The sequence below is a fragment of the Coffea arabica genome, chromosome 10c (genome assembly GCF_036785885.1).
Source record: "Coffea arabica cultivar ET-39 chromosome 10c, Coffea Arabica ET-39 HiFi, whole genome shotgun sequence".
Lineage (NCBI taxonomy): Eukaryota > Viridiplantae > Streptophyta > Magnoliopsida > Gentianales > Rubiaceae > Coffea > Coffea arabica.
This window is the reverse complement of record NC_092329.1, coordinates 913,239-983,433: the sequence shown is the minus strand read 5'-3', so window position 1 is coordinate 983,433 and position 70,195 is coordinate 913,239. Positions and strand designations below refer to the sequence as shown.

Here is a 70,195-nt window from a genome sequence, read left to right as displayed (position 1 = left end):
TTTGAAAACACGTCAAGTTTCTGCTATAGATTACAATACATGAATATTGCAACTAATCCTCACATTTTGGTAGGACAAATACTAATTTAAAATCAGGAGAGATTGACAATTCGATGGGCTTTGAACCTAGGACCGCTAATTTCTAAATCCTATTTTTATAGTTTCTACTTATACAATATTTAAAACAGATTACCTAGAATATAAAAATGCAATAATCTGTTCAGTTTTAAGTTCTATTAATCTGTTTGATAATTCCACTTAAAGTTGAAAATTAATTCATTCAGAGTTTTTGAATTCAACATGTTTGATAACAGAAATACCTTATCACTTAATTTATTAAGCACACCGTAATTTGTGTATAAAATTTCAAGTAACAAATTTTCACTAAATCTTCCGAATTGACTACACATACCATGCCACTCACACACATAACACGCTCACACTATTCTAGTACTTGGTACACATTTCTTTCCTTTATATTCAACACACACACATACACGAACGCACAAGCATGCACACACCCTCTTGCATGCAAATGCACATACTTAAATACCACCTCTAAATTCCTTCATTTCTCTCTCACACAGACGCACATTTTTCTTTTTTTCCAAATATACAAATAAGGGCAATTTTTTTTAAAAAAATGTCAACAAAATATTTGTGATATTTGAATACAGTATTATAATTTAGTTAATTATCAAACGATACAACTTAAATAATTTAGCAACTCAACACTTTTAATGGCCTTGTTTGACAGGCAAGTTTTTTCCCAAGTTTGCTTGCTACAAATTATTTAAAAATTTTAATTACAATAATTTCAAAAAAAATTTCAAAAATTTTAAACCATACACTTTAAAATATTCAAAAATTTACACACTTTCAAAATTTTTTAAAAAACTTCTACAATAAACTATAGTACAGTTTTAGACAAATATTCAAAAAACTCACTTGTCAAAGGGGGCCAATATTTAATTTTCACAATTCAGATTTCAAGTTTATCAATCAGGCACTTAGTTGACCTGTTAGTTTATAATTCATGATGACAGGACAAAAATACAGTGCCCTACATATCGCAAGGCCATAGTTATCGTATAACAAGCATGACAAATGAACAGAAGGTCAGCACAACTATCAGTTATTTGCAAAGGTTGCCAGTTAGCATTAAAGTAAATCAAAGACTCGATTTGCCTCACGAAAATGTGTGAGACACCTTTACGGTATTTCTCAATTTTGAGTAGAAGGAGATTCTATGAGATTGGAAAGTGATATTCAAACTCAAAACATTTACGTTCGAATAGCGTAGTTAGCTATTCACCATTGATCCAACGCCTTTTCAAAGTTAAAGTCGAAGTTTCAAACCATCTTGGACATGTCTAATATATAAAATATGTATTAAGCAAATACAAGCTACAACCTAAACCATTCCACCCAAATTCACAGGTCCATTCAAAATCTGGAGGACTAATATAGAGTACGTATTTAAGCAAGAAGCTCAAGGATTCCAAAAAGTGCAATCCTCGGGGATGCAACAGGTGCTGAGACATTTATGATTAGAAATTTATGGTTAAAAAAAATCAGTGCAAACAGATGGAAAGTTATGTTATCATTACTTGAACCGGTAGTTTATGACATCAACCATGCAAGTGTTCCATAGGCACATTCCTCTTCCTAGCATTTAGTTGACTGTAGATATCGTTCATCCATTCTACAACATGCAATCATTTCCAACTGTAATTTTTTCTTTGTTTTTTCAGGTTTTTTGTCAGAAAGAAACACAAAACATGTTCATTACACCAAGAGATAAACATTATCAGAAGTATGATATAAAATGAAATACATGTACAGATCTGTTTAAAGAAAAACAAAATTACGAGTACAGAAAATTCAGCTTGTCATTGATAGGTTACAATACAATTACATAAGTAATTAAAAGTAGGTGACCTCCTCGAGTTATGTTTCTTCAAAGTGAATTTAATCTTTTTATCTTTGGCTAGTAAAAATGCTTGCTTGAGTCTTTTATTTTTTTGCCATCTCAAGTCAAATTGCAAACCTGTCATATCATGGACTATGCAGTCAACCATTGAGTTATCAGCCCAACCAAAAATAAATCCTACCACTGATTAAAGCATAAAGGAGAGAAGAGAAATTCAAATCGTGATTTCCAGCCTTGTGCACAAGCATATGTGAAATTCTTTTAAGGAAAGGCCAGAAAAGTACACAAAAATGCGGCCAAGTAATACTCAAACCTAGAAGCCATGACTCGCCCATTATCAGACCTCGACTAGAAATCTTTTTACGAATACTATTTACTCTTACAGAAATTCCTTCCTGTATCCAGAACTTACACATATGACCTGAAGCAAGTACAAAAACTGACAAGAGGCACACCTGAGTGAAGTTTTGTTATCATATCAGGGACTAGGGAAATACAATGGAATTTCTCTTACCTCTTTATCACGAATCTACTGGTTAGCCCCCACAAAACAGACATATGCATGCATGCCTTATCTAGGTATGAGCAAAATATGCGTTTGAATTTAGATAGCAGACAAACCACAAAAAAGGGAACTCATGTAAGAAAGAATCCAAAGTGGACTGGATACAGGCTCCTAGAAACCAGACAGAATTTGGTCCAAGTAATCATTTTTAGTGTTTTCTTGTGGTTGTCTGTTAGCGTGGAGCCATTTTATGCAATGATCCAACGAAACTACCAACTGAGACATATTTTAGCGATATGGCAAGCGAATTTTTTTAATGCAAGCAACTTTTGAATAAGCTGCAAGACAAGGTACTATATAGGAAGTTGAAGACAAGGTACTACAAAGGAAGTTGAACCAAAATGATGCTAAGTTAATCAGTGGCTGCACATGAGGATGAAAGATGATTTTGTGAGCAAACATTAATTTCTAATAGCTACACCCTTAAAAAGATAGTTCACATGCAGCCACTGAAACATGACAGGAAAACACTTTCATTGCTGAAATCTAGCTACAATGATTTGTTCTGACATCCTTCGGAGTGAGCTAAACACAAGATCATGCCACAGTATATTAGATGTTTTAAAAGAAGTAAGACAACCGTTGGCATCTATATTACCAGGCAGAATTTTAAGTATCTTAATATGAAGTTTTTCTTTTACAAAAAGGTTTTCATTTTTACTGTTTTATTGTCCCAACGAATAACATACACCGTGCAACTAAAGATCGCGCAGTGTATATAGTTTACACTTACAAAAGTGTATAATCGATTTTTAGATTTATTTGGTATCATCCAATTAATACAAAGTTTTGGCAGGTTAATCGGTGAAGAAAATGATAAGATTGATTTGACCGGTGATCTCAAATGACTGCTTCGTTTCTTTATTTTATGACCATTAATTACGAACCAATTAAACCAGTTGGTGATCTTATATGACTGGTTCGTTTCTTTATTTTAGAACCATTAATTAGGAACCAGTTAACTCAGTTAAGATAGACTTTCAAATTAATCGTTATTCTATGATCATAACTTAGCAGCTTCTAATTGCATGAAAAGGAAGTTTCACTACTCCATATTCTTCCCTTTAGCATCTCTCAAACGCTAATGCTATGAGTGAAATTAAAAATCAAGAATTTGAAAACATGAAATCTACACCGCTTAATTTCTGATGCAAGTAAACATCCTGGAGAAAATTAAACTGAACATTTTGAGATTCGCGCATCCATTTCGTGAAGAGACTAATGGAATTGTGCAGCTCAAATGCTCCTTTCTAGCAAGTCAATCAAAAAGAATGGTCCATGGAATTGTACCGTTTCAGATTGATATACAAGATGGAGAAGAGTTTCCTGCTATGATCAAATAATAATTAAGCTACTTCTGAACGTGGGAGCTGGTGAAAATTTTGGAAAGAAACTGCGAAGCCCAAGTGAGAGCGATTTACTAGTGTGATGAAATAGTCTAGTACCCTTTAAAATCGGAGAGACATTCCTGGAAAGAAAATGTGAAATCCATTGAACAAGTGAGACCTATTTACTGTGATCAAGTAAGTTAGGAGGAGTATAACTTACTGAACGGAAAACCGAGAGCTGGGTCGATAAGAAACTGAGTAAAAAGAAGCCAAAAAAAAAGAAGTTGTGGGGTTCAAGTAAAGTAAAGAAAACTTTGAAGATTGAAAAGAATCTTTACTAGGGTTTCTAATTTTAGCAATTCTTAAATGTTACTACTATCGGTAAATATTTAAAACTTAAGATAAAAGGAGTACGGGTAAGATAAAAGAATCTTTACGGGTACGGGTCCGTTTGAATTAGCTGTTTTTTGGGTTGTTTTTCAAAAACAGCACTGTAGCATTTCGTTTTTCAAATACAAGTCCGTTTGGATTAGTTATTTTTGGGATTGTTTTTCAAAAATTATATGAAAAACTTTTACTGTAGATATTTTATGGATTATTTTTAGATGTATTTTTAAAACATATTTTCAAGTGTTTTTATAATTTATAATTTTTATATTTTTATAACAATAAATATTTATGCATTTATAATACATTTATAAATATTTATAAATAAATATATTTATATATTTATATAAAAATATATAAATTATAAATGTATAAATTATAAATGAATATCATATAAATGTATAAATGTATAAATTATAATTTCCAATTTTTATATTATTATATTTATATACATTTATGCATTTATAATACATTTATAAATATTTATAAATAAATAAATATAAATGTATTATATTATATATAATAAATAATATAAATACATTTATAAATATATAAATTATAAATGAATATCATATAAATGTATAAATTATAATTTATAATTTATATATTTTTATATTTATATACATTTATGCATTTATAATACATTTATAAATATTTATAGATAAATATATTTATATATTTATATAAATATATGTAAATGTATTATAAATGTATTATATTATATATTATACATAATATAAATATTTTTATAAATGTGTAAATGAATATTATATAAATGAATAAATTATAAATTATAAATTTTATATTTATTTATAAATATATTTATATATTTTTGTAAATACCTTTATAAATATTTATAAATGAATATTTATATATATATTTATAAATGAATATTTATAAATATTTATAAATGAATATTTATATATATTTATAAATGAATATTTATATATATTTATAAATGAATATTTACATATATTTATAAATAAATATTTATATATATTTATAAATAAATATTTATATATATTTATAAATAAATATATAAATGTATATTATTATAAATATATAAATTATAAGTGAATATTATTTAAATGTATAAATTATAAATTATAAATTATAATTTTTATATTTATATATTTATATACATTTATGTATTTATAATACATTTATATATATTTATAAATAAATGCATTTATGTATTTATAAATGCATTTATATTATATATAATACATAATATAAATGTATTTATAAATTAATATTTATAAATGAATATATTAATATTATGTATAGGTGTATTAATATAATAAATATAAATGTATAAAGGTATTAATATCATGTATAAATGTATAATTAATATTATGTATATTAATATAAATGTATAAATGCATAATATTATATATAATACATAATATAGATGTATATTATAAATATACATAAACATATATATTATGTATATATTAAATATATAATTTTTAATATTTAATATTCATAAATTTGTATAATTACATATTTATATTATATATAATTTATATAATACATAATATTTGTATAAATATATTATAGAAATATAAAAATATATTTTATATAAAATAAAATATAAATTAATATAATATATATATCCTATACATAATTGAAATATACAAATTGAAATAAACATATTAAATATGTATTTGGAGTTGTTTTTGATATATTGTTTGGATATAGTGTTTTTGGAGTTGTTTTTGAAATACACATTACTGTAGCATTTGGAATGTGAAAAACAGTTTTTCAAAAACAGACTCAAAAACAATGAATCCAAACAAACCCTAAGATAAAAGGAGTACGGGTAAGGGGTAACGAAGGAGACCAGAACTTTTATTGTAAATTACTTTTCTGTTGTTTGGTTTTGGGTCAAAATATATTTGGAGCTGAGCTAAACACTTCTCATGTCAGTGGTCACAGTCTTGATTCCCTATCGTCTAGTCACCTGAATTAAGAAGAGCCGATCTTCCCAACAAAATGTTGCTGACATCATCTTCTCAGACCCTGCCTATATCTAGAAAGAGAGACGGAAGGAAAGAGGGTAGAGAGATGGAGAATGAGACACATCTAATACTGTCTCTGTGTGTGTGTGTGTGTGTATATATGAACATGATAATGAAGCCACCCCAGCTCTCATCTTTGCATTAAAAAGTTACTAGTATACCATATGATTATATATAGGGTAGGGTAGGGTTAGATTTACCTTGAGCTAGCGAACTCGAAGAGCTTGCCAGTGGCTGAGAAGATTATGAGGGCAACATCAGCATCGCACAAAACAGCAAGCTCTTCAGCTTTCTTGAAAAGCCCTCGTCTCCTCTTGGAGAAGGTCACCTGCCTCGCCGTGATGTTATCGATTTTCTTGATTTTGATCTTCTCTCTCGCCATTTTTTCTTTTCGATCGCCTTGATAATTACACCCAGAGGGAAAAGAACATCAAAGATGTTGCAATAGTAGTGTGGTACCACGAGCAGGTGGGTTTGGCAAATAATTTTATGCAGCAATGGGAAAAGAGAGTATTAAATAGAAACGGGCACAGGAAAGAGGCGCAAAAAGTGGTCGGTGTGGTCGCCGGCAGGTGCAATTTTTTTCCAAGGAAATCAGGAGGAGGATTAAGTGAGCAAAAAGCAACCCTAAAGAAAGAATACAAGTACAGATCTGAGCGAAAAAACCCAGAAAAGCCCACCAATTGATGTTCATTAACATGCAAGCTGGGGAGTGGGAGATGGGGTGTGCAAGGATATTGAGGGGGTTGGGGGGGATCGGTACTGTTTACCTTATTGGGTACTGGAGTGAGAGGGTGAGGAGCTGCAGGAGATGTTCTTTGTTTCGTGCGCTGAGTAAGAAACAGTTGTACTCTTAGCTTAACACCACTGTTGAGCTCAACTCCTCACGCACAACACCAGCTTCCAAACAAGAAAAAAATATATCCTATATGGAATCGAAAATATCAAAAGAAGCCACCAATTAGAGAGAGGGAGGGAAGAATTGGGAACAGAAGCCCCATGTCAAGAAAGGAAAGTCCACTTTCCCTTTTATAGCAAAACCAATCGCTCTTTTATCCTCAGTTTTCCACATTTGCCTAAACCTAAGAGGAGAGGAAAAAAATCTGAGCGGCCTAAATGTAGACTATTTGTGTGTGCGTGAGAGAGAGAGACTGGAGAATGTGTGTCTTCTTTTGTTTTCTTTTTCTGTGGATATCCTAAGTTTGGTTCTGAAGGAAGAACGTGAGTTTTAGTTTAATGAAGAAATATTCCTGTTTCAACTAGAATACAATTTTCTTTTTCTTTTTCTTTTTTTTTGTTTATACAGAAATAATGAGGACTGGGGAGCTGTGCCTCGCCTGTGGTGGGTGTGGCTTTTCTTTTTCTTTTTTTTTTTTCTTTCATATTATGTGGACGATGAGATGTCCGTACAGATAGACCGCGCTGCATCACTATCATGGATGGCCATTATTACCTCTTCGTACACTTTCTCACCATAATCAACAAACCTAAAAGTCTTTTCACCAATTTGCGCGATCATGATCCACATTTTTTGGGTAGGAAAAAGGTTAGGTGCTTCGGATCCGAACATCACCGGTTAGGACGTACGTTTCAGAAGTAAAGGTCACTCGCAGGAATTTTTAAATATGTTTGATTCTTATTAATTGAGTCAACTTATGTTGAGGATTATCCGCTTTCTTTATTTTGCCTGACATGAGTAGAGTATATAGGTACGAAGGAATGGATAATATATAGAATCACCTAATGTTTCTCTTTCGGGAAATTTATAGCATATATACTTGACACATCATGATCGATTTCCTCTGTTGATTTTACGATTTCAATTTACTAATATCCATAAAATCAAAGATAACAAATAAGAGTATAATAACTAGGAAATAGACATGAGATAGAGAAATTGGAACGTTTTTTAGGTTGTAAATCTATTGCCTTATGGTATGAATTATCTGCCAAGTGAGGGGCATCATAGGTACTTTACTGTACCACGAAACATAAGTGTAATTATTTAAACCTTGGGAGAGTCAAGTGAAACCCTTAATTTATCTATTTCCCACCGAGCGTTTAGTTTAACCTTCCGTTGACACCACTTTTGGCAAGTAGCAAAATTTGTTGTGTTTTTATACATTTCTATTTTGTACGGTGACTCAATTATTGTGTTAGTGACTTAATGTTGATATTTGACTAGATTGTCCACTGCAATGTTGACAAACTGCACTTTAATTTATCCATATTTCCAAGCAAGTGTTTAGCTAAAATTCCCAAATTTGTGTTTCGATAATGCCTCCCACTAGATTGTATTTACAACATTAATAGCTTGAAATTGTGTTAAATCAGAATACCAAGATTTAAGTTAACCAAGCACGAAAAAGAGTCTATAATGTTGAAGGCTTTTAAATGAAAAATCCAAACACATGCGTTAATAACAATTACTTCCTTCCCTTGCCCCAAACTGGAAAACGAAGTTGGCAGTGATTTTTTTAAATTTAATTTAGGCCATGTTTGGATTGCTTGTTTCCGTCAGAAAATATTGTCGTTTTCTGTGATTACATTTCCCTATCACCTTTTTCCCTCACATATATCAAATCGCTACAGTAATTTTTCCATGAAAAATGACGGAAAATGCAATCCAAACACAACCTTAATTTGAGGCCTAAACCAAATGTATTAACTGCATCTGATCATATGACTCTGGAGGTTTTACCAATTATGCAACGTTCATGGAGCTATATTTACTTAACCCCCTATGATGTGTCACGACATTTGGCTCGAGCCAAGCAATTAGCATAGCCTATGCAATTGAACCATACACTTGAGTACTTGACGTTATGGTAACAGCAGCAGTATTAACTTCATCTGATTCTTCATCACTAACATAATAAATTATTCTCTTTTGTGTAGGGAACTCATTCTATGTAATACTACGTACTGTGAAATTAATCACTAGGTACTATAATCATCATATAAAACTTCACATGGCTTTTTGAAATAAGCCACGAGGATGTTTTGCACACAATTGAAACAAAAGCCCAATTTCTGCCGCGACTCTCTATGATAGATATTTATGACTTCTTGGAGTCTTCTTTCAAGAAGCACATCAATTGTTCTTGCAAGCATGCATTTGTATAGAGCCCTATAAATAAAATAACAATAATAATAAGAGCCCATAAAGCACAAACTGTCGATTATCATCAGTCCAGGTTGTTCCATTGAAAGCGAAGGTACAGAACAGAAGAACAATCTTCCAATCGACGACCCGGTTTTTAAAATTCAACTCCAAATATAGCGATGCATGCAGCAGTGTATGGGGTGAAGACTTTACACGCAAAAATATACGACGATACATTTGTAATGTACACTTCATTTGGAACTTTGTACTTCGATTCGGGCACTGGCAATTGTTTCTCACCCAACTCCTCTTATCTATTGAGCATTCTTTTGAACCATTAGCAACGCTGGCTTTATCAAAACAACAAACAAATAAAAGAACATCAAATTATGTTTCTTTTCCTTCCTCAAATATTTTGTGAAGAAAAAATAGGCAATAACATCATATATATATATATATATATATATATATATTTCTCGCTGATCAATTTGTTAAACTTGTGATTAACTCAATGGGAGGAGCATAAACAAACACGGGAACCTTTTTCATTCGACCACTGTCAAGAGAAAATCTTTGCTTTAACTTCGTTCTCTATGGTTTAAGGTTAATCATTACATGGTCCTGCCTTGTGCTGCACACAGCTATATATCCAAGTTGAGGGTCGATTTGCAGATCATGCCAACTTGAGGTGCATTGGCTGTTGAGAGTACCTTCTTCTCTGAGTGATGCTCCCCTTTTGGACTATCATCCATTGCCACAACCAATTTGCACTTGGGATTGAGATGTCGATCGGTCTAAAGTTGTACGTAGTATTAGCAGAAGTTATGTTCCCATAACAAGGATTGATCAGCCGTTATGTTCCCTCGATAGATAGCTCGACTGCAGCTGGATGAGAGTTAGAGTCTTTAAATTTACCTTCGATGTCTCAAGTTAGGTGTGATCACTTCTTTATTAAAAAAAAAATTATAATTTCAAATTAACTTTGTCTCGAGAACTTAAAATAGAACTCAAGTTGCAAGATAGATTGCAACAGTTTGTTTGGATTGTAAGTTATTTGGAATATTTTTACTGTAGCAATTTTTGTGATGTGATATATATGAGATAAAAAGGTAATTGGTAAGATAAAAATGTATATTGAAAATTGTAATGATGATGTAAGCAAATAAAATTGAAGAAATAATGCTCAATCGAAACAAACTCATGCGGTTATATATGCAGATAAGACCTTACATATATATATATATATTTGGCCAATTCATGGCCATCCCTCAAAATCCCTATTCGAGGGGATTGAGGGAGGTCTTCCCAAACTGGATACTCTCAGCTTTTCAGAAAATCAAATATGGGCCTACAATTTTGCCACTTGAGTCGCACCTCTCACCTAGGGCTATTATGGCTAGGACAATGTGCATATCAGCACCTCATATCCACGGATTTTGTATGGTGGTGATAACTCCTGTAAGTCAAGGCTGCAACAGTTGACGGCCGTCTCAAATGATGGAAGGTCGCGGTATGGTTAAAAATTCAATGTACGTCCAGATTAATTGTCCATTTGAGTCTGTTTGACTTGTAAATTATTTGAAATATTTTTATTATAATATTTTTTATAATGTAATATATAAAAAATAAAAGAATAATTTAAAAAATAAAAAAGTGTATTAAAAATTATAATGGTGATGTAAACAAATATATTTGAACAAATAATCTCCTGTCCAAACACACTCATTGATATATTGACATTTATTTGATTATGAGCAATACTAAAAATTGTCAAAGTTGTACGAGTTATTTATGATAAATTACAATTTGTTACAATTCTCTTTACCGGTTCAAAATGATTATAGGGATAATTACATTATTTATGATAAAATTGAAGTTTTTGACAATTGCTCTCGCCTTCCTTAAAGTTTGAAAAAATTACACTTATCTTCTTTGGAGTTATATGAAAATACTATAATAGCTTTCACAAAATTTACAAATTCTAAATAAAAAAAATTGAATTTAAAGATAAAAAAGGAAACATTTTCTCATTAATACCTTTTTATCAAAAAGTTATACTGTAATATGGGCCCTGTTTGAAAGTTTGGTTTTTGGACAAGTTTTTTATCTACTAGTTTTTTAACAACTTTTGCTACAAGAACCCTAAAAAACTTTGCAAAGTTTTTTACCTACACATTTCAAAATATCCAAAACACAAAAAAAAAAAAAAAAAAAAATTCCCTTCCCTTTTTTTCTTCTTCTACCCCCATCCCATCCCAACCCACCACCACCGCCGTTTCCTCCCCCATCCTGCAGAGATGCGCGTTGGCTTCATGAATTTGGCCCAACGTCTCACCGGCCGTTCTCCTCATCTAGGCAACACCCCAACTGCCGTAGGCGACCTCTCTCCGGTAGCCCGTTTAGCTTCGTGGAGAAAGCTAGCCCGTCGAAAAGGAAAAGAGAGAGACAGCAATGGGTTGGTTCTGATTTTGCTGGAGATTTGATGGAAATTCTTGAAAGAACTAGTTTTGAAATGGGTCAAAATTCGGGGATACTATCGCCTGCGCCAGGGACTCTGCCCCCCGTTTCGCTTCCAGGACTCTTCTCGCCGGTGCCAAATCCATTTTTGAACGGGGGAAGGCGCTCTGGTGAAACAGGAGAGGGGGTGGCAGGCAGATGAGAGAGGAAATGGATGGTGGGCAGAGGACAGTGGCGGGGGAAGGGCAGAGGGGAGGAGAGGGGTGGCGGGAGGTGGCATTGGTGGAGTTGCTATTGGGAGGCAGAGGTAACAGGGAAGGGGGACGGGGGACGGGGAAGGAAGAAGAAGAAGAGAGAAAAGAAAAGAAAAAGGAAAGAAAGAAAAAAAAAAAAAAGAGAATGAGAAAGAGAAAAGGAAAGAAAAAAAATGGAAAAAAAGTTTTTCACCTTACAAAAATTTCTATAATATTCTACAGTAAAATTTTCAAAAAACTCAGATTTCAAACAGGCCAATGATCTAGTACATTATATTCAATTTTCAACTCCTCTGAATCAGAGTCGATCAGCTAATAGAAGAGGTGTTCATGGGTCGGGTACCAAGCGCCATGGAATGATATTGTGACCCAACCTAGTTCTAACAATTCAACAAAATATCGAACCGTAACCGTCCTAGGCCATAGGATACCCCCGTCCTAGGCCATAGGATATCCATGTGGGTCAGGTGCCTAGTACACTAGTTCAGGCATCTGCGAGTGCCTAACCTCTAAGTTTTTAAAAGAGATAAATTTTAATAATAAATAATTAAAAGCTAACTAAAGATCTAAAAACTTCTTCGTTATTTGTTCATCATTAAAATTAACAATGATCACATAACCATTATACCTCACATATTCATCTAAAATTTTTTAAATAACATTTATTTACAAAAAATAAAAATAAAAAGTTATATAATTGACAATTTAACAAGTAAACATCTTTATATCTTTAATAAAAAATTATAACCTTATATTGTTGAAATGATAAAGTACATCATCTCAAATATACAAATTTTATGAATGGTGACTAGATCTTCCCTATTAATTTTAGTTTTGATAAATAAATTTATAAATTTAACCTTACATATGAAATGGCCTGGGTACCCGCTCAATCACTAACCCAAACAATAACCCGCCTCGCTATTAAAAACCGATAGGATACCCCAAGATTTCTGTGTCAGGCAGAATCGGATTTCCCAGCTTTCCGATTTTCCGGTTTGGTTTGGACGGCCCCAGTTCAAAAGAGTCTCTTCACAAATTACTTAACAAACCAAAAAAAATTAACTCCAAACACCAGTCTTTAAAACATGGATCAAATTTTCTAGCAAATAACTACTGTGAAATTTTTACTTAATTTGTTTTAAAAATTTGATAGAGGCAATATAGGATATTCGTTGAATTTTTTGTGCTTACATCATCAACTATTACCAAAGCATATTGTCTGGGGAGGTTTCTCTAATTTTTCGAACTTCAATTGATTATTGCAATGCTCAGAAACCTTACAGAACGGGTTTTGCTTGAAACCTCAAAAAAATATAAAATAGACTACTCATCGAGCTTTTCCTTTTGGCCATGCACCATGCAGCCGCATCTTCCTAGATCACTTCAGAGTGCACGTACATCGCTGAAATATGTTAGAACGTGATCTTTAATAACTTATACCATTTGTATCTATGATTAGGCTTCTAAAAGCAACACAACCGTTCAAAGTTATCATCTAATACAGTAATATTCCGAGTTTATTGCCAAAATAACTCTTCCTCCAAAGCATATACCCAAAGTAATCTATTTTTATAATATAATTACCTTTATAACCCTTTTTTTGCCACTTAGGCAGCATATGTGTCAGGATGGAGATAAAAGCACATTCCATTTCTCTTTTTCGTCTAATATCTTCTCCAACTTTCTTTCTAAATCTTCTCGCATTTTTTTGTTTCATTATCTTTCCCTTGTCAAACCTATATTTGAGATATTTTTACGGTAGCACTTTTTTTGATATGATGTATGTGAGATAAAAAGGTGATTGAAAAATGTGTTGATGATATAAGCAAGTCAGTGTGTGTAAATAAGGTATAAAAAAAGTGAAATAATCTTCAATCCAAACACACTCGTAATTCTAAGAAATCAATATTTATATTAACAGCATCTAAAAAATATGATTCTCGAGTTGATAATCTCAAGGCAAATGAAAATTATTCTCGTGTCTTTTTAAGGAGTAGGAATGATAACATAAATAAATATGATAGTCTTGAAGTTTTTAAATTGCTTACAATTTTTGTTGAAATTTTTGTTGCAACTTTTGTATTTTTAAAATTTATTTTTTGAAAAATATATATGCAATAGGTTTGATACATTTTAAAACAATTAGAGCCCAATAATAGCAAGGTCAATAATGGTAGAATTTATTTTAAATAATTATAAAGAAATTATAAAAGTTATGCAATCTTCTTGTGCCTCTGTAATAAAAAAAAATTTAAAATTTTAGTTCATGTTGGATACTTTAAATTAGATTTGAACTTTCTTTTCTTGTTATCGTGCATGGTAATCAGGATAACTAGATGGCAACAATAACATCATTATGGGAATAAATTTTGAAAGTAAATCACATTGGGAATATTTTTTAACAAGAGTGTTATTTTGACAATAAACTCGTAATATTCCATATGTAAAATCGTACACAACACGAACAAGCTAGACGGGTGCAGCATATTCGATCAATTGCTTAATAAACAAGGGTTTGGTTAACAGGTATCTCAGGACGATAAGAGAGTCTACTCGGGTCTCAGGTGTTAATTTTTTGACAGCAGTGAAATTAATTTGGAAAAATGTCCAAATACATAAGGTGCATTAAATGTAAATGTGTGTATCTACATAGTAAGTTACACATAATTTTTTTTAGCTCGAAGCAAGATTTCAAACCTTTGGAAGGGGAAAGAGGAAAGGAGAGGGATTGAGAGTCGAACCTCGAACCTCACAAGCTAATGACCCTACTACCTATTGGGTATAATTTGAATGTACTTTTCAGTGAGCTGGGACACTTGTTAAAAGAATTTAATAAAAAAAAAATTCTCTTGATACATTTTCTATAATTATGGTGCTACAATATATATTTCTATAATAAAACTCTCAAAAAGCTCATTTTATTATGGTGCTTTTTTGCACCTTCTAAATCATCCAGATGATTAATTATGCTAAAGGATTCATCATATCTTCCGGGGAAGAGGGGAAAAACTCGAGTATGCTACCATGATTGACTACTGATCTTGCCGCTAATCAATCGCAGCAGGCAGCACTATACTCTCATTGGGTGAAGGAAGCGAAATCAAGGGCATTTAATTACGGAGTAACTTCTCGTTATGAGAGAAAGGAGGGATGTTTGTGCGATTCTTACGCATATGGGGTGCAGCTTTCTCATCCAAGAGAAAAGAAAAATGAACTAATTAAAAGGCTTCTTTAGATTATGTATTTCAAATATAAAATGAGTACGACCACGCTTTAAAAACGACGTGTGCTTAAACTATTTACAATCAAAGGATGCTTTTGTTTTAGATGAATTAGGGACAGAAACGGTCGTAGTACGTAGCAGCATTTTTCGAAAGCTGAGGGTTAGGATTGGCCAAAGGAAAATAATATATATATATATATATATATATATATATATATATATATATATATATGTGTGTGTGTGTGTGTGTGTTAAAAACAAAAAAACCCTCCGTAATATATATAATACACAGAAAAATTTTCCGTGATTTCAAAACATATAAAACGACATTTCATGTTTTGAACTACATTATAAACTAACAGAAGAATTCGTTAAAGTTAACAAAATTCACCACCATAACAGGATTCTATACATAAGATTAACTTTATATATCAGGTTCAGATCATGTACTTTACCTCTTTTTCCTTTAGCACAATGTGCTGGGTCCATAAAATATTGTGAAGTTTATGTTGTGTTTTCAGTGGTTTACATGGTTGAAGGAAAGACCTACAATTTGCTCGAGTAAACAAAAACATTCCGAAACGGTGCCACCGATAATCCTATGTAGATCCAACCTGCTGGAGCTACCCTCTTAGTAGTAAAACAAACAGTCGCTGCAGGCTGTTTCCTTTGCAATCCACATTATTATAGCATCATTTGTTAATCGTTCTCTTTGCAGCATCTGTAGAATTAAGTTATAGCAATCTAAATTCTTTTCTTGCTTGGGATTCAAATGCTCTGCTGCAAAATTTTCCATGCCACTTTTGTATTGTGGTAATTTGGTATTGTGCAGAAGAAGACACTTTTGTTTTAGATCTAGGTAGGAGTTCTTGATGCATGCCAAAGGGTCGTGCATGAAACCCATCTCGCAAACTGACTACGCCTTTTGGAAAGCTGAAGGTTCACTTACAATCGAGGGTTAAATTCAGATATCTCCCCCGGGGAGATTTACCTTAATATCATCCAGTTTTTTTCAAAGTCTTAAACATCTAACTTACCATTAGTTATGATGTGACTAAAAGTCCCTATTAGAGAAGCATTGAAATGACAATCATGCCCCCAACGTTTTCCTATCTTTTGAGTTGCAAAAATCTTTGCTCTTAATTTCCTCTATACTACAAATGATCTCTTGAATTTTTTGCTTTAATTTCCCTATTTGCGGACAACATTTGTTGTGTCTCTTTGCTACAATATCTATACTCTTAGTTTCCTTGTTGTTGCACACCAAAAAAAAAAAAAAAAAAATCCCAAAGTTTTTGTAAGTTTTTTAAAATGTTGAAGTAGCTAGCTTTAGAAGTTATCCTTGCACACAAAGAGAGGTGTTCTCTCAGTTTAATGCTCCACCTTATTTATTTAATTTTTTTCTAAATTTCAAAATTCATAAATCAAATTGCACAAGGATAAAAGTAAAAAGATAATACAATCTCTCTCCTTCAGTGCATTTTTAAATACTATTGCTTTTACGCATAAGGGGTGACGTTAATGTCACACAAATTGTCATAATTATAAGAGACCTATAAGAAACTTTAGCGGTGCCAGGTGATATTAAGATAAATTTCAGGAGAAGTTAACGAAATTAACCCTACAATCAAATGTGATCCAAAATGGTTTTGTGATTTTTACCCTAGGCTTTCCCATTTTTAGGCAAGTGCATGGTACCGTGGCCGGCCTTCTGTCCTTTCTGACTCAAGGTATAGAAAAGTTGGTTGTGTTGCTATCAATCAAAGTTGAAAGGCGCACAATGTAAAAAAGGTCGATGGGATTCAGTGATCATCCACTTTACCCTTCCTTTGCTTCCAATCTACCTTCTTCCCCCTTAGATATTTTCTATGCAGATGCTAGAAAAAGCATAAGCGTATGATTCTCATGTGTACACGTGTGAGAGATCTAGAGAATTACTACTAGAATCTATTATTGTTTGTTTTGTTTGTTCAGCTCCACCTATTATAATTAAAGAAAGAAAGTCAGAATCTTGTCCAAAGGTTGTTTGTTTGCTTGCGATGTCCTATAAAGGTGAACAGAACTTGGTGATCGCACATCCAGATTCCTTGTTCTAAAGTCTGAGTTTAAAAAAAAAAAAATTTTTTTTTAAAAAAAAAAAAGGAAGAAGAAGTGAAATGTTCTTCCATGCACTTGGCAAAGGCAATAACATATTATGGGAGGGCAGCATCCGGGTGTTTACTGCTTTGAATTGATGTGTTTTGTGAATCTTTCGGTTCAGAATCAACGTCACAACGATTAGGACAAAGATATATAGCAATTCTCTGTTTTGTGAATCTTTCAGTTCGATCGGAATCAACCAACGTCACAACGGTCGGTACAAAGAGAGAGAGAGATATATATATATATATATAGGAATAATTTTTTATACACTGATAATGTATACAATTTTACTATTAGATTCATGACACGTAATCTGAATTTGAATTTGAATTCTAAATTTTATATATGTATCGTGCATCTAATCATCATGATAGTATATACGCTGTCAGGTCAGTGTATATAAAATTTAGTCGTATAGCAGTTTTACGACGAGCCCGTTTTTTGTTTAGTTCAAAATCCTCTTCAACTGAATCAAACATGAGGCCATTTCCGTAAAAGTTAGAACTTTGACAATTTACTGGAGTTGTAGTTATCGCCATAATGCAACCGCGTACTTCCATTCCACAGTTGATGAATTGTCATTTTTGTTTCTGCGTAGTTTTTGTACAGACCAAACTAGTCCAAATCATATATTTTCTCACAACATTTTCAAGCTCCAAAAGAGGTGAAAAAGGAAGGAAAAAAAGAGAAAAAGGAGTAAAACTACTATGTTTGTACGCATTCATGTGGGGTGCTTTTTACCCGGTGATAGGTCATGAGCGGATCAAAGAAAGTGGCATCTTGCCCATACAATAATGCAAATAGGGCAAAAGACAGAGAGACGTTGATGCTACATCTTTTAGTCCTGCCCGCTTTTCGCTTTGATTCTTAGCAGAATATTGAGGAACTTTAGTGTTTACATGTGGAATTGGTATTTCGTCGTCTGTGTAGTTTATTAGTTATAAACAGAGGTACAGAGGTTCAAAGGTCAAAGAACTTTTCATACAGAAAAGATGAAAATTTGGAGATAATTTGTCCATCCCCTTCGCCCGTTAGGCTCCATATGGATCCCGAATGTTACAAAGGAAAAAGGAAAGCAAGAAAAGAAGGTGAATGAAAACTACTTGTTCTCTCATTTTCGATCCAACTCAGATAAATACAGAAAAAAGGTCTTCAATTGCGTTTAAAAGCGCAAGTGGGATCTAGTGTACATTGCATGCATTTGCCATTTTGGCGTTTGCCTGAGATTTTTCCTCTGCAATCCAAAAACAAGAAATATACTCTGCATTGCATCCTTGCTTTTAGTACAATGTCACGACTATACGGCACACCGATCAAACGTGAAGTAAATATTTCCACAAATGCTACTTCGCAGCCGACACCCTTGAGCCACAATGGTCGTAATACTCTTTTTTTTTTTTTTTTTTTACCAAAGCTTAAAGACTTTTTACAGTAGTTTACTAATCTTAATCTGCAAGAAACCACAAAAATCGGCAATTTATGTGGTTCTTGAGGAGACTAATATCCTAACCCCAACCCCCCGATACACCGATGGTCGTAACACTTGAAATCCTAATACCCTTAACAACTGTTGACGCCTAACTTTCCATTTTTCACCACTTTGAATGACCAATATCTAATTTTAAATCTTAATAAAAATTAAACACTTCAAAAAAACTACAATACCTGCATAATATTTGAGCATTACTTGGAGAATATTACTGAAATTTCTCATAAACATGTCTAGCAATCACCTTTTTTTTTTTGTTTTGTATATGTCATAATTTAGGGCTGGCAATCGGGTCAGGAATGGGTTGGGGATCGGATTGAGACCCGAGTATAACAAAAAACCTGCTCACTCGAACATGACCCCCCATCCCGTAATGGGTCAAGATACTTGACCTGAACCTAAAATTTTCGAATTGGCCGGTCGATTTTGGGTTGACCTAAACTTGAAATTTTCAGATTGACCTGATATAACCTAAAACATAATTTCAATTTACTAATTTATCACTGTAATTTCTAACAGAACCAATTTCGCAAAAGACTAATAATATAATCAAGTAATAAAAATCTCGATAAAACAATTTCAAACCAGATCTAAAATAAATTCAAACATTGTAGAAGTGTTTTATCCCAAACCAGATTTAAAATAAATTAAGACACTATAAAAGTAGAAGATAATGTAATGCATTATTTGTCCAAACATAATAATTCCAACTTCATACAAGTTAACACAAATTCATTTAGGATTAAGTGATTAATGCCTTTGAGAAAAAAAGAATAACTTAGTTTTGTTGATAAAATATTTTTATATTTATTAAATTCTTTTTAATTCATAAATGGGTTATTGGGTCAACTCGTATGTGATCTGAATTCGATCTATTTTCTTTTCGAGTTCGACCTGATTTTAATCCGAACCCGCAAAAATCTCAACCAAAATCCATTAATTTCATGTTAGATTCGTATCATGTTTTCAGGTCGTATTAAAAATTACCACACCTATATTAGATCATAAAACATACTGTGGTAAATTTTTTTTTTAGAAAAATACAATTCAAACAGACCCGATTGTGTTCTCGATAGTAACGGCTTCAATGCTAAAGATGATATACAAAGTGGCAGATTCAATCAAAGGGTCCATGTTCAGGTACTAAAAACTTTCATGGATAAGATTTTTGGGGTCAAATGGTTAGCTGCCTAAACTTCAATGGTCGAAAGTGCATTTCTCTTCTTTTTTTTTTGGGAAGTGGAACCACATTTTTTTTTCCCGTTTTCTGTGTAGGGGAAAGCAAAAATACCCACTAACCCAAAAACTCGCCATATTTAATCCGATCTGATTCGAGAATTAGGATACTTGATTCATATTATTTGATCGTGTTAAAAGAGAGTCGGATATTGGTGTAAAAGAGAGTCGGATATTGGTTTAAATGCTGGGCGGATTAAAGTTACATAATTAAAAAATTCACAGGTACTCGACTTGCCCCGCATATTTTTTAATATTTTTATACACATACTATAAAACAATAATTTTAGAACTACATAAACAATTTCATTGAGCAAATTGCATTACAAATATGAGACACTACAGTTTGTTTACAAAAATCATTTGTAGATGTCATAATCTTATTGCATTACAAATTTTTATTGATTTTGATTTCTTTTATTTTTTATTTATTTTTTATTTTTTCTTGTATTCTTTTCGCATGTTTGTTTCTTAGTGAGTGACTTTTTTTTGAGAAAAATATTTATTAAATCTTATATGAATATGTAAAATACAAAATTAAATTAATATAAATCGTATTTTTACAGAAAATTAAATAATAAGTGAGGCGGGACGGGTACCAATTGATCCGATCCTATCTCGGTGAGTATTCGATAATTCGATACCCACTGATATACGGGACGGGTAAGGGTCAAAAAATGACTGACTCGCAAGGTGCGAGTCGAGTATTGCTCTATAGAGCAACGGGATACAAAAATTAGGATCGGCCACTCAGAGCTGGGCTCATCTGGCTGCAATGTTCCTTATTGAGCCCAATATTGAAATTCCAACCGTACGTCATACACATAGCAACCACTAGCCCACCTCTAAAAAGCTCTTATTCCTACGCCAATGAACCCCCAAAAAAAAAAAAATGGCGAGAGTCTTTGTTATTGTAAAGGCAATTACAGCAAAGTTTGTGCTAGTTTTCAATATGAGAATCGAATGTGCTCTATATTTGCATTAAAAGTAAGAAATTCTTCTTCTCCCATAACGTTTATATGTGTCAAATTATGCTACGCTTTTTCAGAGCCTACAAGCATCCATCCATGACAAATCATTTACAAGTCTAAACAAAAGAATCTTCCATCTGGAAATGTATTTGTGACGTGAGCTAGGGATCAGAGTGAATGAAAAATCTTCACCGATGCCCATTTGGGCGTTCAAACTTCAAACCAAACTCCCAGTTTTGTCCACTCGGCTCTAATGATTTGGATGTTGTTACAATTTGGCCCAATTTTTTTTTTAGCTTTTAACTCTTGGATTTGTTGCGACTCGTTGTTGCGCTTGGACACGAAAGAGTACGTATATAGCACAAAAGAAGGAAGCAGGCTCGGCCCAAGCGGATCCCCATAAGTGATTCGGAAAAGTTTAGCCCAAACTGCGAGAATTACGAGATCGCAGTTTTGATCTGGATCATGCCCGCAAATAAACATGTCATGTACTAGTACCTATCCTGGAAATCACACACACACACACACAAAAGAAGAAAGACGATGTTTGAAATAATACTTCTCTCTGTTTTAATTTTTGGCTTTGGAGCCATAATTGAACAGACACTTGTGTGGCTTGGACAAACATCAAAAAATCATTTTTTCGCTCAAAGTGTACCGCTGTATTTTTTTTTTGTCAGCAACGATACATTTGTATAATCTACTCTATCTTAATTTAGGGGGGAAAATGAAGCCTAAGGAGGCTGTGATAAGAAGTTAGTGGATATACAGATTCAACTAGACCAAGGGAGTGCTCTGACACAACCTTACAGTCCAAGGAGCCGTTGGCCTGTTGATGATAATGGGACTTTGGCTGTAACAAGAATGTATGTACCAAAAAACTATAAAAGCTTACAAAAAGAAAACAAATATGGAAGACTTTGAGAGATGCCTCTGTCATATATAACTATCGTCCTTATTTTGTTTGGATACCTAATATTTTGCAAAAGTTATTTGTTCGCCTTATAAAACATTTATTTATGGTTTTTTTTTTAAAATTCTCTTACTTCTCCTCACACCCTTCTGACATTCAATTGTCAGGTTTAGAATTCAAATCTAATCGAAGGAATTTTAAAAATCTCCTCCTCATCACTAAGTTGTTAATGATTTTTATTATAGCTTTAAGGCAAATAATATTTGTACTTTAATAAAAGTCTTTTAATTTGCACACGTAGAGGGTGTGCATTTTCCTCTAATTCATGCGAAGTGTGCCACGTCTCAACAAAAATATTTCAACTATTATTTTATTTATATCATAATTATAATTTTCAATCAAGTTTTTGTTTTATCTCATATATTACATAATATCACAAAATTTCTTACGGTAATTATTTTCAATAATATTTTAAATAATTTCCAATCCACACACACTTATTATACTTTGTGCATTAGTAAGTTGTACCCGCCAACTGCAGCCCAAACCCGTGAAAGCCAGTCAGTAACTGTAACCCACCCACTGAAACCGTCCCAACTTCCCAAGCTCCATTTCCGGACTGTCCTCGAGGAGACAAGAGGGAAAATAAAAACCTCAAAACAATCCGAAAAAATTTAAAGCAATCCAACCTCAGAAAAAGAGAAAAAAATTTCCCTCAAGAAAAAATGGAACATCACACCACCACCACCCGAGCTGAAGCCGAACGCTTACTAGGAATCGCCGAGAAACTTCTCCGCAACCGCGACTTTGCCGGCTGTAAAGAGTTCGCCGTCTTAGCTCAAGAAACCGAGCCCTTAGTCGACGGCTCCGAGCAGATCTTAGCCGTAGCCCAAGTCTTGCTAGCTTCCGAAAAGCGTATCGGCCAACACAACGACTGGTACTCTATTCTCCAACTCCCCAACCGCACCGATGACTCCGACCTCGTTAGGAAACAGTACCGCCGTTTCGCTCTTCTTCTCCACCCGGACAAGAACAAGTTCGAATTCGCCGAATCCGCTTTCCGCCTGGTTGCCGATGCATGGAACGTTCTCTCCGATCCCGTCCAGAAATCCGCCTACGATAAGGAGCTGTCGTTTTTTACCAAGATAGATCTAGCTGCTATGAAGAGGCAGAAAGATTTACAACAGCGGCAGCAGCAGCGCCAACACAAGGATGATGTCTCCAATCAGAAATTGCCCGTCCGGCGAAGCTCCAGGGGAAATAATACCGCTAATAATGCTAGTGGTGCTGGTAACAATGCTAGCAATGTCAATAGCTCTACACCCAACACTGCCCGGGCTTCGGGCCGGAGGAGTAATTTGAGCAATAGCGGAAGTGGTGGTGGTGGGGCCATGAGGGGACAAAGGGGGGCTACAACGACGTTTTGGACGGTGTGTCCGTACTGTTATAATCTTTACGAGTATCCCAGGCTTTACGAGGGGTGTTGTTTGAGGTGTGAGAATTGCGAGAGGGCGTTCACTGGGATGGAGATTTCGGCAATGCCGCCCACGGTGCCGGGGAAAGAGGCGTATTACTGTTGTTGGGGTTTTTTTCCGATGGGTTTTGCGAGCGGGGATTTGGATGGTGGGAAGGGTGTTGATGCTTCTGGGTTTCCGAATTGGATGCCTCCGATGTTTCCGGGTAATGAGGAAAACAATAATAGAAATGTTGGGGGTAATGCTGGGGTGGGGATGGAGAGTGGGAGGAAGGAGCAGAAGACTGCGAAGGTGGCAAGAGTGTCAAATCCGAGTGCTAAAAAGAGAGGTAGGCCTAGGAAGAATGTGATCAATGTATGAGCAGTGAACATGGTTGGCTGTGGAATGAGGCGGCGAGCTGGTGATGGAGGTGAATGGTGGAATTCGGCTCCGATGGATTACACGGGGAATGTGTTTTCCTGCTGATGAGTTAGAAGAATCTGACTAGGTGGGTTCAAGAAGAACCTCTGCTTATAAGTTGGAAGTGGAATAGATTGGTTGGATGGAAGGGAGGGGGACTGAGTTTGGTAACAGTAGTATCGGCTTCTAAGTTGTGATGTGCTGAAAATTTTGGACATGTTTAGGTTGTCGGAAGTGTATTTGGTACTCATTTTAGTTGTTCGTCTGATGCCCCTATGTTTGTAGAAATGTAAAAATGTTTGTATATTTTGCTGCTCTGGAACTGGCTCCATGTAGGGAAGCCTATGTACAATCTCGCTCTCTTTGCAGGCAATAATTTGTCAATGACCGGTGATTGTTCTTGGTATGTAGCAGTAGCTGTGAATGTGCTTGCGAATTCATGTCTAAATTAAAGTGAATATGGCAAGGATTTAGCTTGCAGTTGATTCATATTGACTCGAGTGTTTGAGAGTTGAATTTTAAGGCTATGTACGCAGACGAGCAGGGAATTGAGACTGCATGGCTACTAAGTCTAGCAGGGAATTCTCTCTCAGCTTTAAGCTCAAAGAACGCTAACCAGGGCAGTGTGCCCATCTTAAGAGATGGATGTACATGTTGGAGGAAATTGCTTTGTGTTGCAAGGGATTTAATAAACTTACACGTCTTCCATCATGCTTAATCTTCAATTTAGCTTAGCAGAGGAGAATCAGAGAATATAAACTCAGAATATTACCAAACAAAACAGAATCAGCAATCTCCCATTGCCATCATTTGAAATAAAAGATCTAGAGTCTCAAACATGGGTGAGCGTTTAACAGAGGAGAATCAGAATTTCTCATACTACCATTTGGATTATATCCATCGGTGACAGAATAAACCCCATTAACCATGCGTCAAGGCAGTATGAATATGGATGGAGCCAATCATGATCATCCCTCATCTGAGATGATGGATGCTACATCCCTAATCTTCCATGTGCTGAGGTTATTCTGCGTCTGGGGTAGATAAAATCCCCCCCCAACTTCAAGTTTAAATCCATTGAAATGAATCGGAAAATGCAGTCAGTGGAGTATGACGGGATGGATATAAAAAGAAAATACTTGATTTAAAAAAAACATGAAATTGTCAACCAGAAGATAAAACCGAGATAAGAAAGCACCATCAATATGAGAAGCATAAATCTTGAATTTGAAAAGGGATACGCGTCTCAAACAGAGCGTCAGGTGCAATAGAATCCTGAGGGCCATGTTAAAAACAATAGCAATGCTATGAAGACATAGCAGAAGAATTTGAGAGCCTAAGGCACTCACTTTGACACCTCTTAAGACAAATGTCATTCCAATTAGGCACTTGATGTTGATTAACACAGACAGTCCGGGCACAAGCATCAGCGCAAGCATCTAGCTCAGAAACACCGCAAACAGTCACGCAAGTATCAGGAGTTGGGTCTTTAGAAAATGCGCCAACCTTCTTCAGCATCCTCTTCGAAGTACACACCCTCTCACAAACAAATATTTCATCTGAGCTCTTTTCGCGACCCCGAGCACTCTTTAACCTCTGCTCTTCCGCTCGCCTGTTCTTCATCCTGAAAGCCTGCCCTGCAACCACAGCTGGTATTGCAGCTGCAACTATAGACCACCACCAATCCACCATTTCTAGATAAATTGCTCAACCGCTACACTTCATGCTATCATAAAACCTTTATAGCGAAAAATAGGAGAAACAGGGGAAGAAAAGGTAAATCCACCAAGAAAGGTCTAATTTTTATTTAAAATATGGCAAACTACATGACTTTTCTCCACAAAATTCAATTAGCGTGTCACCAAAGAGACGCACCCTGACCAAGAATTCTTTTGTTCTGCTTTTTCAATAAAGGAAACGCAACAGCTCAATGATTCTGATAAGAAAGTACAGAAAAGAATTTTCAAACATTGATCTTTATTAGTCAAATTCTATCTCCCTTTCCTTCAAATGCCATGTATTTCTTACCCTCCACAAAACCCTTTCATTACAAAATGATATAAATTTGTTTTGAAAATTTTATAGCATAATAACCACTTCCACAAATAGTACACCATTTTCAATCATTGCAGCAGCTTACATTCAGGCAATCTCACTTCTTATCTTCAAGCAGGGAAATGGAAAGAGCAAAAGCCATACATAGGAGCATCAAATATGCATAAAAGCCTGTTATTACTCTAGATAAACTATAAGCTTATCAATGTTCCAGAAAAATTCCATAACTAAGTGATTGCATAAGCTTAAGATAAAGCGAATCAGGGCAATAAAAATGAATAATTCTTTGACCAAGGAAAAATGATATGATGCTGAGTCTCAACGAGAGCACTATCAAAAAAGAAAAAGGAGAAAAAAAAAACCTCATTTGAAGATCCTCTTTTTGGTAATCAACATTATAAAATTACTAGCCCATGTTATCCGGAATTAAATACGGAGAAAAACAGGATATACAAGACAATGAGATTATACCAAATGGCTGTTGAAATATGTAAGCACGTGAATATAAGCTCAAACACTTAATAAGAATAAAACCCTACAGATACAAAGATTTTGCCAGTCAAAAGAAATTCAGAATTCAATATTCAATGCTGCAAAGCTAAAAATCGAAGGGAAGGAAGAAAAAAAGAGCGAGCCTTTAATTGTTACCTTCTGGACTGAAGAACCCACTTCGAGAAAATCAGACAGGGCCAAGGAGAGAGCACTTGGTGAAGGGTTTTACAGATGGGGAGGAGAAGAAAACAGCCAAAGCAAAAGCAAAGATAACGGGACGGCGTAGTTTCTTTTTGGAGGTACTAACATGCCCCTCAACAAAACATGTTTCTCACTTTGCCCCATGATAGGATTTTCAATATTTCTCAATTGACACAAACAACCCAATTGGGAAGCTATATATCAAATTGAATACTTTGTCATATAATTTGAAGTGTGTTTGGACTTTGGATAGTAAATTATTTGAGATAATTTTGTGAAAAAATGCTGTAACATTTTTTGATGTAATGTATATGAGATAAATAAGGTGATTAAAAAATATATTGATAATACAAATAAATCAGTGTGTGTAAATAAAATAGAAATAATACGTGTACCAAATATACTCTTTGTTATAAGATTATAGCACTTCAATCAACTTAAACATTATAACTTAAGTTACATAAATAGTAGGAACTATAAATGTGGGTGGGAAAACAAATTTTGTCAAGTGCAGGCCTTGTTTGGATAGTCATTTCCTAAAGAAAAATTGCTACCTTTTCGGTGAACACATTTTCCAATCACCTTTTTACCTCACATATATCAAATCGTTACAGTAATTTTTTTACAAAAAATCTAGAAAAATGCAATCCAAACTTAAGCCAAGTTTTTTGCCAAGTTTGTCTACTACAAGTTTTTTAAAAATTTTAACTACAGTAACCTCAAAAAAGTTTTCAAAGTTTTTAAATAATACATTTCAAAATATTCAAAAAAATAAACTTCAAAAATTTTTTAAAAAAATTCTACAATAAGTTACAGTAAAATTTTAGACAAACACCCAAAAAACTCACCTTTCAAACAGGGCCTTAATTATTGACCTTGAAAGTAGTAGTACTTTATACAAATAACTTTCTAACCAGTTGTGGATTAATTAGTTAGTTAGACACACTACTTTTGTTATATGGGATGCTTTAGTTAGATTAATCAACTAGTTACAACTAGGGGTGTGCAAATTCAAAAAATTTCGATTTACCGACAGATTTCGAATTGAATTCGAAACTTTGAATTTGAAATTTCGGTATTTCGGAATGGAATTCGATAATTCTGATTTCGAATTGGTTGAAATCGGATCGAATTCAAAAATATAATTTTTGAAATCAGAATTACCGATTTCGAATTGGAGAATTCGAAATTGGAACTGTTATTTCAATTTCGAATAATTGGGTTTGTTTGGATTAAGCATTATTTTTTCAATTTTATTTACTTACATCATCATTATAATTTCCAATATACTTTTTTATCTTCCCAATTACCTTTTTATCTCACATACATCACGTCACAAAAAGTGTTACAGTAAAAATATTCCAAATAACTTACAATCCAAACAAACCTAATATTTATATATAACAAAAATTTTTTCAACAATACATATATAATATATATTATATAACATAATAAGTTAATAACAATAATAATACTGATACATCTAACAATTGAAATTGCAAAAACCTAATCTATTAACTCTTGTTATTCTTCCGCCACATCTTCCTCATCGTCTCTCAAGACTATCTCTCACCTTCCTTTCTTTGCCTCCACCGTCTGACTCACTGTCTTACCTTTCTTTCTCCGTCTCCGACTCACTGTGATTTCCTACTTCCTCAGCTTACTCTCTCTCACTCTCGGTTTCACCTCCATCTTCACGCCCTATCCATGCTCCTGCCAGAGAACCTCTGTCAGCGAGAATTCCCAAGCCTAGGTTGGCGGAAAAGGGGCATACTCAGGTTTGCCAGGACAATCAACCAAAAGAGGTGATACCGCATACGAAACGAGTTCCATACCGCTCCGTGGGACGAGTCTAAAAGAATAAGCGGAGGTCGTCGTATTGAAAGAAAGAGACCTACACAGCGAGCCGAAAGGACGATAGACTATACCCAGAACAGAGGACAGGATTGGTATATTTAGAGTATCTCATTTACTTGCGATTGGGTCGATAATCGAAAGCAAGCTTGAAAGGGTGAGGGTGGCCTTGACTTTAAAGAGTAGGGACTGGTTTTGGGCGACGAAGTTGACGGCGTCCCTGGCAATGAACAAAGGACGTCCGTAACCGTCGGCGGCGGCAAGCATTGCGGCGTAGAGATTTCCAATGCCATTGCCGGCTATAAGATCGAAGAAATCGGCAATGCGAGATTGGGAATCAACGGATTTGGCATGGATCTGGTCTTCGAGAAGGATCAAGAATGAGCGGCCAAGATGGCAGAGGGGGAGTCGACTCCGCCGCCGTCGATACTGAGAATGTGAGTCTTCTTGGGGGGTTGGCAGTAATGCAACCACTGTTGCTCAAGCTTGGAGAAGATTTCCAATGTCACTTTATTCAGCTCCAACGCTCATTCCATTGGTCATTTCTCTTTGCAATTTGTACTACTTACTAAATCACAAGTAGCGTAGAGAAAGTTGGAGAAAACGGAGTAGACTTAGATTGGCAGGAGTTTGCAATGGTCGGTGGGAGTGAAGTAGAATAGCAGTAGACCGAGGAGGAGGAAGTGCAATAGACTAAAAGTAGAGTAGGTTTAAATTCGGTGAATTCGAAATTCACCGATTTTCGAATTCAATTCGGCATCGAATTCGAAATCGGAATTAGCCATTTCGAAATCGAATTCGGTCGGAAAATTTCATGTCAAAATTTCGAAAAATTCCGATTTCAATCTTTCGATTTACTGATTTCAATTTCGATGCACAGCCCTAGTTACAACTTTATTACGTTACACGTACATCTTACATAGAACAATAAAATTGGAGATTATTCGGCAAAGGAAATCAACATTTACCCACGAATATGTGTTCACCATTTTTAAACATGAAATTGAAAAAGAACAAATAATAGACTTAATAATAATTTTCAAGTGTACATTTTCCAACTCTAGGTCACAAATAATGAATTTTATGACAAGCTCGTTTTATCGTGCTCCCGTAGGTAGTTCGGTTGGGATTGGTCATTTATAGTTACAGTAAGGTCTCAGATTCGATCCCCATGTGCTATCGTTGCTGGGCATATTTGAGGCGAAACTCTATCCAACTAAGGGATTAGTCTGGTAATTCCGGATACCTATTTAGACCAAAAAAAAAAAAGCTGTCGTTTCATCACAATAATAAATATACATGCATCTCCCGTTACAAAATCATCATACTGGAAGGCAATTTAGGAGCGCTCGGCAATGGGAAACCATAAAAAGCTGAGAGAATTGATTTGTTCCATCATCCATGTGAATGACAAGCAAGGCAAGGCATGTGGTTTTTTTAGGGGGTACTTTGTAATTAACTCTTTATCCCTTCTTGTTTTCCTTTTGGCTTTGGTTTCGTTATTAGGACCTGGGAGTAGAGCTGTTAAACGAACCGAGCTGTTCGTTAGCTCGGTTCGTTTCGGCTCGTTCGTGTTCGTTAAAGGCTCGTTCGAAAGCCTTAAACGAACGAATTTTTGTGTTCGTTTAATAATCGAGCGAACACGAACATGTTCGCGAATTTTAACGAGCGTTCGCGAACAAGGACATAATTGTCATTTGATAAATTTTAGGGTTACTCATAAGAAATTCTAAAACTTTCCCCTTCCTTTTCCAACCTTACTTTTGTTTTCCTTCCCCATTGGCCGCTGCTGAAAATTTTTACTTGTCTTATGGCTGAATTTTTATATTTGAAGGACAAATTACTTTGTTTTATTTGTTGTTTTTATGTTAATGTTGGTTATGCAGTTATTGAATAATGGAATTTAATCATTTAGTATTTTAATTATTTTTTAGGATGATTAATGATTTGTGTGGCATATTTAAGGTCTAGAATAATCTGGATTCGAAATTTTCGAGCGTGTTCGCGAACGGCTCGTTTATGTTAAACGAGTCGAACATGAACACGAACACGAACATGAACTTTACTTAACGAGCCGAACACGAACACAGATTTAGAGTTCGAAAGTTAATGAACGAACACGAACGGAGTTCGAATCGCTTAACGAACAGAGCTCAAACATGAGATACTCGGTTCGTTTCGGTTCGTTTACAGCTCTACCTGGGAGACATTGAAGGGAAAAAGTCGTCCAAGGTCTTGGAACTCTCATTTCTGCGCAAGTGCTGTTGTAAATTGGCCACATTTGTTTCACTCCCCATTGTCTCCACTCTCCAACAAGAAGTGCAGATTATACGGGAAAGAGTTTTGAGTTTTTTGACAGCTAACATCTGAAGTTTTTCTGGACTCTTTTCACTTCTACACGTAAGTTAATTTATCCTTTTTCTTTCCAATATTCATAGTTATTATTTGGAAATGGGACTTGGGGGCTGGGGAAATTAGAAGGGGTAGGAGGATTTCTTGAATGTTTTTCTTGTTTCTTGGTTCATTTCTTTTGATTTTGGTTGTAGTTTGATTAATTTAAGATCGATGAAAGCCAATACTGCTTGGTTACGACTGGGTTTAATCCCCTATTTTTTGCGATTGTGTCGATATGAACGCTCTGGGCTAAAATGTGGTCTCTCAGTGCTGTTAATTGGAGCATCTCCTGTGTTAAATTAACTGCTGACTTTCAATTTCTGACAATTCACAGCTGATGTTGTTAACTAAAAGTATTAACCCTTGAGCTGCAGCGGAAATGATTTTATTGCCTTGTAATAATTAGCTACAATTTGTGGTCCTACTAGATTTTTGATCTTTGATTGTTACTGAAGTGCAATGCTGGACCATTGGTATATGTTCGTAGTTATGCAGGGGCATTCAACTGCTCTAACATGACAATGTCTTTTTTGCCTTTTTTTGTTTTAATTGTTGAGAATTTGCAGCTTTCCAGCAGACCTTGATATTGATATCTGTCCATTTCATGCTAGTTCCAACAACTGGATGTACCTAATGTAGAGTAAAGTTTTCATGATTCGGAGTTTGAAAATTTTAGGAAGGATATGTCTTCTGCCTTTACCTCTAGACATCTCTGATAGTCTTGGCATCTCAATATCCTAGATTTGAGGAAATTGTAGAACTTGATACCTAGAACCATTAGGCATTCTCATCCTGAAGACCTGCACTGAGCATGTGCAACAAAGATCTTTACTTCATGCAGCGGTTCTTTGAGGATGTGAGTGGTTGAAATGCTTGAAGCTATAGTGTTGCATGGGCAGCCACACTGTCACGTGGATGTGATTGACGGTAGGGGTATATTTTTCAATGCATTTGTGTTTCAAAATAATGCACTCTTAAATGCTATTTAATGTAGATATATGGATGATAATGATTAGCCGCTTTTGTATATTGAAAGGGAAGATATAAGATACATTCAGTTTCCTTATATCGCATAATGCAGTCTGTTGATATCTAGTATGACCTATTTTTGCTCTTTACAGCTTGAATTGCTTTAAGTACGATCAAATACTTGAAAAACCTAGATGTCAGTAAATTTTCTTGCAGTGTGATGTCTATTGTTGATCTGATAACGTGCAACTCCATATAGCAATGTGCATGAATGCAAAATTGATCATTCAGTTTCAGACGCTAAGATAAACTAAGGGCAAGTAACAGATTTTCTGTTGGAAAAATAGATGAGAGAGCGACTACTGTTTTTCAAATCTCGCAAGAGTTATCATTCTGGTAATTTTGTTGGTTCAGCTCCATATTCTTATTACAAAAAAACCTTAGTTCTCCTGCATTTCACAAATAAATGTTACTGCCAGTGAAATTAGTACATTCTGTATCTTGCAAAGAACAAAAGTGAGTCATATTTTTACTTCATTTGATGGTAGGTTGATGAAGGCACTGTAAGTGGAAGATGTAAAGGGAAGTGGAGAAAAACAGGTGGAGATCTCATTCCACTGTAAGGACACTACAAGTTGGAACTGGCCCTTTGCTTCTTGGTTGTTTGGTCTCTGCACTAATTTGTTAATTTTGAAGTTGTGGCAGCAGTTTCCTCTTCCTGCATCTTTTTGTAAGATCCTATTCAACTTGGCTTGGAGTTTGAGCATTTAAATTTGTCCATGTACCCTTTAACAGTGTTCTGAACAGTTATGTTGTCTATACCTTTCAATGATAAGATGCAAGGGATACACGAGTTGTCATAGTGTGCTATTCTGAGTGAAGCTATGAAGCAGGTAATTCTTTCTTGTCAATTTCATATGCAGAAGGCAATGCATAGGTGCTTTATGCATCATTATAGGCCAGAAAATTAAATGATTATTTTGAATGTATCTTACCAATAATGGATTTGAACTGTAGGAACTCCAGCGCTCCAAATCAGGTTCATGTAAGCAAAAAACAAAAGGTTAGCCCATCTTTTGATTTTGTATACCATTTTATTCTCCCTTTTTTTTGTGTTTTTGCTTTTTTACATGAGTAATATGAGAAACTATTTAATTCAAGAGAGAGGTAGCTTCCTTCTAGTTTTCTATCAAAATAATGTTTATTGAAGTTTTCATTTTTGTTCGTTCCATTTTATGGGCCATACTAGCCTTTTGGTATGTCACAAGGATTTTGACTTAGCTTACCAGTTCTCTTACCCTCTTTCTAGTCTCTCTCCCTCTCTTTTCTTAACTACATGACCAAACTTTGTTGAATTTTATGTTACGCACTTCCTACTTTGGGGCATCAAAAAGTTTTTGACACAGCTTGACTTCTCTTATTCTCTTTCTGATTTGCTGTCTTTTCTTTACTTAATTTGTGATTAATCATTATGAGGGAAGAAACATTTGAAGCTTTTTTGCTCGTCTCTGCGCCCCAATCTCATTAATACTGATGCTTATGTTATTTGTGAAGGTAATAGGTTTATGAGGTATTAAAAAGTTGCACTTAAGAAACTCACAAGATGGTAGTTATTGAAAGTGTTAGTCATAATTCAAAGTACTCAGTTATTTATCTTACTTTTCACAGTTGCATGCTTGTTTGAGCAGGAACAATTGTGGCTGAGGCATCTCAAAATAAAATGGAAAAGCAAACTAAAATTGACAAAGGCGAGAATATCAAATCCCTTTCATCTGTAAGTTTGTCTTGTCTTCTTTTTCGTCTGGTAAAATCAGGGGAAAATGAACACATTCTTCCTTCATTGCAATATCACCATCCAACTGTGAGTGCTCAGGGAGTCTAAATTGTTGAAGGTTTATAGTAATGTTTGGAATTCATACTGACACTTCTGAAGAAAAGCAAAGTAATGCAGTCCTCAAGAAATGCATTAGAATGGAAATCTGTGCTTTGTTTTTTTTACTCCATAGCTTCTTGAGCTATTTATGGTCTGAGCCTCTTAATGGGCCTGTTTGATTGGATCATTATCTATATGTTTTAATTCATGTGCATCTGCAATTTTGTGTATCAGGTAAAATCAAATTTGGAAAAGCTAAATACTAAGTTAATGACAAAAAAGTCGAAGGAAATAAATTTGGATTCAGTGAGGAGCAAAGAAGAGAAAAGCCGGAAAAGGAAAAAAGAAGATGAGCAGAAGAAACCCAAGTCAAATAGCATAATTTCGGTGATTACAGGCTCCTTCCCTTCTTCATTGGCATTTTCTCATGTTTAACTTGTTGAGCTTTTCATTTTCTTCTTTGCATTTGTATGATAAACGCAGCCAACTCCAGAAGCAAAGCGCAGAAAAGAGACCAAATTGGAGCCAGAGAAGAACTCTGTGAGTAATTTGCAATTCTAGGTTCCATTTAAGGATGAATCTTAATTGTCTTCCTATCATATTGTTGAAACAATTTTGGGATCTTAGGGGAATATCTCCCTAGTACAATTACTATCAAAAAGTAAGAGTGCAGAAAGCAGAAAACCAAAGCCTAATATAAAGCCCAAGAAACCAAAAGCCACTTCAGTATCTGTGAGTAAACATCTTTTCTGGTCTTACATACCTTAATTTCCTCTTTGCAAGGCTTGCATTTTTATTCTGGGGTTTTTGGTTTCCTTTAATTGAACTTTATATCAGGTAAAAACCTCAAAAAAGAAGCCTTCAAATGGTACTGCTGCACAGAATTCGGTTAAAAAGGGCAAGACGACTTCAAAGTCTGAGCAAGGAAAGGAGGAGGAGGAAACGGAAAGTGGTAGTCATGAAAAACTTAAACCAAAGAGCCCAAATTCTGTGAGCAGATTACAATTCATACTTGCACTTTCTTACTGGATCTTGTTTTTGTGCTTCATGAGACAAAATTTATAGTTTTAGGATTATTTTTGTTCAGAATGCAGAGGCCAGGGAAAAAAATCATGATTCACTTTCAATGAGAGCCGAACCATCAAGAAGTAAAGATCAGACACAGAATGCAACCCTAAAGACACCCAGGCTGAGTTCTGTGAGCGTGTGCTAGTCCTTGTTGTCTCTAGTTATTTTTAACTCATTGTTTTCTTTTTCTCATCAAATAGTTTGTATCTTGTTGAATCATGCACATTCTTTTAAGATTCATCAAACACAGATGGAAGCGGGGCAGCAGAAGAATGCAAAAGCAACTAAACATGAAGTTGTGGGTCAATTTTATCTTTGCTTTCTTTTGAGCATTCTGCATCCTTCATCTCCTGGGCAGCATTTGTTGACTTAGCTTTTTATTATGCTACTAGCAGTTGCCATCCTTGGTAGAAAAATCTAGAGATCCGAGTTTACGCAGACTGAAAATAATGCGAGCTCTTGGTTTGATCCCTCCTGCTGCATCTCCATTCATGAGAACTGGTGCAGGGGTCTGAACAGACTTCTGCTTTAATAACTATGCGCGGGCTTTGCAACTGGGAGGATAAAATAACGACATTTTGGTCCATTGTCATGGTGCTTTATTCAGCAATGTAGCTGAAATTGTCTATTCGGCATTTATTACTGACAAAGGGGTGGTGGAAGTTATGTAGCTTATGCCTAAATTTTGCGGATTTTGCAGAGTGACTAAAGAAATTTCACCTTGTAAACTAGTCAGCAACTGCAACAAGACATCTGTATTGATGGTCTTATTGTTAATTGAGAAACTAAAACTCTACGTGACATTTTTCTGCAGGCTGACTCGTAAACTTGTCAATGTGGAACTCTTATATTTGTGTTGTAACCTAAAACTGTGTACATTGCAAAGATGCTTATCAGAGCACGACGCATATGCTGGAAGAAGCATGTGAAGCTGTACCTTTTCCTTTTGAACATGTCCAGAGGATGTGATTGAGCTACTGATAATTTGGACGGTATGCTTCTTTCTTTTTTATTTTGTGAAAGGAATATGAAATTATACCCTTCCCCACCTTTTTTTTTGGTTGTGTATCTTGAATATCTGAATCGTTCAGAGAATGTGATTGGTCTACGCTGATCATTCAGCTGGTATGCTTTGTTTTTATGTGGCTGCATGAAAATGTGCTGCAGGAGGTGCCAAATTCTCTTGCTGAGCCAATGTCCCACTGAATAGTAACAATGAATGCCTTTTTTGACATGGGAAGAGAAAAAGTATAGCTCAGAGGGATAAAAAAATTACTTCAAATCTTAGAATCAGATGGTGTTGAAGCTAGTAATGTGGCGTGCAGTTTTTTTTTTTTTTCACCTCTGCTTTGTTAAAATCCTTAATCTTTTTTTTTCTTTTTGTTTTCAAAGCTTTCTTCAAATTTGACAATGGAGCGCAGTCTAAGGTGATAAGACGCTTCATTTACAACCGATAGATCACGAGTTCAAAATATCGAAAGGCGTGAGTAGACAATCACCATTGATTCTCTTAAAAAAGTTCAATAAAAAAACGTTGAAAATTCAAATTTTCATCGAAAGAGACTAAGATAAAGTGATTGCGGGTCTCAAGATGTTACAAACTATACTACCATTTTTCCTAACACTTTAGGGACTAAAAAGTAACTGGAATAAGTACAGCAAAAGAGGGGCAGCATGGAAAAATATTCACACTTCGTACAATGCTATTACAATGCTATTATGCTCATGAAGGAGTTCCAGTTTCTTGAATCGTGTTGGCTATGGTTTGGGAAGAGGCTGTTATGCACCATTCCATTCTCGACCTTTCATCTGGTCAAAAGAATAAGGGCTCGGTCAACAGTCATCACAACCAAACGATGACGAAAGCGAAACAGAGAAGGAAAAAAAAAAAAAACAAAGGTGATGATGCCTGTTTTCCTGCTGGGAGAGAAGAGACGAAGCAACTGATTAGTGAACTTCAATGGTGGGACCTGTGTTCTGATACCAAAGGCTAATTTAGGGCGAGCACAGTGCAGCTTTAAGACCAGTACTCTGTTGACATTGGTGCAACAAAAGCATTTGTTGGTGCAGTCGCAATATGCTTACTGCAAACTGGATAAAAACATGAACCCTTCTTTTTGTTCATCTGCAAACAGGAAAAATTCCCTGATTTTTTCCTTCTTCCTTTATGCATTTGCCTCCCCTCAGCTGAACAAGTCCTGTAGAATCCTTCATCATCGATCTGATCTTAGTTTTTTTTTTTCACTATGCCGGCTGGTACTACTAGTGGTACCACTCTATTAGCCTAACACTGCCCATCGGAGAATGATCTCTCCTTGTCAAATTAATTAATGGACAAAGTCCCCAGGGTCCCACTCAAAGAAAAACCTAAATCATCTTCTGGTTTCTTCTCAGCTCCACATAAGGTTAGAGGTGACAGCAGAAAGATGCAATTATTGATTTCTCAGCAGCATAATGTGCCCAAAAAAGATAGAAAGGGAAGGGGGAGTATAAAGGGTTACTTGTTTGAGCATTTGCATTACAATACACAAGAAACTAGTATGTTCTAACAAAGAAACTATCAAAATCTGATCTTTTAGCGAGCAAAAAAGAGTGACTCAGTTTTAATATGGTTTTTTGCTTTTGAATGTTCGTCTGAAGAATTCGTATACAGGGTCTGCAATGTAGAAACGACTTCCAGAGGAACATGTTAAAAGGGATGCCATGAAGAAAATCTCGTGAAATCATTGGCCATTGCACACATAAATGCTAAAATCCTTGACAAAAAACAGGACCAAACCCCCAAGACAAGGAAAGAGAAGTACCGGAAGTTGGTAACATTGTAATATACTGACATTAACTTTGTCTGTCAACTTTTCAATGTGAAGAACATTAACTTCTTTGGATACCATGAGTAAAAGGCAGACTACTTGTAAATGTTATATATCGCGTGAATCATGCAGATTAATTTCTCTCATTTGGTTAAAACAGCAGGTTCTAGTAATCTCCTAATGTGACAACTGTCTAACACTTGAATAATAAAGAGTACCATTTCTTCTTCAAAATCCCAAAAGCATTCAATCCATAATATACCATAACACACCAAGGAATGCTACACACACACACACATATACATACATACATACATATATATATATATATATATATCTGTCTCTTGTTCTGCAAACCGTGTGGCATCCCATGCAACCATTTACCTTTTGACCTCCAACTGTAAGAAAACCAAAACCAAAGCCTCTCTTCAGTTCGTCAACCAAAGGCCAAAGCACAATCAGTAGTTGTCCCATTTTTTAGAAACAGCAGCTGTCATAGCTTTTACCAATTAATCAATTATCCAAATCTCTCTTACGTAAGTTTCTTGGGATTTCGTTGATTGATTTCATGAATCAGATCAACATTACCCTCCACAGATCTTCAAATCTTCATTTTCAATGCCAGCATTTGCTCTACTACACACACACACGCACACAAAATGATATCCCTATAATAAATAACCATAAATTGTCTCCTTTTTTTTTCGGTAATCTCTTCCAATCTTCTTTAACCTCTATACTTGCATATTCAACTGAATTCTATATCTTCTTTTTATGTGTAACTTGTTGAAATTGAACTTACAGAGGAGGTATTGAAAATGCTTCAAGTTCAAGGCTGCTACGGGTTGCAGTATACAAAAAAAGATGGTGCTGGAGTTTTAAGCTCAGGTTCTGGACTCAAGACTCCTGAAAAAAATCCACAAGCTGCTGCTAACAAACATGCCCTTGCGGAGCGTTATCGTAGGAAAAGAATCAACAACCACCTTAATACTCTCCGCAAACTCTTCCCCAATCTCCCTAAAGTAAGGGCTTTTTTTTTCCTAATACATAAATTTGTTCTCTTTAGGGCCGGGTAGAAACAAGAATAACATATAGTATTGGAAGTTTGTATGATTTCCCAGCACCATGCATGCATAATCACACAATATTCTTTATTCGAAAATGTAGTTTGATAGACTTGGTCTTTAGACGGTCTTAAAATCAACAAGAATGTTAAATGTAGCATTTGGAAGCTACATCATATATATACTTGCAAGTTACAGATTACTGGTACAATGTCGAGTAATGTGGGTAAAGCACCACATGTGTAAGTTAGAAATTTAATTTACATTATCCACCAGTGTCACGTTCATATATTATATGAGTTACATTGATTCTGCACATTTCATTGGTTTTCGGCACCATAGAAAATTCACTTTTGGACAATTCAAAGAAATTGTGTTCATGCAAAATAGTTTATTGTTGTCTTGCAGAGTGATAAACCAAGGGTGCTTATGGAAACGGTTCGATATCTAAAGGAGCTGAGGAAGAAGGTGGCTGACCATGTTGAAATGAACAAGGATGGCCAAGAAGAGTGCTGCATTGGTGGCAAAAGGAGTTGTTCATTGTTTTTACCCGGTGAGAAAGATGAGGTGAGTGTGAGTTACTACTCTGAAGGTGAAGGAGGAGATCATGGCGTTGATCAAGGAGAACTGTTAATGGTGAAAGCCACGATATGCTGTGAGGACAGGCCGAGGTTGAATGCTGATTTGATGGAAGCGGTTAAGTCTGTTGAAGGGAGGGTGGTCAAGGCTGAGATGGGTACCATTGGAGGACGGACCAAGGCGGTCTTGGTGGTGCAATGGTGCCAGCAAAGCCTTCATTGTGGTGGCGGTGGTGGTGGTGAGGAGGAGGAGGAGGAGGAGGAGGTTGGGACCGTTGGGTCGCTGAGGAAGGCGTTGAGGGCGGTGGTGGAAAACAGGGCCTTGACTCCTTTGTTGTTGTTGGGCCCCGAGGTGCTTATTTCCAGTTGGACCAATAGATTCGGGCCTTGAATGGGGCCGGTGCTTGTTTTGGGCCGTCTGTAGTTAGTGATGGCCCTTTTCAGTATATTGTTTGATCAGTGATCAATGCGAGTTTGTCACAGACGACAAATCGGTTAAAGGAAAACTCAACTTATGACAAAAATTAAGAAAAATATATAAAAAAAAAAAGGAAATCAATGTTCGTATTAAGTAGTTGTATACTAATATTTATTCCACGTCCTTTTTTCCTCCCTTGTAATTTACATACATTCTTATCTAGAACTAGTTTGTTGTTAATTTCTTTTCCATTTTCACAGTTTGGATTTTCAAATTCGTTGTACTTGGGATTTCTGCATTGTGCATTTAATTTACAAAGGAAGCCAATCAAAGTAGAAACCAGTAAGATTAAATTCCAATCCACATAGCATATTTGGGGTTTTTGTCCCTGGACGGGCTCATTAATAAATAACCTTGTGGTAGTAGGGTGACTCTTTTTGCCTAATGTATTGCTGCAACCAACCGTCTCCAAAAATTTGGGTATAGATGGACGGCAACTAGGGGTTTATTGATTAGGGATATAATCGAATCTAATCAAGTCGAATACTTTAGTGTTCATGGTTGTTTGATTATTTTAACGAATTTGAAATATTATTTAAATTTAACATATTTAGTTATCGAATCGAATTTAAACGAGTTTTTTTTAATTGAACTTGAAAGTTATCGTATCTAAAAAAAAATGTTCAAGTTTGATTTAACTAGTTAACCAATTAACTTCAAACAAACTTTTACCAAATTAAACTTGATTTGAGTATTGTATAATTTGGTTCATCTTTTAACCTTATCCTTAACATGGAACTTCCTCTTGTGTCTCTACCCATGACAAATTCGAAGGAAAGAAAATAATTTTTAAAAAAGGAAGAACTACAATTTCAGTCCCCAAATTTTGAAAAATGTACCAAAGAGGTTCTTAAAGTTATAAACTAAAATAGAATTTGATCCCTATTACTTTACATTTTTTCTCCAAGCCATGAAATTTCATGCCTTTCCTAAAAGCATGAAAAGAGCTAAAGCCTTGTTTTTTTTTTTTTTTTTTTGTCAAAACAATAACATTTGTATTGATTTAAAACTTGATAATACAAGTATGCTTTACAAAAAGGCCTAACTGCCTCACAATCCCTTCTTGCTAGATCTTTAATCCAATCCGGGAATTTTGATTTCCAATATACATCATTAACTAGTTTCAAGGTAAATTTTGCTAACCTATGACACACTTCATTTCCTTCTCTCTATATAAAGGAGAAATTGCATTGATTAAAAAAATCCCTCAGCTTTTGTATATCCTCCAATATCACAGCATAGTTGCAGTTGTTGCATAAGACTGTTAGGATGCAGTCTATCACACTTTTGCAGTCTGATTGTATTTCAATCTTCCTCCAACCTGCTTCTTTTCCTAGCTGCATTGCTGCTTTGATTGCCGTAGCCTCCTCTAGTTCTGGTTCCCCTATCTTTTCTTCCATTATGGCCCAAATTTTCATGATCTCTCCTTTCCAGTTCCTAGCAACAATTCCTTTACCAGTTCTGATCATCGGTGCTGAAATTGCAGCATCGATGTTTATCTTGTACACATCTTCTATTGGAGGCTTCCATCTTCTATCATGCTGATTGGGGGTTACTTCAACAATGCCAGCTCTGTCTTTTAGTTCCACAGCTTCCTTGAATTCTATCCATTTTTGCTGAGCTTTCCTTACAACTATGATTTCCTCCACTTTTGCATTGTCGAAAATAATCTTGTTCCTTGCTTTCTAGATTTGCCAAAGGATTTTGATTGTTAGTTCTATATGTTCCTTGCCATTGACTGTTTGAGTTGCTTCTAAGAGCCCTTCCTACCATCTCCAGAAGCAAGCTTGCAAGTCTATTAATCCATCCCAACTGATTGGACCGAGTTTCCAAATCTTTTTAGCATAGTCACATTCAAAAAACAGATGATCTAGAGTTTCAATTCCATCCCCACAGCTTGTGCATATGTTGTCCCATTTCCCTGTTCTTCTGTGCACTAAATCATTGACTGGAATACAGTTTGCAGACATTTCCAAATAAAGTGTTTCAGTTTGTGTTTAACATTTGTTCCCCACACTTTTTTTCACAAACTTTCCTTCCTGTTATGGCTACTTGTCTGCTCCTTGATTTGTACTGTTTTTGTTGCCTGTGCCTCCATTTCCTTTGCTAGTGCATAACTTGATCTCACTGTGTACTCTATAGTTTTTGAGTGGTTCCAGATTAGTCTGTCCATTCTTTAGTATATACTGAGTGGTATTTTTGCAATCTTTTGGGCCATTTTTCTACTAAAGATTTTATTCAGTAGCTCCTTATCCCATTGTCCTTGTTTAATCAAATCTTTGACATATTGGACGTCCCCATTTGTTGCTCTATCTTGTTCCACTCTACCATCTCTTGAATCTGGTATCCATTTGTCTTGCCATACCTTGATAGTACTCTCATCCCCAACTTGTTTTTTTATGCCATTTATCAAAAGGAATCTTGCACTCAGTGGGCTCTTTCATAGATATGATGCTGATGTAGAAGCTTGCCTCATCCAGTCCTGTTCTCTTTTCATGTATTTTGCTCTCATAACTCTACTAACAAGCCTGTTAGGTTGAGCAATGATTCTCTATAGTTGCTTTGCTAGTAACGTTGTGTTGAACATTTCCAGGTCCCTGAAGCCTAATCCTCCCTTTCCGTTAACCTCAGTAAGTGCACTCCATTTGGTCCAATGTATTTTCCTTTGATGCTCATCTGCCCCCACCAAAACCTTGCCATTTGTTTACTAATATCTTTACACATTTCTTTTGGGATTCTAAAGTAAGACATTGTGCAAATTGGGAGGACCATTATCACAGATTTCAGCAGTACTTCTTTCCCAACTAGGCTCAACAAGTTTCTTTTTCAACCTTGTAGTCTCTATATTACACTTCCTTTCACTTCCCCAAACACCTGATTCTTTGTTCTTCATATCACTATTTGGAGGCCTAGATACTTCGCACTGAATGATTCTCTTAGGTTTCCAAGTATGCTGCATATTTCCTGTCTAATGTCCAGGTCAGTGTTTCTGCTGTAGTAGATAGCAGATTTTTCAAAGTTGATTAGCTGTCCAAATGTTCTTTGCATATTTGTTCAACATCTCTTTAACCTTCCAGACTTCCTAGTTTGAGGCCTTGTAGCACAACAAAGCATTATCTGCGAAAAAAAAATGTGTGATGGGAGGACACTTTCTCCCTACTTGGATACATGTCTACAACTTGTTTGCAATAGCTTTGTTTATCAAGTTTGAAAGTGCCTCTGCAACAAACAAAAATAAGTAAGGAGATAATGGGTCTCCCTGCCTTATACCCCTCTTAGGTTGGACATATCCTACTTTTTCACCATTAAGGTTAAAAGAGTAGGATACAGTAGAGAGACAATTCATAATCCATCTAACCCAAATGGGGCAAAATCCCATTTTTAACATGATGCTTCCCAGAAATTGCCACTGCACTCTGTCATATACTTTGGACATGTCAAGCTTGATAGCCATAAAGCCTATTCTACCTGTTCTTTTAATTTTTAGGAAATGCATAACCTCATAAGATAGAAAAATATTATCCAGAATCTGTCTGCTTGGAACAAAGGCAGATTGAGCTTTATTGGTACACTTAGACAGTACCCTTTTCAACCTATTTTTTAGGATTTTGGAAACAATTTTAAAGAGAACATTACAAAGACTGATTGACCTATAATAATTAATATTAGTAGGAGCAGACACTTTAGGGATTAGAGTTATCAAAGTTTCATTGACTGCTTTCAGCATATAACCACTATGAAAAAAGCTCTTGATAGCATTTACTACATCCAAATTTATGGTATGCCAGTATGTCTACCATTAGGAACTGGCACTTTATTTGGATGCATAGAAAATACTGCAGCTTTGGCTTCCTTTTCATCCACAGGTTTGATCAGATTTTCATTCATCTGTTGAGATATTGTATGGGGGATACTATCAAGAACCTCATCAATGTTATCTGGTTGTGATGTGTTGAAAATATTGCTGTAATGATTACTAATCTCTTCGAACATTTCTTCCTTTGTATCACACCAGCTTCCATTCTCTCTTTGCAGTCCTGAGATTCTATTCTGTCTTCTTCTAATTCTCACAAAGGCATGAAAGAAAGCAGTGTTCTTATCACCATGCTTTAGCCATTTACTTCTTGCCTTTTGGGACCAGTAGATTTCCTCATCCCTATATGTCTTGCCCAATTTGCCTTTTAGTTCATCTAGAATGTCCTTCTTTTGGCCAAAATCACTCTGCTTGACTTCTTCAATTTGTTTTTTCAAGTTTTATGTTATCTTTCCTGAGTTGTTCCTTTTCTTTCTACTTCATTCCATCAAGGCCAATCTGTATGCTTTAATCTTTCTTGTCACTTTAAAAAACCTGGATCATTGCTGGTGTTCCTTCCAAACATTTGAAATCACTGTATTAGTTTCTCCTCATAAGTCCACCTCTGGTCAAAATAGAACCTTCTCTTGTATTTCTTCTAAGCTGGTTCAGTAGCAATTACCATAATACAGTGATCAGATGCTTTCTTGCATCCTTAAAATGTTGGATCCATCATTGATTTGCTAGGCATCGATCTAGTCTTTGCTGAACAAGTCCACCCCCTCCTATTGGTTAGACCAAGTCCATGGCACATCGTCAAAACCAAGGTCTATCAGTTAATTACTATCTATGAACTCTCTAAAGTCTTTGAAGTTACTATCAGGTCTATTTCTGTCACCCCATTGTTCCTCATTTGATAGTATATCATTTAGATCACCAGCCATCATCCACTTTTCTCCCCATTTTCCTTTTTCTTGATTGATATTTCTCCACTTTTCCTTCCTTATTTTGTCATCAGTGCTTGCATACACACCTATGAACCACTAACTGATTTGTTTATCTTTTTCCACAATTTTAGCTTCAATGTAAAAACCCCAACTATTAACATACTCCACATCCAGCTCATTGTTCCAAAATAAAGTTAGACCATCAGCCTTACCCAAAGCATCCACAACAAAGCAATTCTCATGATTTATTCTTTTCCTGATCTTTTCCATAACATTTTTTTTATTTCTGGTTTCACAAAGAAAAATTAAACTAGAAGAGTAGAGGTTGATTACCTTTTTCAGCTGGAGAACTGCCAATGGGCCTCCTGCACCTCGACAGTTCCACACCGCAACCTTCATTTTGACTGTGGATGCATTAAGGGAATAGCCTCCAATTTCCCTGTCTAGTACAAAGTGTGCAGTTCTACCCTCTGAATCTTGTTCTTTTCTTGATCATGTCCAAGTTCTAGCATCTTCATATCTTCATTCCACTCACTGATTTTCCTTTTTCCCCTTGCTTTTTAGGCACTTATGTGTTGTTTATAGTTTCCAGTGGTACTCTTGCTCTTCTTGTGAACTTTTTTTGTTTTGACTCTAGTCCACCCTTGTTCACCTGTTTTTGCCTAGCTATGTTCTTCTTATTTTCTGAATTCTCCATCATTTCCCGATTTCCTTCTTTTTCCTTCTTTCCCTCAAGTGGTGCTATTACATCCAGAATCATCTCCTCAGTTCTTTCTACCTCTTTCCCTCCATTGGAGCTATTAAAATCTTTTCCCCTATTACTTTCTTATTTTCTTTGTTCTTTTTGTTTTCCTTTTGGCCCTCTTTATACCCCTCCATCCCTTCCTTCACTGCTGCTCTCGTATCTACACTTCGTATTCCGAACATGTCAACAAGACTAGAATTCCCTCTATCCTTTGTTGGGGTTACCATAATCTGATCCCTCTATTACTATTTTTCCTAGAGTCATTGCTTGCTTCCTTTAGACTTGTTTCATTTTTTCCATTAGCCTGTTGTATTCCACTCACCATACTTTTCTTATTTGGCTCCATTGTCCTTTGCCTCGGAGGTGAACCCATATATATATATTCCCAACCTTCATCCAAGCTCCATATTGGTCTTCTCTTAGGTTGTGTTGATTTAGACCCTCACTATTACAGCTCCTATCACCATGACCAATAATTTCAAACCTATAGCAGAAATTCAGACATTTTTTCATACTTAAATTCAACCCATTGTTGTACCCCATTCAACTTGACCCTTGTTCCTCTTGCCAGCGGTTTTGCTATATCTATCTCAGCAAAAATTTTCATGTGTTTTCGTGTTTTTCCCCTACTGGAAAGGATAATGACTTCCCTTACAGATTTGAAGACTTCTCCTATCTTAAAACCCGACAGCTTTACTCATCCAGTGGATCAGCATGTTCCAGATTTGGACCCATAGGTATGCATTGTTAAAAATTTCCACCTTCCTCTCTATCCCAGTTTCCTATTGCTTGATAACCAGTAGTTGGTTGTCTATGACCCATGGACCTCTATATAGGGCTTTTTCCATTATTGTTCAGATTCAAAATGAAATTGAAAGAGGTTGGCTTTAAGTTCTGTGACCTTTAAATTCCTTGGATATCCCCACACATGAGCTGTGAAGCTTTTAATCCCTGTGAAATTTGTAATCTTTTTCCCAATAACTTCATCCAGCAGACTTAGTTGGCACTCCTCTACACTTTGTTGGATATCTGCTAAGCTCAGGTCGACTCCTTCCTCTTCCTCTGGGTTTAGGTCAAATCTTGTGAAAGCATAAGTGAGGTCGTCTGCCATTTCTAAGGTCTTTCAAATGTCCCCAATACAACTATCAGTGATGTCTAAAGATGAGATCCAACCTATGGATTACACAGTCAAAGTCGTAGATTTTCAAATAGCAACTAGATACCAAAGTTAAAAAATAAAATAAAAAACAATGAGAAAATCATTGCATGAGAAGAAGACTAAAGGCAAGAAGGAGTAAGATTAGAATAAAACTAAAAAAAAAGTAGAAAAAGTATTAATGTTATCAAGCCATGAATGTCCAAACTTGCTGTCTGACAGAGGGAGTCTTTATTTGCCCCATAAATGCAGTTCCATTAATGCAGCTCATTTGTTTCCTCTCATTTGATTTCTGCGATTCCTATATGGTCGGAAGTTATTTAAAGGTACACGAAGATCTAAGTTTATGATCACTCTTAACTGTGGTGACTTTGCGATTGGATCGGTGAAGGTGTGAAAGTTGGTGTAGTTTGAAATTTGGTGCAATTTAGAAGTTGGCGCAATTTGAAAATTCAAAAGCTCCTACCTTAAGGAGAGAAAGCTCTTTGTTCTAGAGAGAGAAACCTCCCAAAAAGAGAGAGACAACGTGTGTAATAGTTGAGCTAAAGCCTTGTTTGAATTGCTGTTTTCTGAAGTATAATTTTATTTTTTTTAAATAAATTTTTAATATATTTATTAATTACTATTTTACCTTATATACATTAAATCTCAAAAAAATATTATAATAAATTTTTAAAAAAATTCTTATATAATACCTCTTAGATTTTGGGACCATCGCGATGCCCATCAACATTGTATCTTTTTTGGTGATGCAACTAGTTTGTTTGTGTCTCATGAGATGCATGAGGGTGCCCAGTTTTTTATAACATTGTTAGTTGTGCGTACGGAGTTAAGAGTGGATGTGAGTGAATTTGATGATGGAAGAGTGGAGTTCAGAATACTTAGGTACATTGATTTGTAGTAGTTTGTGCGTTATCAAAAGTTGATTATTACAGGATGGAAAGCTCAAACGAAGAGCCGTAGACAAAAACACTATTTACCTTAGCAAAAGTAGATGGTTGCATGATAGAAAACTAATGTTAATAGCTATTGCAAAATTATAGGTGACAAACAAACCCATTTAACTAAATTTATTTATACCTGCTCATGAATAAATGGATATGGATATCTTCAATTTTTGCATATGGGTATAAATAGGTTACCCAATAATATCCATTTATAAATCGATATTATTGGATAACCCATCAAATCCAATTAATCTATTTAGTATTGTCTTCTCCCACCCATTTTTTTTTTCAAATTCTTCATTTTGTCACGATGTTAACTAATTTTGTTTCATTATTATTATTATTTGTTGGTTTTATCTTATCATTTTATTTTTTCTTAGTTTGTTAACTTGCTCATTTTTTAGCATTACCAATTTATGACAAGTTTTAGCCTCTTTTCCTACATTTTTTAAAATAAAATTTTAAATACGAAAAAACTGCTAGGGGTTCAAAATATTTTGATTAAGTTTTTCTGTTAACTTTTATAGTATTTAATTCAAATTGTTATATTCTTATTGTTCAATTATTAAATAGTATGTAATTTTGTGACATAGAGTAAAGATGGAAAAAAATTGATAATTGGCTTATTGAACATTATACGTAAATATTTAAAACTAATGATGGGTGCAAAGGGTAGTATAAATTGATAAGTTAGTTTGTAAAAATGAATTTAAATGAGTTTACAAAAATTAAAATAAATGGATTATAAATAGATAATTAGATTACCCAATTCATTTTTTAACTTATCCATTTATACCCATCTAATTAAATGAGTATAAATGGATTGACTTATTTATACTAATTACTCATTTTAATCAATCCAAATCCGTCCAAATCACAATGATACCTCTATACAAAACATAGATGGGCTACATAGTTTTAAACATAGGTGGGAAGAAGAGATTGCCAGGACAAAAAACACTAAGGCTACGTTTGGTTCTACAGAATTAGAATTGAATTAGAATTGAAATTCTATAGAATTGGAATTCTATGAATTGAAATTCCAAATCATTTCAATTCTTTCGTTTGGGAAATGTATAGAATTGATACGGAATTTATTTGAAATTCCAAATTCTTTGTTTGTATGAGAGAAGAATTCATTAGGAATTAGAATTGTTTTCATGAAACATTTGCTTACATAAAATTTTTCTTTTTTTTTCTTTTTTATATAATAATTTCTTTTTTTCTTACATTTAGCTAATTTTTACTAAAGATTTAAAAGAAAGAACCAATTTGTGCCTTTAATAATTTATTTTTTCCCACTCTCATATCAATTTATTTGGTGAACATTTCCAGATGGTATAGATATTGGCATCCAACCAAAATTGGACCTCACCCCCTTAAAAGTAAATCCCCAATGACACTAGCATATTTCTTAAAACATGGTAGAATATTGGACATTGAATTAGTCACTAATTAACTCAAATAGTACGTTTGTAAAACAATTTAATTAACATTCTCAACAAATAAATTCAGTTTACTTGACAGACAAAGGAAACAATCTCAATTACTTTCCAGAAGCAACAAAAAAGGAAGACCCCAAAGCATACAGCTCTGCTCCCCAACTAAAGACCCTACAGCAAGCTCCATGGTATGACACATCCAGCACTTAGAATGCTGGTCCATAAGTCAATACCTTAAGTACCTAGATATGAAGAACATCAGATATTGGTGAATACCATGGATAATGCAAACAAATTTCAGCATCTCAACAGCAAGCTACGTCTCACACAAGTAGGTTTATTCTTCCAAAGGCACAGGACTGACTCACAAATAAAGATCTCAGACATTCTTAGCAGAGTTTATGAATTCAACTAAGCAGGACGGCGAAAATCAATCAAGAACTTTTCCTATTTGTTCCATATGTTCTTCATTTTCTTAAAAATAAATGACAAGAAAATGACAAAAGAACTCATCAGAATTTAAAAAGTCATGGATACACGATGGAGTAGTAACAACTTTTACTTGCTCTACTTGGGCTTCCAGCAATCAGCTCAACTTCTTCTACAAAAACAACTTCAACTGGAGATTACCCAAAAAAAAAAATCAATTACCAATGTGCATCAATAGCCAATCCTTTTTTAAGTCATCTCCGAGACCAGAAAAAGTGTCATACTTTGTCCTGTCATTCATAAGTAAGTCAAATCCCTTCAACAATTGAAATCTATCCAATTCAATTTTAGAAATCTATCCAGCACACTGCAACAAAAGAAAGAAACAGAAAAGTCCCGACAAAGCTTTCTTTCTAGAAACAAGACTACATTGTGGAGCCTCCGGTTCCAATTTCTGTCACCAATCAAACTGGAAGTCAGTAATGACCCCTGTATTTTGAATTCCATATCCATTCAAGCAGTAGTATGATGTCGTTCATTTTCCCCCAAAAAGAGACCATATATATCAAAGAGCTCAAGTGAACATTGACAGAAAGAGAGATTACTAAATCACTCAAAATGCAGAAGACAAAGGATAAGTCAGTAGAAAGTGGATTTAAGTGCTCAAAGCATGCCAAACATCCAAGCTGCAGGCAAAAATCAAATTTTTACTTAATGACCTTCATGCATATGTGAATTAACAACTTCAAAGAAGTCTCAAGCACCAGTTAAAATATAAAAGACCTTGGTAATTGCTGGTAAAACTATTTTAGCATACATCTATATATCAAACTCTAGTTGAATAACTGCGACAACGTACATACACAGGACTTATCTATTGACTGGAAGCCAAGGTTCTCCAAATTCACTACATTATCTAACATGTACAATAAACGATAACAGTAATCTATGCGTCCTCAGCATCACTCATGCTTGGACGAGTATCAATATAGAATTCTGAGTCCAAACCATCCATGATCCTTCCTCTGTTTACCAACATGTAGATGTACCGGCTTTGTCAAATTGGGCACCAAATTTGACAACATTGTGGAGCCTCCGGTTCCAATTTCTTTCCTTTAATGTTTAAATGGTTGAGGGAGTAATGACAAAATTTCAGTAACCTAATGCCAATTCCTAAAAGTACATGGTAAACTGAATCTGATTTTTTGTATTTTCCACACCTTCTTCCTATCTTCCATTTTGGACCCAAAGCATTTGGTTCGATGTAAGTTTTTAAGTTTATATATGTGACCATGTAACATAAGAAGTTTTCAACAAAATTTTCGATGAGGTAGGCCTCCCTTACAGAATGAAATCATAAAACAGTCTAGTCTAAATGTTAGAAAATACTTTTGTTGCAGGCAGCATAAAAGTGATTTGATCAGTTTCTGGACCAATTTCCTTCTTCTTTTTCTTCCAAGTAAGATAAAATACTAATCTACTCCTCCTCTTACACTCTGTGCATCCAAGTAAGTTATGAAAAACCTAGCGAAGGGCAAACTTACCACCGAAACCATGCACTAATAAACTAAACTTTATGAATGGCAGAGGCAAACATCAAGGCAAGACTCGAGCCATTGAAATCATGCAAGGCCATCAAAAACAAAAATGCCATCCCAGGGACTTCCACCCCATCCAAATTACCAAAGCAGGTAGTAAGTACTGAAGTAAGGTGAGAGGGCCGATTCACTGGTACGATCTGAGAGACATCAAATCACTGGCCATCAGAGCACGAAAGGGGCATAGCCGTTAGAGTCAAAGAAATTCAGAATTCAATATTCAATGCTGCAAAGTTAAAAATCGAAGGCAAAGGAGAGCTTTTAGTTGTTACCTTCCGGACTGAAGAACCCAGTTTGGAGCAGTCTTGCGATTGCTGAAGTGATGGGTAGATGCGTGGCAGAGCGATGCCGGAGACGGTGGTGGAAGAGACAAAATGTTAGGGTGGCGGTGAAGGGGATGACGCACAGAAGAAGCACTTGCGGTTGAGGAAAAGTGACTAATTAGATCGCGAGAGAGGGCTGCTCACATAGTTGACCCGATTTTAATTTTTTACCCATTACGATCCGCGTACTAACCCGAATAGGAGGTGAAATTATGGAATTGGAATTGTAATTCTTAGGTCTTACCAAAGAATTGAATTTGTGGAATTGATGGCTCGTAGAATTCAAATTGAATTCTAATTCTCTGGCATTGCCGGTGTCCAAACTGAAGAATTGGAATTGGGACCCCAATTCCAATTCTAAACCCCAATTCTATGGGGAACCAAACGAACCCTAAATGACATGCAACTTCACCAGCCTCCAATTGCTTCCACGTAGTAAGGCAACAAGACCAATGTTCCACCAACCCAACTCAATCTGTACAATACTAATATGTTAAGGTGAAATTCCAAATTTAGCCACCTAGTCATGGTGCCATTACCATTACTGCTGCTCATATTCATACTCCCCTTTTTATACCTTTTAGGATGTATGCCACGTTGGTCTAGCTGAATTTACTCACAAATCCTCTAGTCAAAAAAAAAAGAAAGAAAGAAAGAGAAATATAGACGACGTCGTCTCGCTGAATTTCTCAGTTGTCCCTATAAGTGGAGTGGTACCGTACTATTCAGTGCAGACAGGAAATCAGGTTGACCCGACCCGATAGGAATTAAAGCTGAAAAAGCTTCGAAGCTCCCAATCGGAAGCGTCCAGTAAGTGGTGGTGGTGCACTGGTGGTGATGATCTCTCAGTTCTTCGTCCTCTCGCAAAGAGGCGATAACATCGTCTTTCGCGACTGTGAGTTCCCCCTCTATTCTCTCTATACATGCGTCTCTCGAAAACTTTGAAATCAGAATGTTCGTTGCAGATCTCATTATTAACTCTTTAGCTTCGAATTTTCATATCTCTATCGATTATAGATGCTAATCAGTGCGATTCTGCCTGTATGTATGCTAATTGTGTACTTACCTAAAAAAAGTTATGCCAATTGGGAATTGAATTTGGTTTCAATAATCCAAGTTCCATCAATGCCGACGCAAATTTCCTTGTTCTTTGTTTCGTAATTTTTGGATATTTCATTTTTCTATGTTAATGCTTGATTCACTGAATAGCGTAAGCAAATAAGTACTCCCATGATTCTACTTTTTCCTATTTGTTAAAGAGTACTATATCTTTTTTCGCTATTCCATGATTTAATTTGATTCTAATTTTCTGGTTAGCTCTTTTGGAACTTTTATCGAATGATAAACAATTAAGCTCATTGTGGCCAGACCCTGGGGAATGCCTGAACTCACGTAATAGGGGCGACTGATATTATATGTTACAAATATGAATATACTTGCACTTTTAAATTGTATTTATCAGATTGTCACTTCTTTCTTGCTAAGATTATGTGAATGAATTCAGATCGTGGTGATGTGCAAAAAGGGAGTGCAGAGATTTTCTTCCGCAAAGTAAAGTTTTGGAGTGAAGATGCCGAAGAGGAGGCTCCACCTGTCTTTGTAGGTATTTTGTTTCCGTGTGGAACTGCTTGTAAGTGTGATATTTATCTGTATAAAGGATTGTATTAGAGTACTTTAGAAATTCTGACACCTCTGGGGGACCCAAGAGACGAAATCCTTTTTCTGTATTAGAGTACTTTTGCTTCTGAAATTAGCAAAGGTTGGTAACAACATGCACAAAGTACCTCCTTTAACAAGAAAAAAGAAGTAATGCTGACCTTGTTTATTCACTAGTAGTGTTATTTCAACTGGAAGAATGTAATTCTGAAAATGATGGATATCTGTTACCTACAGGTGGCATATATGTTTTTTTGTGTACCTTGGTTATCATTCTTCTCATGTTTTTTTCTGGCATGCTTTTGTTATTAGCGTCTAACTGTTTCTGAACAGTGCAAGCTAATGATGTTACTTTTCTTACATGAATAGAACGTGGACGGTGTAAACTACTTCCATGTTAAGGTGGTTGGTCTGCTGTTTGTTGCGACCATGAGAACAAATACCTCGCCTTCTCTGGTTTTGGAGCTTTTACAGAGGATTGCGCGTGTCATCAAAGATTATCTTGGTGTGCTTAGTGAAGATTCACTGCGCAAAAATTTTGTTCTCGTCTATGAGTTGCTTGACGAAGTCATTGTAAGTGCTAGGATGATGGATGTACTTAGTAATGTATACTCTGCCTGTTATTGCAAAGAAACTCAGAATTCATGTAATTATCTGCTGCTGGAGTTTCGTCATCACCAAGAATTACATATTAGTCTTTGTCTCTCCAATGATGATATTTGCTAGGAGTTATTTATCACTGGTATTTGTTTCTTATATTACATTTCTGAGTCTGGTTGTTCATAACTTCACACCATTCTAGCTATCCCATTTATATTTAGGAATTTTTATTTTCTAAAATTTACATGGGGTCTTGTTTATGTGGTTAATGACAGTCTGGTGTAGCATTCCCTTTGTTTCCTTTTTGCATTTCATGCTATTCAGTAGCTTATAACTTGGAGCATGGCTTCATATTCTTTCCTTGCTAGGATTTTGGATACGTACAAACAACATCTACTGAAGTGTTGAAGTCATATGTATTTAACGAGCCAATTGTGGTTGATGCTGCCCGTTTGCCTCCCCTTGGTCCTGCTTCCTTGTTTATGGTATTGCATATCTCATGAACATCAACACCAAGTTTATACATTGCTATGGCTTTTGTATTGGTACTAAGATGATATGCTTTCATTAACTCCTATAACCTTAATGGTTTCAGCAAGGGAGCAAAAGAATGCCCGGAACAGCCATTACAAAGTCTGTGGTGGCAAATGAACCAGGAGGTCGTAAGAGGGAGGAGATATTTGTGGACATTATTGAGAAAATCAGTGTCACTTTTAGCTCTAGTGTGAGTGGTTTTCTTCCTCCTTTTGGATCTCAAAGTAATCTTTTGTATTTGCTGCCATTATAATGTTCTTATGCATGTGGAAGTTAATCTAAATGCGTACTTACCTGGATGGGGTCAATGGGTGATCAAGAAGGCCCATGGCCTAGGTCGGTGACCTCCATTGCACTTGAGAGGGGTGCCCGCCTACGTCATAATTTGTGGCAGTGGGGGCCTGTGTTCGTGCAGCCCCTGCTGTTAACAAGAAAAAAGTTAATCTAAACAGGAGGTCTAGTTAAATGAATGACCATGACAAGAATTATGAGAAGGGTGAGGAAATATTAACGTTACGTTCAGGATGGAGAGAATGTTTAGTCGTAAGATCAGATCCATTTTAAATGAGATATTTCCTTCAGATAATTTCCAGTGTTGGCTGTTTGGGAAATTCAATACTTGAGCAATATGATAACTCTTTATTGCCTCACCAAGATGAAGTGAAGGCGAAGGTTCATGTCCATGAATATGGATTTAAGTGTAAATGCCTGGAGTTTGTGGCTTCTGTATCTGTTCAGGAATCCAGAGCAAGTTTGTCTTTCTGCTTTTTACAGTAGAAAGTGGAAGCTTAAAATCATCAAGTATAAACTTTACTAGTTCATGTGTTTTTGTATTATTTTCAGAAGAAAGACAATTTTGAGTATTTCCAGCAAAACTCTGGATGTTGTTTATCAATGAAAGTAATGGACAATAAAGGAAGAAAACTAAAAAATCAACATATCTAGGGGGAAAAGAAAGTTAAAGTTTTGTACTATATAGTTCTCAGCTAAGGGATTTGTTATTTTCCTGTAGTTTGATGTTTCACGCTTTATGTGCCACACACAGTGAACTGTTGTGTTCATGCTTATCATTACCCAGCTAATCTTCTGTAAAAGGAGTAACTTGCCTGTGATGTAGTGCTTGAATCTGCATTCTTTTTAGGATCTCTAGTGTAATTTGACTTATGTAATTTTCAGATTATTTCCATTTGTTGTAAGATTATGTTGCTCATGCTCTTCAGGGATATATATTAACTTCTGAAATTGATGGAACTATTCAAATGAAGAGTTATCTGACTGGAAATCCAGAAATCAGATTAGCTCTTACTGATGAGCTAACCATTGGAAGAGGCGGGAGGTCAATATATGGTATTTCAAATTGCTTGCCTACATATATATTTCTAAACTTCTATGATTCGTTCTTTAACCTGTTCTCAATCTAAAAGTCCCATACAATGATTCAATAGATCTTTTATCGTATACTGTGCATGTATTGTAATATGTTCTTTTAAGGCTTCCTATTTCCCAGACTCTCAGAAGTGTCCTATACTGCATTGTATTGGAGGACACTACCTCATCAAACTTTATGTTCTGTGTCAGATTATGGGGGTTCGTCAGGTTCAGGTGCTGTAATACTGGATGACTGCAATTTCCATGAGTCTGTACATCTGGATAGTTTTGATGTGGACAGGACCCTAAGTCTGGTGAATGATACGAGACGTTCGCGAACTGTATCGGTTTTGGTTCCTTACGAGAATCCTTTTTGTCTGAATTGGTTGCTTTGTCCTTTTTGTTTGATCAGGTTCCACCAGACGGTGAATTTCCAGTCATGAATTACCGTATAACTCAGGAATTTAAGCCTCCTTTCCGTATTAACACATTAATTGAAGAAGCTGGACAGCTTAGGGTAGATTTCTGTTTCCTGGAACTTGATGTTTTAATCCGTATAAGCTTTCCTTTTAACTTGTATTATATCTTAAGTTGTTAGACTTGTTAGGTAGTGTCTACAAATCTTGTTTCCATGCATTTCTTCCTTAAAATTGGAGCAACTGAAAAAAAAAAAAGGGGCAATCCTACTGGCCAAAATTGGACTGTGAGATTGTGCTTCTGATTAGCTGTAAATTCTCCATCTTTCTGTTTCTTCAGGCTGAAGTTATGTTGAAAATCCGTGCTGAGTTTCCTTCAAGCATTACTGCAAATACAATTGTAGTGCAGATGCCATTGCCTAAATACACCACAAGGTAAGTTTGGAATATTTTCCTTCTCTGAAGTGAGTTGCACGTCCTTTTGTGCGAGTTAACAAAAACAGCTTCTTCTTCGTTTTTTTGTTTTTTTTTTGGGTTTTTTTTTGTGTGTTGTGGGGGGGGGGGTGTTGCAGAAGAATGTAGGAGCATAGAACTTGCAAAAATAATTGCCATACTGAGATCATTTTTCTCTTCTGCATGAGAGAGAAGTTTAGGTGGAGAGGATTGCGGATACTGAGGAATTCAGCTAGAGTGGAGAAGTGGGATGGGATTAGTTATAAGTTAGACTAGAGCGGAGAAAGCAGGAATAGTGATGGGCATGGTGAGAATCTAATCCCTGTCTTTAGCGGGCCCTTGACCACCATGCTATATTTCAGATAGGCTCGAGAATTTGTGAGGTTGGAGGACTCTTTCTTGCGGGGGCATTCATTACTCTTTAGCCTTAGGCTGCTTTCACAATCACAAGGAAACAAGACATCGTACTTTACCTCTCCGTTAATTATCTCGAACAAAAGCTTGCATCAACTTGTCTCTCCCTCTTTTATCCCCCCTTCTCCACTTTTATTTACTTTATTCGGAGTGATAGATCCTGCTGATTAGAGGGCAGGGAATCTCGTTTAAGCTTTACAGCAACCAGTTTATGATATGCATTGTTCTTGGTCGGGCTTAGTTAGACTTGTATTGCGCATCTGCTTTAGATCAAAAGGCTAAAGTCTGGCAACGCGAGTGTATTAACCAATAAGGTGCACTATAAATTGTTTGGTGTTGGATGCTAACTTCTTTTCTATCCTTCATTCAGAGTTAGTTTTGAGTTGGAACCTGGAGCCGTTGGACAGACAACTGATTTCAAGGAATCAAATAGGAGACTGGAGTGGAGTTTGAAGAAGGCAACGTTTTCTTCCTAGCATTCCTGACTTTCAACATGCTTAAAACTCTTTTATTCAGTTTGCTGAAGTGTATTGTAACTTAATTATCTGGCAAGTGTTGCTGATTGATACAATATCTGCAGATCATCGGTGGATCAGAACATACACTGCGTGCTAAGCTGACTTTTTCGCAAGAATTACATGGTACGCTAGAAGATTCTTGAACTTTTGGGGAGATGATTCTCTTAGTTCTGTGTGTTAGATATTTCCTCATTCATTGCTATATTGATCTCAATGGTGCTGATTGATGCAGGGAATATCACAAAGGAGGCTGGACCTGTGAGCATGACCTTCACCGTACCAATGTACAACCCTTCTAGGCTCCAGGTAAGAATATCAATACTTCTTAGTAATCTAAAGGCCGTTATTGATTCTTCTTATTTCCTCTTTGGATCCCCTTCCGGATGAGTTGTCATTCTTCTTGCAGTTGACTAATATTCAGAATTCTCTGATGCAGGTGAAATACTTGCAGATAGCAAAAAAATCCAAAACTTACAATCCGTATAGATGGGTGAGATACGTAACCCAGGCTAATTCCTATGTTGCTCGCATATGATGGAAGAGCCCTTGTCTGAGACGTAATTTTTCGTTCTTGTTATTATCCTTTCTGCTTCTCAATTTCCATGTAATTGTGATAGAGAGTCGATCATATGATACTGGAGTGAGTGATTTTTCACTTCTTTCTGGTATGCGCACTCTTCAGTTAGGCCTCTAGTAGCATTCCTCAGAGACTATATATTTTTTGTGGGTGAATCGGAGCGCAGGAAATTAAATAGGGAATGCGAATATCAATTCCCTATCTTAAACTTAAAGTGGCCTGGGATTAATCACTGTGCAATTTATGAATATGAAGCAGCTTATAATATTCCAAAAGAAATTTGGAAGGGATAGGAGTCGTACAGAGTAGGCTGGTTATTGTGTGAAGAAATAGTTGGAGAAGTTCAACTAACTTGCTTGAAAAACTCCGTGCGTTTTCCTGACTACCCTCTCATATTTTTCTCCTTCCTATCATAGTAGTAGTCCACTGCCGGACTCTTAGAGGCAGCATCTAGCCATGAATTCCAAAAGAATGCTTTTTACAAGTATCGCATTCTACGGAATTACTTTATTCTTCTTTCAAAGTTATGAACAGCTGCGCAACAGTAAAAGAGACATGGCAAGTTATCAGAGCTCTTTTGCTTTGCTTCTTCTTTTCCTCCTGCTTACATTCTCTGCAATGAGTAGCTTCGAAGTAAATATTAGCTGCCTGTTGGATCCACCAGCTTTGCCTGCGGTGCCTGAGCTTCCCAAACCCCAGTTCCCATCTCTTCCTGCATTTCCAACTTTGCCTGAACCTACCTGACTTGCCAACTTTACCTGAGAGCCTCAACTGCCAAATCCTGAGTTTCCCCCTTTTGCCCGATATCCCAGCCCTGTCAAAACCGATTTTTCCTGAGCCTGAACTACCAGCAGCATTGCCTCAATTACCAACCCTTCCGAAGCCTCCTGAGTTACCCCTTTTGCAAGCCCTGACTTCCCAAGCCTGAGGCACCTAAAATGCTCCCCTGAGTGACGTGCCCAAGCTCGGAGCATTGCCTTTGTGCACGTGTTATGTTTTTTGGGTTTTGCATGCTCTCTAAATTCAATTGCAATCGAGAGTGTTCTGTGATCTATTTCCAGTTTCAATTGATTTTTAATATGCAACCTCGTGTCGTTTACGAATGAGATGAAGCGTGATCATAAAGCGCAATTTCTTTTGTTTCGAATTTTTAAGTTTGTGCAAATGAAGCGTAAGAGTAAATGAAGCTCAAAGTTAGAAAAGTAGACTCTGTGATCAAGGGTTCCATGCACATGCAAACAGGGACTTGAAATCTTAAAAAGTTAAACGCACATGGACCTTTGCTATTTTCCAAAATTTTCTTAGATACCCTGGGCAACTTTCGCTTTTTTTTCCAAATTTAGAAAACCAGAATTTGAGAGATGGAAAGGGAACGAGGCCTTCGCTCGGTAATCTTAAAGAGTTACTTGCACATGTAACTTCATAAAAAAAAACTAGTCTATTATTTCCCTTTTTAATCGAAATGGGGGTGAAATTTAAGACGCGGAGAGGACATTAGAACTCGAGGATCTTTTTAAGTCCTGAGATCTCAATTTTAACCGCTAAACCAAAAGTGTCAATGTTGACATATAACTTGTAACTAGGTGGGCTCAAAGTGGTTAAACAAAATCATCTATAATCTGTGAATTTAGGAGTTATATTCCACTCAATTCCATTTTCTCACTTCCATCTGACTCGGAGTTTTGGGCCGATTGCATTTTGAATTTGACTTCTTAGTCAGAATGATCAAGTGATCAGTCTAAGGAGGATTTAACATGCATAATCAGCACGCTGCAAGAATTATTAAGGGAAATCTGGCTTATGTTTAGAAGAGCATTATGAAGGCCTTCCGAATGACCTACTAGTAGTTAAAAAACTACTAAAAGACAAGCACAGAATTTGCTTTGGCTTTTTCCTGAGAAGCGAGAATAACAGAAGCTTCGCGTATCTGTGTCATGGGCGGTGCATTTGATTTGCCTTCTCTTTGATGGATTCAACTTTGAGACCGGCTTTCCTAATTTGAGTAACAGCCTCGACTATTTGCACAAAGAGAGGCTCCATGGTGCTTGGTGAAAAGAAGTAAAAAGAGGAAAGCAATAAAGAACATCGAGGGCATAGTTACCGGGAATCCACCGACTATTTTGGAAGCCTATTACTTCTAGGCTACAGTTAAAGTGGCATCTTTTGACCTTTTTGTTTGCAACTTTTTTTTTTTTTTTTTTTTGTCAATACATGGGTATCTTGACTTACATCAGACTAGCCCTCCGATGGTGCAGAGCTCACCCCAAAGATGTACCATACGGTAATAAGTGGGAATCGAAACAGTGACCCCTAGTCAAGGCCCAAAGAGCTAACCAGCGAACTATCCGTTTGGGGTCTCCTTTGTTTGCAACATGGATGCAATAAAAATTGTAAAGGAAGCTATTACTACTAATTCAAAGGGCAATTAAATTTCAAATGATAAATGAAAACTTTTACAGGTAGTTAGTTTGGAAGTTGAGGATAGAAAAGAAAATAAGAGAAAGGCTTATAAGGAAAAGAGAGGATAAGAAAAGAAAAGAAGAGAATTTGATGATATTTGTGAGTTTGTAAAAGAAAGGAGATGATTATAAACATATATGTCAATAAAATTTCATTCAATAGCATTTTAAAGATAGAATGCACAATTTTAAAATTTTTTAGGCTTCCCCCAACTTTCCTTCATTTTCTACATGATTTTGGATGGGAAATTTTTTTTTAATTGTAGAGGGCATCTCCATCGTCCTAAATCAAATCGGCTTCTTAAACATTCGAAACACCTAACTTTTTTTTCCCTTTTTTTTTTTTCTGTTCAAATCTTATCTCCCAAACTAGCCGTAAAGCTGTTAATACTCAAACGAATGGAAACTCAAGAAATATTAAAAGATTTGTGTTATATATTTAGGAAAACTCAATAATTACTCATCTGCATTTTGTTCGATTTGACTAAATTTTATTTTACAAAATTTGTCCATTTGGGTAGTTGTTTTTGTTTTTTATTTTTAATTTTAGAAAATTTTTATTGTAGTGCATTTTTAAAAAAGTGTGTCTATAAGAATTTAAAAAAAAAAAGAAATAGTGAAAAACTGTTTGAGAATTTTGAAAACCATGCCCATCCAAAATAAGAACGAAACTAGTTGCATTGCAAAAAATTGTTAGAAAATAAGAAATTGTAGCTTTAAGTATGTACTACTAGGGGTGTGAATCGAAATCGAAATCGGTAATTCAGAACATTGAAATCGAAATTTTTCAGAATTTTGGTATCAGAGTGTGTTTGGATTGTAAGTTATTTGAGATATTTTTATTGTAGCACTTTTTGTGATGTGATGTGTGTGAGATAAAAAGGTAATTGAGAAGATAAAAATGTGTATTTGAAATTGTAACGGTGATGTAAGCAAATATATTTGGGCAAATAACTTACAATCTAAACACACTCGATTTGGAATTCACCAATTCCAAATTCGAATTCGTTCAGAATTCAATTCGAAATTCGGTAAATTCCGATTTCACCGAATTCATGAATATAAAAATTATTATTATTATTATATAAATATTATATTACATATATATATAAAATATTATATATATGTGTGTGAAAACGAAATTGAAATCGAAATAGGAATTTCGATTTCACCGAATTCATGAATATAAAAATTATTATTATAATATAAATGTTATATTATATTTTATATATAAATGAAAAACAATTCGAAATCGGAATTTTCGATTTGAAAAATCTTGTTACCGAATTCGACCAATTTGAAATCAAATTTCTGATTTTCATTCTGAATTACCGAATTCCAATTCAGTCGATAAATCGAAATTTTTCCATTTTACACACCCTGCGAACTACTACTACTACTACTTTTTGCGCTCAAGCTCTGACATTTTGGGCCCGCCTTACTGTGAAACTACTAGCAAAGAGTGGCAAAAACTCTCACGGGAAAATCTTAAAGAAGGGGAAGTACAATTGGGATTTTCATCTTATTGAGTTGATACATAGGAACAAAAATTACGCGTGTAACAAAAATATATACTAAATCAGGTAAAAAGTACAACGATCATACAATTGTATTAACCCCTCCCTCCTCCTCGGAAAATCAACAAGCCGAAGCTGGATAAATTGCAATTGTTGATTCAAAACTTCATCACAAGAAAGGTCGACGCATTGGCAGCAGACTTGCATAATTACTACGGTTCTACTTAATTATTCATCCTTTGTTTCTATTCCTTTCGAATTTTCTTCATGCATTTCATGTGTCAATCCGCATGAATTGGACTGCGACCATGCTGATCAGGATTTGCATCTTACATCCTTTGTCTGCTTTTTGATTTGTATTGTGAGGTCTCCATGTATTTTTCTTTAGATCAAATTAACCAAATGCCGCTTAACTTCTATGCATACGGCATACCCACCGAATGGCTTCGTTTGGATTAGCTGTGTTTTTCGGTGCTTTTGAAATATTTTATTGTAACAATATTATGTATTGAAAAAACTTTTACAATAAATGTTAGGTGTGCTTTTAAAATTTAAAAAGTTTTTTAAGATATTTTTTTTCAAAAAAAAAAATTAATACTGCCACTCACAGCCACCACCGTCATCACTCCCTCCCTCCCTCGCCTTCCTCCTCCTCCTCTCTGAGACCTATTACAACCAGCACTTCGGATATATATGTCTGGTGCCAACCCAAATGCTCGACCTGGTAATTGTAGCTTGTAAATTCAAACATACATATCATTAGTTGGAAGGAAAATATCATCAAGATTACAAGGCGTCGTAATAAACCATTGATAATATAATTTACTGTTCTATTCTATCACTCTAATATTAACCTAATCCCTGAATTAATTTTAGAAACACTTCTACTACTTATCCCTGAAAAGTGAGTACTTTCAAATGTTTAGAGGTTTTTGTCCTCGTTCAAAATGGAATAGTAACCCGTAAATCACTACTAGTAAATACTATAGCAGCCCAAAATTGGAGGCCTCTCACCGTCACATTAATTCAAAATTGAAGGAAAAATGTATCACCAACCCTTTTTGACTTTCTTATAAGAAGAGAAAAAAAAAAAAAAAAAACTGAATCTACACGTTAGCATGCCATGCCACCCAAATGATTGCAAGCATTGAAACTCCGTCCAAAATGTCACCGCTTGCAATTAAGCTTTAATGGAAAGAAAGGAAGAAAGAAAGTTCGGGGAAACAAGAAAGAAAACAATTTAGGGGCCGTCCCTACGCACACAGAGTTGAAACAGCAGCATAAATGATACTACCGCTAAAACACAGGAAGGATATGCTGCATAGGTACCCGTCGTCTCGATCGGCGGTGATTCAGCGTGAATACATTTTTAAATCACTTTTTTATCTCGCATATATTAAATCGCTATATTAATTTTTTTATAAAAAAATTCAAAAAAATGCAATCCAAACAAAGATTTAATCCCTTTCGAACCTCTAGTGTATAGAATAGAAATAAGTCTAGAACAAATTCTACAGTATCCCCAACCAAAAAAAAAAAAGAAGGAAGGAAGGATATGGTGGGCTCAAGACACACTACCATGCACGCACGGTGAAGCCCCGTGAAGATAGCTAGCTAGCTCTATAGTGGTAGTATTTGTTTGAACTCAGAAGTGCTTTTTTGTGGGATTATGATTGGGTTGGTAAAGACTTGGGCACATAAACTAGTGAATGAGAAATTGTCAGGTTCAATTTTTGATAAGCAAGAACCAATATGATGATAGTAGTGTAGCTCCAAAACGCGAAATTGTGATTAGTTTTGATACCCAATTGGATCCCAACCACAAGTTTATGCAATGGCCCAAATTTTGAGCAGCATTGATTGTTTTGTTGCTGCCCCCCCCCCTTGGTCCCGGAAAATACTACTACTACTAGTCTACTACCTGACCTTAGAAGTAGATGAGTTAATAGTAATAATTGTCGTCATCCTATAACATCTTTATTTATCTTTTTACCAAAAGAAGAAGAAAAAGAGCAGAAGCAGCTAAAAAAAACAAAAAGCGAGAGATGGATGGATGGATGGTGCAAATTCAGCAAAAGGGCTTCTCGTCAAAGGATGCGAGCAGCAGCAATGAGTCTTTGAATTTGCTTTTGCCATCCCCAAACAAGACAAACACACAGTAGAGGGATGAGAAAGCCTACATCCTTCCTTCCTTCCTTCCTTCCTTGCATATATGTATATATATATATCTCTATCTCTATCAACAAAAAAGATGACAAAAATATTTGGTTGGGAGCATAAGGTGACAAATAGATCACTCTAGAGAGAGATAGGAAGATGGATAGATCGAGGAAGATGATGATAGATTTTTGACATAAAGGATGAGAGCAAAGCAAAGAAGAAAGGGCAAAAAAGAAAGAAAACCAAACAAGCCACATCATTCTTTCTTCAAGTTTCAGCCCCCCACCCTGGGAAATAAACCCCCCAATGTCCTTGTCAAATCCACTCGGTCGGGGGAGGTGCGGCTAACCATTTCTTGACTCCTCCCCCAACCCAACCCAACCCCTCTCTCTCTCTCTCTCTCTCTCTCTCTCAAACTCGATGGAGTGGAAGAAAGAAAAATTACTCCTACAACTAGAGTAGAAAACCAAAGCTTGAGGTTTCCATCTTCTACTGTTACACTACTGTTTTACCCTCTAGTCTCTTCGCCAACCTTCTTCTTATCTCTGGACAAAGTCTTCCTCCAAACCTTCCTTGCTTTCCCATCTTCTTCTCCCCCCAAGTCCCCCCACCCCCCGCCCTACCAAGTTGTAGTAGCAGCATTAAGTGGAGCCTTTGGTCTTTACCAGCTTCCTTAGTTTCCAAGTTCACCCACCTCCCCATCCCCCCCACCATTTGCCATGCTCCCATGCCCCCCCTGTCCCCAGCCTCCTCCATATATGTATGTATGTATATATATATATATATATATATATATATAATAGTAGTAGTAGACTAGTAGTATTCACTGTTCACACACAACCACATCGTTTCCAAGTCATCTGTTCTTTTATCACCAAGCTATATAGGGAAAATTCCTGTCCAAATCCAATCCCTTCTCCCACTTCCTTTACCAGCTTAGGCCCTTTACCTGCCAAGTCCCACATCTCTCTCTCTCTGACTGTGTGACTGTGTGTCCCCTCCTTTCTCTCCTCTCCCCATCCTTTTATTCATTTTCTTGAATTGATCTGCCCTTATTTTATTGATTTCCAATATAAAATCCCAGTGTACACTATCCAATCATCCCTCCCTCCCTGTTTCCATCATCATTAATAACACTAAGTATATCAGAGGTGGTATATTTTATACTCCAGAAATAAGCCCTCCTCCACACAAACAAAACAAAACCAAAAAAAAAAAGAAAAGGAAAAAAAAAAAAAGTATTCAAGAAAATATAGGGCGGAAAAAATGAAGGGAGATTATGTAAAAGAGGAAAAAGATGGTCATTCCAACCCGATGTTTGCCAAGCTCCATCAGACCCAAAAATTCCTCCACCACCCTCTGCCGCCTCAGCCCCAGCCCACCACCCTCCTCCACCACTCCTTCAACCCCCGGGAATGCCAAGCTTCCGAAGAAGTCGACAGCCACCACCGTAGCCCCACCACCCCTTCCGCCAGCGCCGCCACCACCTCCAAGACCCAAACATTAGTAACACCATCCTCGGGTAACGATGGGGCCACCATAGAGGTTGTCCGCCGCCCCCGAGGCCGGCCACCTGGGTCCAAAAACAAACCCAAGCCTCCCGTCATCATTACCCGTGAAGCGGAGCCTTCTATGAGCCCCTACGTTCTCGAAATCTCCGGCGGAGTAGACATTCTCGAAACCGTAACGACCTTCTGCCGCAAACGCAGCACCGGATTGTGCATACTAAACGGCTCCGGCACCGTTTCCAACGTTACTCTTCGCCAACCTTCCACCACCCCAGGAGCTAGCGTTACTTTCCATGGCCGTTTCGATATTTTGTCGCTTTCTGCAACGATACTTCCGCAGAATTCTCACTCCTTTTCGACTTCTGCGGCATTAAGCAACGGAATAGGTAATGGGTTTACTATATCTCTAGCCGGGCCGCAAGGGCAAGTCGTGGGAGGAACAGTTGTGGGATCGTTGTTCACAGCTGGGACGGTTTATTTGATCGCGGCGAGTTTCAATAGCCCTTCTTTCCATAGACTGCCGTTGGAAGACGAGAGGAATTCTGGGTCGGCTGCTGCAGCTGCAGGTAGCGAGGGGCCTACGGTATCCGGAGGAGGAGGCGGCGATGGTGGTGGAGGACGGTCGCCAGCTCAGGGGGGAGGTGTGGACTCTTGCAGTGGGGTTTCTTTGTACAGTTGTCACTTGCCTTCTGACGTGATCTGGGCTCCCACAGCCAGACAACCGCAGCAACATCCACCGCCTTACTGATGACGACGAGTAATTTGTTCAAATCTATGTGGTGGGCTTGGGTTCTTCTCTTTTTCGCTGCTTCCCGACTGATTACTGTCTGATCATGGTAATATGAACAACGTTGAGAGGCCTTCCTCGTCCTCGCTAGTTTTTAATTTCTACCAGCATAATCTTTGTTTTGAAATCTCTCCTTCCCGTGTACTTATGCCTTGCTTATCATTTACCACTCTTATGTAGGGTTGGCTAGTCTTTACTAGTTGTTTCGTCTTAGTTATGAGATGGAAATGAATACTCACTAAATCCTAGTTCCGTTAGTTGCCTGTTTGTAACCTTTTTTTTTGTTATCATCACTTTCCTTCTCTCTTTGATGAGGTGAATTGAAATTTCCGAGTTTTTAGAAAATTTTCAAATGCATGGCTCATTTTTGCGGTTTTTGTTTTTGGTTAAATGTTGAGGAATTTGCATGAATGACATGAAGAAGAATACAAATGATCCCACGCTGCGGTATGGGAGCAGTGTTGATGGGGGTATTCCTTGTTAAGCCGTAGGACGGGACTACCTTTAAATGCTAGTCAGTAGTCGTTGGATTGTAACCAGGAAGTCTTGGGGAATTTAGTATGCAAGAATAATAAATTGAGGTGTAGTAATGGCGGGACGTGGGAAAAGAGAGGGGAGGTTATTTGTTTGTGGATGGGAAAGGTTGTGGCTTATGGGGTTGGGGGATTGCCTTGGAATAAGAGAACAGACCATCATCATGTTCTTGTGCCTGCTGCTGCTGGCAGCGAAGAGACTCTGAGAGAGAGAGCTTTTTTATCTGCTGAGCAGCAGGTGCTGAAAAGTTTTTACTCTCTTTGCAATTTGCTTCAGCTGCTGCTGGCTGCAAGTGGCAATAACTGGCTCAGGATTGTCACACAGCCCTCCATGTTTCGTCTTATTGATTTGCCGTAGCCTCTCTCTCGTCCACCCATTGAGCAAGCAAGTAACTTCATGGTTTGGTTTGGATAAAGGTGCCGGTGCTTTCACTACTCTACTGTGTGTTGCAGTGGAAAACGTGGCTAGGCACAAGCCTGTGCCTACCCCTAGCGGAAGAGTTCTCTTTTCAGAGTTTTTCAGAATGCTGGGGAGAGAGAGTGCGTGTGACTGTGTGTGTTTTGAGGGATGGATAGATATTTCATCATACTTGAATTAGAGAGTAAGTAATAATGTACTAGTGTGTGTGGAGGAGAGGGGACTCAAAGGAGGAGTGGAATCAGGAATGGTGCTTTATCCGATATGGTGATATGGTGGTGGCGGTGGTGATGAATAAAAGCTTTCATTTCATTTCAAACCTTTCCTTTATTTTCTTCCGTCCCTCTCTTTTGCACTCTGATCCCTCCTGTACTTTGGTTTGTCTCTTTCGGTGGTCCTTTCCTTTCTCTGTGATTTGATCAAACAAAAAACTACAAATGGAAATCACGAGCGACAACATTTTATTCAGAGAAAGAAAAAGAGAAAGGTGGTAAAAGCCTAGAACTGGCTTTGCCCTTCTTCTCGAAAGACGGTTTTGGTTAGGTTTTCTTCTAAAGGCATTTGTATGATTTATTTGAGATATTTACGGTAGTATTTTTTGTGATGTGATATATGTGAGATAAAAAGGTGATTGGCATTTGTGAGAATAAATTTTATAAATCAAATTATCTTTGTCCAAACAAACTCAAATTTATTATTTGTTTATTTCCACTCGGTTAATTAATTAATTATGGATTATGTAAATGAATGAATGTGGTAGTGTACAATAATAATTGTGTAACACGATCAGAGACTGACATCAGAGAAATAATGTAGTTTACTTGCATGTACGGTGTGTTTGGATTAGGAAGTTTTGAAATAAAAAAATTTTGTGACACGTAGCATCATATAAAAAATCAAAATTAATTTTTGATGCCTTTTAAACCTTCACCCAGAAATATGCAATTACAAACTTAAAATAAAAATTTTCGTTGAATGGAATTTTCTATTGGAAAGAATGAAAGACAGAAGAAAGAGAAAAAGAAATAAAAGAAAGGAAAATAATTTCATCTTCTGATATTTTCTTGAGAATAAAATGAGAAATTAGAAAGTTAAAGAGAAAAATTCAAAATTAAAAGAATTGAATGGCTAAAAAAATTGTATTTTAGGAGAGTGATTTGAATATTTTTTAAAATTATTTAAGGAGAAGATAGATCTCTGCAATTTCTCCTTTTTAATTTCAATCATTAAGATGAAAATTTTTATGAGAAAGAGGAATAATTAAATAAGGAAGAAAGAGAAAAGGAAATAAAAGAAAGGAAAATAAGGTAAATAAAAAGTCAAAAAAATGCAAGGGTACTTTTGTCCTAAAGGGAGTTAAGTGAGCAAAATTAAAGGTTAGGGGGTAAACTGAAAAATGGGGTATACCTTGAGGAGATTAAATGTGATTAGCCCTTATTTATTTGCAAGTCACGGTGAACCCTAGTTCTTTCTTTGGGTAAAAAACAAAAAAACCCGTTGTGGTAAGCCTAATACACAGAAAAGTCTCCTATGGTTTCAAAATATACAACACGATATCTCGTGCTTTGAACTAAATTGTAAAGGTGACGGAATCCGTTAAATTTAACGGAAATGGCTTATTGGAACCTTAAAAAAAATTTTATACCTAATTTTTATCAAATATACCTATTCTACCCCTTAATCCTCAATTTTCTCTATTTAGAAAATAAAATAAATGATTTTTTTGAGCTGTCGTTTGCTTAATTATATAAGGACATTTTGGTCATTTTGTCTATTTCCGTTAAGTTTAACGGATTCCGTCACATTTACAATTTAGTTTAAAGCATGATGGGTCGTATTGTATATTTTGAAACCATGGAAGGCTTTTCTGTATATTAGATTTATCACAAGGGGTTTTTTTTATTTTTTTACCCTTCTTTCTTTCTTTGATTATGATTATAATATGCTACTGTCACGTGGACGCATTTTGAATACGGACATTGCTGTAATGTCTTGGGTCATTATTATTGTTATTAGGGTAAAAAATAAAAAAAATTTTGTGGTAAATCTAATACATAGAAAAGTTCTCCATGGTTTCAAAATATATAATATGACTTCTCATGTTTTGAACTAAATTGTAAAAGTGATGGAATCGATTAAACTTAATGGAAATGGACGAAATGACCAAAATGTCTTGATATAATTAAGCAAAAGATAGTTCAAAAAAATCATTTGTTTTATTTTCTAAAAAAAGAGAATTGAGGGTTAACGGGTATAATAGGTATATTTGATAAAAATTATGTATAAATTTTTTTTTTTAGGTTTCAATATGTCATTTCCGTTAAGTTTAACGGATTCTACAATTTAGTTCAAAGCATGAGATGTCGTATTGTATATTTTGAAATCATAAGGGACTTTTCTGTATATAAGACTTATCATAGGGAGTTTTTTTATTTTTTACCCTTGTTATTATTATTAAGTAAAGGAATTGTAGGAATACATTAACCTTAACTGTTTAATTGCCTACCGACAAAACAAATTAATGTGTGCCTCTACTCTCAAAATCATGGTCATGGTGACATAAACTTTATAAATTTAAATTCACAGTTTTCGTGGGCAATTCAATCTCGATTATTATAGCGTAGGACGTATTTTGCCATATTATAGAGCAACATTTGTTTGGATTGAAGATAATTTGGTTTTTTTTTTTTTAAGATGCGATGTATGTAAGTCGCAAAATAACGTGTTTGTAAAAATTATAAATTAATTATTTGATTACGTGTTTATGATGCAATAAAAGTTGGGGGTCAGGGTTGTTGGGAGAAGGGGTGGATTGAGTATAGACGATAAGGGAAGAAGAGACTATAAATCAGAGATTTTGGATTTAAGTCCGCTCGTCTTTAAAAAAAAAAAAAAAAAAAAGGGAAGAAGAAGAAGATGCGACGAAAAAGCCTAGGGTGATTTTTATCATGAACATGAACAGGTACTTGTTGACGCAAGTCAGTACTTAAATTAAGTAAAGGCAAAATGAGGTTTACCTTGTGAATGATTTAACAACAATGCCTGGCTAGCGAGTGACAAGTATAACAATGTCTGACTGCTTGATCTCTCATTTTCCCATCAATGGTGTCGGCTTGCAATAATCCCAAAATTAGATCGACCCCATCCATGTGTTTTTCG

At 35.9% G+C, this 70,195-nt stretch overlaps 8 protein-coding genes, 1 long non-coding RNA gene and 1 pseudogene across 22 annotated transcripts in view; 6 read left to right on the top strand and 4 right to left on the bottom strand.

The window, feature by feature from the left end:
- LOC113713461 (MADS-box protein SVP) overlaps positions 1-7,302 on the bottom strand; it is a 10,694-nt gene extending 3,392 nt beyond the window's left edge. Inside the window, exons 1-2 of the mRNA XM_027237188.2 lie at positions 7,005-7,302; positions 6,435-6,633 (exon numbers count right to left, since the gene is read on the bottom strand). Of these exons, the coding sequence (XP_027092989.1) occupies positions 6,435-6,616 (182 nt within the window). The 5' untranslated portion in view covers positions 6,617-6,633; positions 7,005-7,302. The remainder of the gene's footprint in view (positions 1-6,434; positions 6,634-7,004) is intronic.
- A 15,263-nt stretch (positions 7,303-22,565) lies between these two features.
- On the top strand, positions 22,566-24,391 carry LOC113713526 (uncharacterized). Its single transcript, XM_027237264.2, has one exon. It carries the CDS (start codon positions 22,754-22,756, stop codon positions 23,861-23,863), a length of 1,110 nt encoding a protein of 369 aa, XP_027093065.2. The 5' UTR covers positions 22,566-22,753; the 3' UTR covers positions 23,864-24,391.
- A 715-nt stretch (positions 24,392-25,106) lies between these two features.
- LOC113713611 (uncharacterized protein At5g64816-like) lies at positions 25,107-26,756 on the bottom strand. Its single transcript, XM_027237370.2, has 2 exons — positions 26,606-26,756; positions 25,107-25,640 (listed from the first exon to the last, which is right to left on the bottom strand). Exon 2 carries the CDS (start codon positions 25,592-25,594, stop codon positions 25,208-25,210), a length of 387 nt encoding a protein of 128 aa, XP_027093171.1. The 5' UTR covers positions 25,595-25,640; positions 26,606-26,756; the 3' UTR covers positions 25,107-25,207.
- A 3,873-nt stretch (positions 26,757-30,629) lies between these two features.
- Positions 30,630-35,792, top strand: LOC113715161 (uncharacterized). Of its 12 annotated transcripts, XM_072069720.1 has the most exons (14): positions 30,634-30,904; positions 31,740-31,825; positions 32,416-32,486; positions 32,576-32,597; positions 32,704-32,760; positions 32,885-32,930; positions 33,556-33,641; positions 33,975-34,127; positions 34,224-34,280; positions 34,368-34,472; positions 34,578-34,730; positions 34,828-34,938; positions 35,044-35,106; positions 35,201-35,792. In XM_072069720.1, the coding sequence occupies exons 5-14, from the start codon at positions 32,752-32,754 to the stop codon at positions 35,321-35,323; spliced, it is 906 nt and encodes a 301-aa protein (XP_071925821.1). In that variant the 5' UTR covers positions 30,634-30,904; positions 31,740-31,825; positions 32,416-32,486; positions 32,576-32,597; positions 32,704-32,751; the 3' UTR covers positions 35,324-35,792. The 12 variants fall into 12 exon arrangements, with proteins under 12 accessions (XP_027095195.2, XP_071925821.1, XP_071925820.1 ...); XM_072069719.1 differs by lacking the exon at positions 31,740-31,825; XM_027239388.2 differs by having other exon boundaries at positions 30,635-30,904; positions 32,416-32,597.
- A 2,178-nt stretch (positions 35,793-37,970) lies between these two features.
- On the top strand, positions 37,971-39,862 carry LOC113715163 (transcription factor bHLH30). Its single transcript, XM_072069723.1, has 3 exons — positions 37,971-38,154; positions 38,423-38,640; positions 39,091-39,862. Exons 2-3 carry the CDS (start codon positions 38,437-38,439, stop codon positions 39,649-39,651), a joined length of 765 nt encoding a protein of 254 aa, XP_071925824.1. The 5' UTR covers positions 37,971-38,154; positions 38,423-38,436; the 3' UTR covers positions 39,652-39,862.
- A 1,045-nt stretch (positions 39,863-40,907) lies between these two features.
- Positions 40,908-42,697, bottom strand: LOC140016181 (uncharacterized). The gene is made up of 3 exons (XM_072069620.1): positions 42,508-42,697; positions 41,509-41,573; positions 40,908-41,423 (listed from the first exon to the last, which is right to left on the bottom strand). The coding sequence occupies exons 1-3, from the start codon at positions 42,695-42,697 to the stop codon at positions 40,908-40,910; spliced, it is 771 nt and encodes a 256-aa protein (XP_071925721.1).
- Positions 42,698-49,198: 6,501 nt separating this feature from the next.
- On the bottom strand, positions 49,199-51,478 carry LOC140015607 (uncharacterized). 2 transcript variants are annotated; one of them, XR_011822248.1, is made up of 2 exons: positions 51,068-51,478; positions 49,199-50,953 (listed from the first exon to the last, which is right to left on the bottom strand). It is a non-coding gene; the product is annotated as an uncharacterized lncRNA (long non-coding RNA). The 2 variants fall into 2 exon arrangements; XR_011822249.1 differs by having other exon boundaries at positions 49,199-50,935.
- Positions 51,479-51,831: 353 nt separating this feature from the next.
- Positions 51,832-57,745, top strand: LOC113714901 (AP-4 complex subunit mu). Of its 2 annotated transcripts, none has more exons than XM_072069360.1 (13): positions 51,832-52,013; positions 52,623-52,717; positions 53,144-53,347; positions 53,743-53,859; positions 53,970-54,098; positions 55,129-55,255; positions 55,487-55,590; positions 55,689-55,793; positions 56,033-56,127; positions 56,930-57,017; positions 57,140-57,200; positions 57,310-57,383; positions 57,514-57,745. In XM_072069360.1, the coding sequence occupies exons 1-13, from the start codon at positions 51,956-51,958 to the stop codon at positions 57,610-57,612; spliced, it is 1,356 nt and encodes a 451-aa protein (XP_071925461.1). In that variant the 5' UTR covers positions 51,832-51,955; the 3' UTR covers positions 57,613-57,745. The 2 variants fall into 2 exon arrangements, with proteins under 2 accessions (XP_071925461.1, XP_071925462.1); XM_072069361.1 differs by having other exon boundaries at positions 51,993-52,013; positions 52,623-52,721.
- On the top strand, positions 54,195-54,330 carry LOC113715287 (U1 spliceosomal RNA; annotated as a pseudogene).
- Positions 57,746-64,578: 6,833 nt separating the features above from the next.
- LOC113714876 (AT-hook motif nuclear-localized protein 17-like) lies at positions 64,579-66,430 on the top strand. Its single transcript, XM_072069104.1, has one exon. It carries the CDS (start codon positions 65,057-65,059, stop codon positions 66,044-66,046), a length of 990 nt encoding a protein of 329 aa, XP_071925205.1. The 5' UTR covers positions 64,579-65,056; the 3' UTR covers positions 66,047-66,430.
- Positions 66,431-70,195: the final 3,765 nt, after the last annotated feature.

Coding starts and splice junctions, on each gene's coding strand:
- LOC113714876 (XM_072069104.1), top strand. CDS start 65,057: ATGAAGGGAGATTATGTAAAAGAGGAAAAAGATGGTCATTCCAACCCG.
- LOC140016181 (XM_072069620.1), bottom strand. CDS start 42,697: ATGCAGCATACTTGGAAACCTAAGAGAATCATTCAGTGCGAAGTATCT. Junction 41,574..42,507: donor TGCTGAAATCTGTGATAATG/GTCCTCCCAATT, acceptor TATGCTAAAAAG/ATTTGGAAACTCGGTCCAAT. Junction 41,424..41,508: donor CAAGCTTGCTTCTGGAGATG/GTAGGAAGGGCT, acceptor TGGCAAATCTAG/AAAGCAAGGAACAAGATTAT.
- LOC113713526 (XM_027237264.2), top strand. CDS start 22,754: ATGGAACATCACACCACCACCACCCGAGCTGAAGCCGAACGCTTACTA.
- LOC113715163 (XM_072069723.1), top strand. CDS start 38,437: ATGCTTCAAGTTCAAGGCTGCTACGGGTTGCAGTATACAAAAAAAGAT. Junction 38,641..39,090: donor TCTTCCCCAATCTCCCTAAA/GTAAGGGCTTTT, acceptor GTTGTCTTGCAG/AGTGATAAACCAAGGGTGCT.
- LOC113715161 (XM_072069719.1), top strand. Junction 34,473..34,577: donor CAAAAGCCACTTCAGTATCT/GTGAGTAAACAT, acceptor ACTTTATATCAG/GTAAAAACCTCAAAAAAGAA. Junction 35,107..35,200: donor AAGCAACTAAACATGAAGTT/GTGGGTCAATTT, acceptor TTATGCTACTAG/CAGTTGCCATCCTTGGTAGA.
- LOC113714901 (XM_072069360.1), top strand. CDS start 51,956: ATGATCTCTCAGTTCTTCGTCCTCTCGCAAAGAGGCGATAACATCGTC. Junction 52,014..52,622: donor TAACATCGTCTTTCGCGACT/GTGAGTTCCCCC, acceptor GAATGAATTCAG/ATCGTGGTGATGTGCAAAAA. Junction 57,018..57,139: donor TGGAGTGGAGTTTGAAGAAG/GCAACGTTTTCT, acceptor CAATATCTGCAG/ATCATCGGTGGATCAGAACA.
- LOC113713611 (XM_027237370.2), bottom strand. CDS start 25,594: ATGGTGGATTGGTGGTGGTCTATAGTTGCAGCTGCAATACCAGCTGTG.